The sequence below is a fragment of the Cibotium barometz genome, chromosome 55, assembly GCF_041138505.1.
Source record: "Cibotium barometz isolate CiBa-2024 chromosome 55, ASM4113850v1, whole genome shotgun sequence".
Taxonomy (NCBI): Eukaryota; Viridiplantae; Streptophyta; class Polypodiopsida; order Cyatheales; family Cibotiaceae; genus Cibotium; species Cibotium barometz.
In genome coordinates, this window is record NC_141100.1 from 4,392,638 (window position 1) to 4,464,726 (window position 72,089).

The 72,089-nt window shown below is 41.9% G+C and overlaps 1 protein-coding gene across 1 annotated transcript; it reads left to right on the top strand.

The window, feature by feature from the left end:
• Positions 1-11,949: 11,949 nt before the first annotated feature.
• Positions 11,950-44,952, top strand: LOC147607271 (protein LEAD-SENSITIVE 1-like). Its single transcript, XM_086790461.1, has 2 exons — positions 11,950-12,130; positions 44,140-44,952. The coding sequence occupies exons 1-2, from the start codon at positions 12,037-12,039 to the stop codon at positions 44,775-44,777; spliced, it is 732 nt and encodes a 243-aa protein (XP_086646587.1). The 5' UTR covers positions 11,950-12,036; the 3' UTR covers positions 44,778-44,952.
• Positions 44,953-72,089: the final 27,137 nt, after the last annotated feature.

Sequence of the window (72,089 nt, forward strand, 5' to 3'; positions counted from 1 at the left end):
AATTGGGTTAACATCCCCCCTTCCTGATGGTGATCGCGTCCTCGTGATCGCGTTGAAGACCGTTGTGTGGGGAGAATGAACAAGCTTTATTGATGGCTTTGATGTTGAGTGACGTTCAATGGTCTTCGTTCCTCTGGAAGGAATAAGAAAAGCTAGTTAGTGAATGAAGAGGTTAGTGGTTTATTGGGAATTCCTAATGGGGTGGGAGGTGGGCTTTTTTGCAAATGACTACATTTTTATATTTGTGTGAGCCTCTTTTTTTTGACTCAGTTTGCTTTTGGCAATCATCAACAAGGTTACATGTGATTTATGTTAGTGGGGATACTGATGTTAATAATGAGAGAGAAGAGAAGGAAGGATCCGGAGGAATGTAGACTTAATCATCAGAACGAGATGATGATTCTCAGTTCCTCATTCGATTGAGTGAAGCGACATTCATCATTTGAAGAAATTGGCCTTTGATGATGTCCCTTTGTGTGGCAGAATTCTTGTCAAATGTTGTTGAGTAGGACCTGTTCCTGCTTTCATCTACCCATGTGCTTTTTATGTTTTTATGTATATTTAAGTGCTCTTATGAAGCAGATATACATGAAGTACAAGAATTGAGTCATATAGACTTTTATTGAATTGCTCTATGTTGAAGTAGCCACTTGTTAGTGAGGATTGAAAAATCACATCTGCTTGCGAGGCTAATATAAATATCTTCACTAAGGATTGAAGATCATTGATTTGTGAAGATGGGTTTGTCATTTGGAGAGGTTTATAATTTGAAGGAAAATTCCAGGCAATGGGTTGTACCATTGACTAGGCTTTTGCCCACCATGGCCCCCCCATCCATAGATGTACGTGGAAGTTATCGATGGCAAGGCTTTTATGCAAATGTTCTCCTATGCATGAGTATGGATATGTACTCATGAAGCAACTGCGACATTAATTTAGCCAAAAGAATAGTAAGCAATAAGCTTAACAAATATATAATGGCTATTGAAGATCCTTGGAAAAGTGTTAATGCATGAGATGACTTAATCTGTGATTGATAAGGCTTAAATTGTGAAATTGCAGGTTCATAAGCTGTGAGATTGTAATTCATGAGAAACTTGAACTCGTGAGATTGTAGGTTTTTTGGTCGAGAAGGGGTATTCCGTGAAACAGTCTAATCCCTTGAGATTGTAGGTTTTTGGTTGTGAAGGGATATTCTGTGAAGAAATGGCCTAAACATGTGAAGGTTAATCCCGTGAAATGGTGTTTCTGTGAAAGTACATGTCATGAACTGGATTTTCGTGTGAAAAGGAATTCCGTAAAAGTGCAGGAATTCCGTGTGCAATTCCGTGAGATGGAATTCCTTGAGTTGGAATTCCGTGAGATGTACATCTGTGAGTTGGAATTCCGTGAAGTGTAATTGCGTGAGATGGAATTTCATGAAGTTGCAGGTTTTGACCCCATGAAGTTGATGGTTTTGACCTTGATGGTTTTTTTTATTTTAATTGATTTTATGGGACAGCTAGGTCTCATGACTTGCGAGCAACAGGTTCTTGTGCACTTATTTCTCACATCTAGAGAGGTGAAAAGAACATTTTTATTTTGTCCTTGATGCGCTCATAAGTCTCCATTTGCAGACGTGGGTATTGATTCTTGAATTTGTTGCTCAAATGTTGTCGAGGTAGTAGGTAAGACTGTTGATTGTTTGCTTGAACATACCAGCTCTTGTGTTAGTGTTGAATGCACAAGAGTGGTTAAGTGATTTGCTTGTTGTTGCTTGGGCCTCCATTCTTGTTGAACTTTAGGTGAAGCTGTTGGGGTTGAAGTCGGTGGTGAGGCTTTTTTCACATTGTTCAATTTTGGCACCCATATGATGGAATTACCATCATAGTATCCTTTTTGTTAAAGCACATGCACAGGCACCCATATTTAATGAGGATGAACATTATAAAATGGTGGCCGATGTGCTTGGTGCCAAGGCTTCCTTCTTTGTGCAAGCGTAGGAGATTTTGTGATGCACTTGGGTACCCAAGCTTTGGTATTTCTTTGGTAGTACCCTTGTGCCTGTTGTAGTGTTTTTGGTACCCATACTTGTTGACTTAGTGGAGTTCTTTAAGGAACTCACATAGACTTTTGTGGACGGTGTTGTGGAGTACTTTTCTTCTTCCTTGGCCTCTAAGTGCTACGTCGAGGAAGATGCTTTGACTGTGAAGGCACCCAAATTTGATTGGCACCTTCATAGTGGCCTTGAGCTACAAGTAGCTGCTTTTGCACCCACATCTTGATACTATTAAGGTACCTTGATTGTGGTTGTGTTGGTGGAGTTTTCTTTTGGGTTGATGTAGAGGTTTTCTTTTGGGTTGATGTGGAGGGTTTGGGGCCCTTCTTGACTTTGGTTGGCACGGAGGCTACAGGTTTGAGACTCATAGGCATTGTTGACGATGATGAGGCTAGAGTCTCTTTTGGAGTGACTGTCTTGATGATAAGGCCTTCGAGCATGTGGTTGTCTCCTTTGGTGAGGTTTGTCAATGAAGAGGCATAGGCTCCGGGTCTTTTCCATTGAGTTACTTGTTAGAGATAGATGGTTGCGTGGGGAGAACTTTGTCTCCTTTGGTGAGGTTTGTCGATGAAGAGGCATAGGCTCCGGGTCTTTTCCGTTGAGTTACTTGTTAGAGATAGATGGTTGCGTGGGGAGAACTTTGTCAGGAATGGCTGTTGATTGCGAGGTTTTAGCATTGGTGAGGATGGGGTTGAAGGAGTAGATGCTTTATCAGAGTTGGTCGTTGACACAAATGATAAGTCATTGTGTAGAGGGGCTTTTGTGGAAGAGGCTTGTGACCCTTTGTCATTGACCACCATGATGACTCTATCGCTAGCAAAGCACAGTCGTGCTTGGGCAGCAATAGTCCATTTATGCCCCAAGATCAAATCTGCTTCCAACACATAATCACAAAAAAATTACGAGTAACGGGGTTAGTTTCAATATACATTATATGTTCAAAGTACCCCAAACATGGCATGTTTAAGTCTTGTGTAAAGGGAATTCTTTCGGGATGGGCTGTGAGTATTAGTTGACCTAACAAATCCCATAGCTCGAGGGTCATGAGATTTTGTTCTTGTGTTGGATAAAGTTGTGCTTGAGCCATGGTTATTTTATTGGAAAGTTCCAATCCAACCAGAATCCTAGGGATCTTTTTCTCAGCAAGGTATGCTAGAAGTTCCAGCTCCTCCAAGGTCTTTTCCTCCCGTAATAGCAATTATACATTGTCTGCAGGAGTGTTCAAGGTGACTGTTTGCATGGATTCATCTATTGAATACAACGAGTCATATACCCATGTTCCACCAAGGATGACATCATACGCAAGGGAATCTAGGGTAACATGGAATGTAAATTCCACATCTCCACCTATTGTTTGAGTATCATAGCTAAAGTAACATGGAACTTCAATGCTTTGTCCATTGGCTCCTCTTGCAAGACTATTGTCTATGTAGGGATGAGTTTAAGTTGTCCCAATGACACCCAAGTGTCTATTGTCATGATGTTATGACTAGCTCGAGGGCTAATCAATGTGTGTGCGCTTAACATAATTGCCTGTAGGGAAATCCAACCATACCATGATAGAATCTTCCAAAGGAACCATGGATGTTTTAGTTTTTGTTTCAGCTTCAGATCCTGTTTCTGTTTCATATTCCCATTCACTTTCATCCTCTTTTTGGCTCTCGTCTTTTTCAAGAGTAGCCAATGTGTACACTAACACACTTGGCCCTCTGACAATTCTAAATAAGGTATGGTTGGAAACTTGCGAATCCTCACAGTCCTATTCTATGGGGCTCTTTATATCTTAGTATAACTCATGTTGAGCCCTCAAAGGTGCAAGTGCTGATGTGATATTGGCTTCATCTCATGAGAGAAGAGCATTCCTCCAAATGAGGTTTTGAGAGACTGTTTTAATCTTATAAGGGAATTATCGAATTCCTCATGTGCTTTCTCAAGCGTATAGTTCGTGCAATCTGTCTCAAATGACTCTTCTGTAGAGAGTATGTATTCCTTTTGAAAGGGAAAGCAGTACTCCTTTGGGCTTTGTTTTTTGGTTGCTTTTTTAGGATTCGTATTATGAGGCTCAATCACAAATAGTGACCCTATAAGACATTTAACCAAGCTAAGCATGCTCTCCTAAGCTTGCTTTTTGCATTCTGCATATATCATGTGATCATTATTATCCATTTTGGATTTTGGATGGTTGGATGGGTTCTGGTTTCTTGAATGGTCTATGTGGTGCACTGAGTGAAGAGTAAGAACTTGTTTCATCCTCAGTGACATACTAGAACTTGTTTCATCCTCACTTAGTGACATACTAGAACTTGTTTCAATTTCTGACTTTCTTTGGATTGTCAATTTTTCATTATGTTTACCCATGCGACTTCTTTTGGGCTTTTGTATCCTGTGTCGCACATATAGGTTTTGTGGTTTGTGTGGTGGGTTTTGATGTGGATGCTTCTGTATCCTCTGTATATTTTGGCTCTTTTGTGTTTATGTCCCCTTTTGGGTTTATGTCCTCCCACATGCTCCTTTTCCTTGTCCTTTAATCCGACCTTGGTTTTTCAATAGTTTGTTGTCCCTTGTTTTCTTGGTTTTAGAAGGTTTTATTTTCTATTTTGGGTTTTGTTTTAAAGCATGTTCTTCTATCTATGTTGAGGTATTGTCTATTTGTCCTTTTTGACCGTCTCTTGTGCTGCATGGAATCAACTTGTCTTGGGCAATCTTGGAACATGTGATCAATGCCACATTGTTTACACATGGGTCACAAGGTGTCAGGGACTATGTGCATGAAAGTATTCCAAACTGTGCAGTCTACCACCTTGTGAGGTCCACGACAATATAAACACTAAAGTGTTCAATTAACTGCTTCCTGAGAAGTTTCTACCCTTTGGACTGTTTCTGTTTGGTGCACGGGAGATAGAGGTTTTGAGTCAATTGTGGATGAAGCGGGACACTTTTTAGTATCATGGTCAAAGGTTTTACAATATATGTAGTATAGAAGAACAGGTGCCTTGTATACACAATTGGAATTGGGATAGTCGTAGTGATTACACTCAACACAAGGCATTTCATTCCTCACTTGTAGAGGCATTAAGGATGTTTTGTTTGGAAGGAGTTCGTCCTCTCTTAGAGATGTCGATGGAAAGGTTTTAAGCAAGGTTGCATAGAATTCTAGGAATGTCAATTCTGAGATGGATATTTCTTTTGCCATTGCTTCACTTGGTTTAGATGAGAAACACCTCGTAGAATGATCATCTTCCAGCATGTTGTCATCTAAATGTATTGCCTCTTTTTTAAAGATTAAGCTACTCCTAATGCTTGCTAACACTCTTATCCAAACAATTTCAACAACAAACACACATTAAACAAAAATTAATGATCTTAGTTCTATGTTTAACACTAAAGAGAGCTAATATTCATTGAAAATTGCATTCTATTGCATTGTTTGATGTAATGGATATGTAAACTAATCCTAATATAAACTATGTGTAAGCCCTAAGAACATGAAACACCACAATAACAACAACAAGAACAATAAATTAAGCTAAAAATTAAGCAAAAAGCATTCTTTACAAAAATAGAAAAACAGAAAAGAGAGCTATTCTACACCAAATCACGCACAAATCACCACCATCAAATCCACATCTTTTTCATGGAAAACCATTAATCAAGATACTAGGCAATGGGTAATACGTAGATTAGAGGGAAAACAATGGAAAAAGCCAAGGGATGGCTCCTCGACAGCAGCGCTAAAAATGTTAAGGCTCACCCTAACCCTCCTTGAAACACATCCAACAAGAGATTACCTGGTGAACCGCACTGTCATGTGAGGATCTTTCCAATGGACGAGCTCGTAACCCTTGAGGTCTCCAAGCTCTACAACTCTTTGAGAAGCAATTCCACCACGCCTCCCGCGAGCGTTGTCACACCGCGGCGTTGCACTACAGGTACTCGTCCTTCCTCTCACCTCACTTCAATCACACATACTCACTAGCATGCATGAGGGAGAGATATTAGCAAGAGGATTTGCAAGAGCAAGACTCAATTGCACAATGGGAGAGTATGTTGTATTATGAGAGATATTATCTTATATACATGGCCATAAGTGTTCACACTCACTTAAACTGTGGCCAACCGGGCACTTTAGGTTCATAAGAGGCCTAATGCTATTACATGACTACTCTCATAATATATCCATGAAGTACATCACTTAGGACTTCATCCTAACTTGCTACCACATGCTCTTGAAGTGAGAATCACCCGTCACACCATTACGGGCGCTCGTCCAAGTTGTAGCTTTGGACACTATTGCTTCATATCTTGAATGTGTGACCCTTTGGTGTATCTATCGTAACTCCTTGATGTAAGATAATAGTGGTAGATCTTGTTAATCCTAGAATTGGGTTAACACTCCCGTGCGTCATCAAGGGTTTGATGAACAAGCTTAGCAAACAAAGAGATCATTGGTCTTGGCTGTGGTCACAAAATCTTCGGTGAAGGGACCTCTCATCATGGGACATGTCTTCCATGTACATAAGTTGACTTTAAGCGTTCGATCTTGTTTGCGGATGTAGACATGATCTGTGTCCCAGTCATGGAGTCCCAATCATGGACCAATCGTGTCAGTGTCATAAAGGGCCTGCCCAAGATGCTCTCATAGCCACCGTGTGATGAAAATCCATGACTATAAATGTGAGTTTGAAGGTCAGGTCACTGACTTTAATCTTGAGGTACTTTGCTAAAGCCAATGACTACAAATGTGAGTTTGAAGGTCAGGTCACTGACTTTAATCTTGAGGTACTTTGCTAAAGCCAATGGATTGTGCAGATGTCTCGTTCGCAAGCTGTATCTTTAATTGGGTGGTTGTCCCCAGTTTTACTAGCACATTCTTGAGAGGACGCTTACGCTAGCACCCCCATCCATGATGCCTCTAACTGCATGTCCATCCGTAAGAAATGGGAAAGGGTGCATTTGCATCATCACCTTCAAAGTAGTGGCCCAGCACATTTACTCGAATTGTCGGTGCACCTTTGGGTTGTGGGTTTTGCTCATGGAGTAGTTCAAGATGATGGGGATTAGATTCATCCGAGTTATCTCTCTCCTCTTTGGAAGCATGTAGTTTTCGTTCCATCCAATCCCTGAGATTCTTCCATAAATTTGGATTTCTTTTAATAACAAGGTTCCAATGGGCATTTGGATTTGGGAAGAAAGAAAGGTTGAGAGGCCGGCAAGATCATGTTGATGAGGAGCTTCCCCATGTTCAGGGCCAGGTTCATAGAGTGGACCTGCAATGGTATATATAAGTTCAATTTGGTTCTTATTTGGCGGGGGTTGAGGTTGAGAAGTGGGTGCCATAGGAGGGTGAAGTACCTCAGCAAATTTTGTGTGGGCACCTCGTGAGTCTTTGTCGGGCGTTGTGTCATTGTCCGCATCATCGAGTTGATTAGGAGGCACAGGTGGGGCAAGGTCTTTGTTTGTCAATGTCATGTTGGTGAATGGATCTTCCTCAACCTCGAGCATTAGCTGGGGCTCCTGCCTTACTTGGTGTGAAAGCTTAGGTTCTTATCCCATACATTGAGTAAATATGGGGAATTGTGAGTACTCAGGTATAGGTTCTGAGTAAATATGGGGAATTGCGCGTACTCGGGTATAGGTTCAAGGGTCACAAAAACGGGCGATTCTTCGAGCTGAGTGTAGTAGTGCTCTACCGGTGCTTAGGCCTCCTCAAGGGATTGCTTTTTGAGGATCGGATTGGGATATGCGGCTAGCTACTATTGTCGTTTTGTTAGTTTTTGTAGGGCTGCTTGGGGGAGTGGCATTTCGGCATGATCATCACTCTCGGAGGAGGAGGATGTGGTCTTTGTTGAGCCACTTATTACAGATGGTAACCCGATCTTCACCTTGGCCAATGTACTTAGAGCGTTGCTTCTAATTGTATGAGGCACATTCAGTAGCTAAGGTGCTAGATTGTTTTGGTTTATTGTCCTTCTTGAGTTTGGCTTGTAAGCGTGTGACTACATTCAATGGGACAGTGGATATCTTTCTATGTTGAATACTCAACTCATTGAGGGATAGCATACCTTCGACCGTGGAGTGGGAAATTGAGTGCAAAGGGAAATCCTTGAAGTAATGGTCGATTCCACAACTGTGACATTGTGGTGTCACTCTGGTAGGCTTTTCTTTTGAGGGCATTCAACCACTCTATGGGGTCCTTGGCAGAGGAAACACTAAAGAGGTGGTTTCTCTGTGGTGCACCTATAGTGTGCACAATTGGTTTAGGATCCATGTGAAGCACATGCAAAGGAATATGATGTGTTATGGGTACCTTAGGGGTATCGGAGTGCAGGGGCTCCATGGACTAGGTTTGGATCTTTCCATGATCAATGGGGTTTGCCTTGAGAGGCAACAGTTGGAATGGAAAGATGGGCAACACTGTAGAAGGGTGTGGTGGTGCTATGTGTGAGTGGTTAGTTGGGGGTGGTGCCACCGATAATGTATGGTGCCCAAGAGGAGATGAGGGTAATGTTACAAATGAGCTTGGGGTTGTCATTGGCTCGATGGCCAATTGTGTGGAATGGCTTTCTTGCATGAGAAAGATCGCGCATTTGTAGGCTTGATCAAAGGTGGAGGGGTCCTTCACCAACATGTGGTCACGTGAAGCCCAAGAGGAAATGGTCCATTAAGTGCTTGCCACTCAATTTTTCCCTTCGCAACGCGAACCGAGGTACTTAATGTGTGCGATGTAGTCGCAACGCGAATCGAGGTACTTAATGTGTGCGATGTAGTCGCGTAAAGTTTCATGTAGTTTTTGTTCCAATTGGACAAATTGGATTACGGGGCTCTATTTGGGCTGGTAGGGTGCAAATCTAAGATTGAAGGCCTCTCTCTCACTGCTTGGAAAGTGCCTTTGTGCCAAGGGTCCAAGGAGTGGAACCATTGCGCCACCTTGTGCCTTCAAGGCTGAGCCCAAAGAGATGGACCTTTGTTGCATTATCGAAAATTTCAAATGCCTGACAGATTTGATTAAAGCCCTCTAAGTGGATACGAGATCTCCAACTCCGTGGAATTTTGGCATAAGTTTGAAAATTTTCGCCCACATTGGTTGTGTATGTGATGTATGTGGATGTAAGTGTTGGCCACTCCCCTTCCCATAGCTTGTGCTAAGCTTGCAATGTCAATTCGGGGATCAAGGAGGGGTGGTGCATGGGTGGGGGGTGGGAATAGATCCGTGGTTATAGGAGGAGGCATGTGGGTGTGCTCGGGGCATTTATTCATGTTGGGGTGCATGTACAAAGGTGCACCACTAGATGAGGGCTCTTTATAAACCATTTTGCCCTCACGGCCAAATGTGTATGGCATGGCGGCCATGCGTGAATGTACAATGGCCGGGGTGCCACGCCCAATGGAATGGAGGCACTTGGGCCATGCAACCATGACCAGAAGGTGGCATGCAACCATGACCGAAAGATGTCCATGGTGTGTGTTGAGGCTTAGAAAAGCTTCAATGGTGCGCGTGCAGATCTAAAATAGAGGTTTGAGCTCTCTTTTTCCTTACGCGTGAACGCACCCTTAAGGTGAAAACAGATGTTTTTAGGTGTTTCGTGTGTGTAAAAACCACCCTATTGAGTCGGGGAGGTAGACCTTAAGCACCTCTAAAGATTTGAAAGTTTTGAAAATTTAGAATTTTTTATATTTTTTTCGGGGAAGGTAACCCGTACACTAATGAGTAAACAACCGTGGCTTAGGTGTGAACGGCCGTGGATTTTTTTTCGATATTTTTCTCGAGAAAAGTATGCTCGTATGCTTAAGAAGGAACGATTGTGGCTTTTAGAAGGAACGGCCATGGCTTAAGTGTGAACAAACGTGTCTAAGTTTTTTTTTTTTGGGAAGTACGCACGTACGCTTAGGAGTGAATGGCCGTGGCTTTAGGGAGGAACGGCCGTGGCTAAGTTTTTTCCCCCCCCCAATATTTTTTCGGGAAAGGTATGCCCGTATGCTTATAAATGAAGCCATGTCTTAGGTGTAAACGACCATGGCTTTTTTCCAAGATTTTTTTCAGGGAAGGTACGCCCGTACGCTTATAAGCAAATGACCATGGCTTTAGGAAGGAACTGTCGTGGCTTAGGTGTGAACAATCGTGGCTAAGTTTTTTTTGGGAAAAAATGTTTTTTTTGTATCGGTTATGTTCGTAAGTCTGTACGTTACGTGATTTTGAATTTGGATTGGGTGGAGTTTTGAATTTTTGAGTGAGGGAAAACTAAGATTCCCTCATTAATGTCAAGTAGGTGTGGGAGGAGACTAAAGTTAGAGGTTAACTCTAGATTAGTGGTTTTCAACTAATCTAGAGACACTCTAACTTAACTAAAAATTAATCTTTCTTAATTCCACAATTAATCACCCTTTTACCTTAGATTAGTGGTTTTCAACGAATCTAGAGACACTTTAACTTAACTAAAAATTAATCTTTCTTAATCCCATTATTAATCACCCTTTAACCTTCTTCTTTGCTCTCTAATTACTCCCTAATGATAAAGAGTTTAGAGATAAAGATTAGATAGGTGGACTAGTAATGTTTAGACTAAGCCAATGAGGTGATCATCCCTTATTAATCTTTCCAATTACCTAATTAATGCTAATTATCACTAATTATAACCTAATGTGAGTAGCCTCCTACGCATGGAATTAGGTCAAGGCAAGTGTTTAGAACACTAATGTCACTCTAGTTAGTCCAATTGCAACCAATTATGCTCATTTTAAAAAAAAAATTAGCTCTCTTTAAGCTCACTAATTACAATAACCAATAGATTAGTGAAAATTAAGAGATTACATTGATCAACACTTTAGTAAAAACATCTATGTTAATGATGAGTGTTAAGATGACTAGTGAGATTTATCATTAATCCTTTGGCATTCGATCCATGTTTCATAAACATAGAAGTGAAAGTACTTTATTATAACGATAAATTATGTTCATTATTCCATTGCCAATGTGGATGTTTTCACATGTTTAGATTGTAGAAATAAGGTTTTAGATTGTTGCTTTCTAGACTACACAAATAAGGTTTCACAACTTCTCATTCTAGCATTGGTGCCTTGATTGGATACAACATATATGGTACCTTTTGGGGCATTACACTATAGGCCTCTTGCGGTAGGATTGAATGGTGTTATTTGCATCAAGACTTTGAAGAACAATTTGGGCCACAAAAGTGGAATGCTTTGACATGAATGAATAGGGGGTTCCAAAGAAGGACGACTTCTCTTAAGGAAAGCAAGCATAAGAGTTGAAGTAAGCACATGCGAGATGGTGCAACAAACACTAATGAAGAAAGCAACACAAAGAGGAAAGTAGAGTGTTGGAGATAAGATTTAGAGGAAATGTCAAAGAACAAAGGAGCATACCCACCAAGGCAAGCCACACAGCCCAAACCTGGTTGCCGAGGAAAAACATGCGGAGCTTGCTTTACCTTGGCTACTCTACGAGGAGGAGGATGAGGAAGAGGACTAGAAAAACATTGACAAGGGCAAAGTAGGTGGAGTAAACCTAGTGGCCAAGGCAAAGTAGGTTGAGCTTGAGAGTTAGCTCAACAAACACTGGCAAAGACTGATGATCAAGGCAATCACAAGGACAAAGGCAAAGATAGAAAAGTAAGAGACTACATCTAAAGACTTATCAAGGTAAAGCACAACAGATCAGCCCATGCCACAACAACATTCTTATGCACAGTTCTTAAAGAAATAATGCTAGATCATCACACCAAATCCTTGAAGGCAACATGCTAGTTTCTAAAAAAAATAATGCCAAATCATCATTCACCGTTCAAATTGAGAGAGTAAATTTGCTTAACATTGAATTTAAAGATTCAAAATTCTTAAAATTTTAGTGGTTAATCTATGAGGTCATTGGTTTTATTTGACACTGGCATAGAGTATTCGTTTAGTTTTGAATTGAGAGGGGGAGAGAGAGAGAGAGAGAGAGAGAGAGAGATCGATCTGCCCTTAGTTTGAAGTCCGTGATGGGGATCCTCTCCAATCGCGTTTCGCGGGAGGAGCTTCAGCCCGGTGACCACGTCTACTCCTGGCGCTTCGCTTACTCGTACGCCCACCACGGTACACGCCCCCCGCGCCCACCTTTCTTCACGCATATAGTTTTCTTTGGCCGATCTTCAGAGTTTTCCTTTCAATCAGATCGATCGTCACTACAAACTTGATTTGATGGTGAAATTTTTCATGAACACAATATGATCATCCCTCCTCTCCTCTTGTGTGTGTGTGTGTGTGTGTGTGTGTGGGGCAATTGCCTGTTTACATCTAATGGAAACATGTTCAGGTCCAGCTAAAAAAAACAAAAAACCTTTCCTGGTGTGCGTGCCTGCCCCCCATCTCCCCCCCCCCCCCCCCCAACACGTGCCTATGGAACCATATTCAGGTCCAGCTTATTAAAAAAATAAAATAAAATTGCTTTTTGGGGTGTGCGTGCCTGGCCCCCACACGTGCGTACATACACACACATTCATGGAGTTGCAGTATCAGCACAATGTCTGGGTACATGACGCATGGAGTTGGGGATAAGCCATCTTCCCATGGCCCAAGTTTAACTTTGCCAAATCATTTAATATGCATTCATTAGGAGGGTGTCAGCTCGTTCCCACGTTAACCTTGGCCAAATTTTGCTTGCAAAAACCCAACTGTGCCACTTTCAACATAGGAAACTCCATGGCCAAGTGCATTTAATGAACTTGGCTAAGTTAATTGGGCTTGCAAAAGGCCGTATTTTATAGTCCCTCACTGTTGTCTAGCAAAACAGCCACCCCCCCCCTTCTCTCCACCAAAAAAAAGAAAACACACACACACACAAAACATATGCTCACAAAGCATCACAAGGATCCTTTGTAAGCACCTACCTACAAGGGTATGAACATCGCAAGTGTGCATTTTTTGGGATTTGAACCTCAACCTGTTGTGTTGCTGATGTTGTTTCCATTGTTTAATAAGAGTTAAATTAAGTGTTCTAAATATGTGTATACAGTCTTCCGATCTGTAGGCCTCCTGTAGGGAGCGGTCACACACTTCCTTTCTGGTATCAATCTTAGAATGGAACCCACAGGTATGGTTCTCCTTCATGAAGCTGGACCATAAGCTTTTGCACCCTATTGGAGTATTGTTCCACGGTCTCTTTCTCTAGTTGTTCCATCCTTCACAATTCACTGTGCAGATTATGGCTCTATGGTGGTGGTTGGACTTTGTCCACAAAGTCATCCCATGAACTTAGTCGACTGTACTGTATCCATGGTATACTCCACCTCATATTGCTTCCACCAAGTGACTGCATCATCCGTAATGTACATACAGGCGTGGAGCACCTCCCTGTAAGGAATCACCTCACACTCTCATGCACTCTCACACAATGAGCAAGAGGCACATGTACCAAGAATAGTATTACTCAGATTGGCTGATCTATGCAATAACCTCCATTGGTGAAGCCATTCCTTAAAGGGGGTGGAAAGCTACCACAGGCATCCGGCCTGGATGGTTGCTTGCTTGCTTGAGAAAGTGGCTCCCAATGAGGCGAGGCCATCAATCAGGGCTTCGTTAGCAAGGTCCTGATTTATGTCTTCTTCATAGCAAACCATTCGTTTGGCTTCTGCTGCTTCCTCCAATTTGCCGTGCTTGTGTTCTTCGTCCTCCATACAACCTTTGAAGGTTTTTTACCCTGTATTGATGGTCTTCTTCTTTAGTTCCCAACCCAAGTCAATCTGCTTCTTGTTTGCAGCTGTGTAGTGATTTGGTAGTCTTGAGTAAGAGGTATCGGGTTTAATCCCAGCTTGCTAGAGCCCATGCCTCACATGAGGGTTGTATTCCAGTGGTTGAAATACTGAAAATACAAATGACACCAGCATTGGGGCCGGAAAGGGCCGCCCCCCCCCTCAATACTTTTTGTATTTCTTGGAGTATTTATATTTGTACAAGTGTCACGGGCTTGACTGGCCAGATTTCTCCACAAGGGAGTGAAAACAACCAAATAAAACTGGTTCAAGTTGATGCAGAGGTGTTGGTTGGAGTAGCCCCAAATCACAGGCTCATTTCCACCTTCACTGGGTGGACACCTGCCTTGCACTGGTCTTCCGGGACCGTGCACCAACAGGCACGCTCGTACTAATGCAGGCCAAAGGGTACACCGCGGAGGGAACGTGGCCTGGTTCTCCCCAATGAACTTTGCTCCCAAATTCCCTGGTGAGTCTAACCTTCACTGGCTCTCAGAAGCTCTGAGAGCGCGGTTAACAACACCACATAGGGAAATATACTAGCCACACCAGGAAGAATTTCCTGAACATGGTCAGCATATACATGCCATGCTCCTGCACTACACAACTTAAAGCATTCTTTGAATTTAAATTTGCAAATTTCAGATTTATACAAATGAGAAAATTATGAGAGCACCTGGTACGGTGAGTACAATCCAGATACAACCGGTACAATTTGTAGTAGGTACAATCCAGCACATCAAGAACTTCACATGTGTGCAGGTACAATAGGTACTGTTTGTACAGTTGGACAATGAATTCAGCAGGCAGGTACAGTCAGGTACAACGGGTACATATGGGCAGCCAACAGGCACACGTGGGCAGCCAACAGTTGCAAGTGCAGCAGGTACTGGTCAGGTACACGTGGGCAGCCAACAGGCACACATGGGCAGTAAATGAGCATGAGGGTGCTGTACAGCAACAAGCAACAGGTACAGGCGTGGGCAGCCTTGCAGGCGGGTACAGTAGGCAGGTACAGGCATGGGCAGCCTTGCAGGCAGGTACAGGTGTGGGCAACTTCAGGTGGGTACAACAGGCGTGGACAGCTTTAGGTGGGTACAGTACAGACAGGTAGGGGGCAGGTACAGCAGCTCATTAGGCGGGTATAGCCGTAGCAAGGAGGTGGGTCCAGCAGCCGTAAGGAGGCGATGGCGAAAGAGAGCAGGCGATGGAGAGAGAAAGAAGCCAGCCACCAGCCACGTGGGGAACCTCCAAAAATGTTCCATGCAAAAGCCTTTATCAAAGGTTATAAAACCCTTTTTTTTTTCCCTAGAAAAGATCCTTTCATTAGTTATAAAAAAACGCCCGTAGGGCTACAAAAGATCCTCTCCTACTCACAAGAAAAACAGAGTAGAGAACAAAGCTAGGCAGCCAGGGAGACTCTCCCTAGGTGCTGAAAAGTACAAGTATCAGTACCAGGAACTGAGGGGCTATATCATACAATAGGAGGGGGGAAAAGCCAAACAAGTGGCCTGTAGTGCCAATGGGGGGAACCCCGCGTGTAGAGTATAGAAGGGGCCGCTGCGCCAGGTGGTGTGAAAGGCCTGGCGCCGCAAGATCGCCTCATCCGAGTCGCCCCGGATGCGTCATACTGTCCTCGCAAGGTGTGGATCAACTCCTGCCAAATCCCCCGAACAGTCTCTGCTGGTGGCTCCAGTCTCCCCTCAAAGGCCCTGAAACACCGGGCCCTCCAGGTGAACCAAATGGTGATGCTGCTGAGGAGTTCCCATCGTAGATCCCTCTCCTGTGTCCGGTTGGCGGACGAGAAATCCGGTGAAGGAACAAGGCGAGGCTGGCCCCTAATGAATCTGATGGCCTGGCTGTCCTGCTCCGTCTCATAGCCCATAGCAGGCCCTGACGAAGTCGACTAAGCAGCGTCACCCCACGTATAAGTACCCTTTGGAGAGAGGGGGGCCAAAATACGCAGCATCCGTAGCCAAATCTGCTGCGCCTGAGGGCAGTCCCAAAGGCAATGTCTCTGTGTCTCCATAGGGTGGCCGCATCGGACGCAGGCTGCCGGGAGACTGCTGTAGACAAGCTAGGTGCCAACTGCTGAGCCCCTGTGTGGGCGACCAGCCAATGGAAAGTCTAGATCCTGTGGGCCTGTCGACTAGCCCAGAGCCAGGCCCAAAAATCCTCCAGAAACTCCTGTGAGAGTCCTTGTAGCCGCCAGTGCCCCGTTGCAGCTGGAGAGACCATCCTCCTCGCCGTCAAAATATGCCGTCCCAACCCAACAGTATACTGAAAAAAGGTAATCTCTGTGGCCTCAAGGGGTGCATAAGGATCATGCCACTCGTACTCACCAGGGTCCCACTGGAGCCGGGCCAAGGGGCGCGCTGCATATGCCCATATGCGCCAACCCGGGAGCACATCTGCAGGGTCTGGGTCAATATGCCACTTCCGAGAAGCGGCGGCCACTACCCGTATCCTCTGAAAGGTGCACTCTGCAACCAAAGGCGACTCCACCTCCACTCTCTGAAGTCTGCCCTCATCCTGAATCTCATAGTAGAGGCATCTGCCATCCTCAGTGCAAGCTCTGACAGCAATCAGGATCTCCAACTGTGTAAAGGCTCCCATCCACCGTGGGGCCACTAGCTCGATAGGCGTGAACCACTCCTCTGTGAGTGCCTCCTGAATGTCATCCCTCATAATCAACCCCCCTCTGAAGTGACTCAGCCTCTCCACCTGGATCTCCTCTGGGAGACTGCAGAAGGCCTGCCAGTCTCCAAAGCTACGTGCTGGGCCTACCGCCAAAGGTCCCCAGGCTAGACGAGGCCGAGAACCCAGCATATGATCCTGCTCTGTGCGAACCGTTGGGCTCCAGATGAGCGGCTGTTTGGCCCGCTCCTCAACACAAGAAGGAGGTCGCTGAGAGAGCCCCGGTCTCAGCAGCTCCCAAGCTCTTAGGATGCTCAAGGCAAATCTGTCCTCCCATCCTCTACTGAGGCCTGTCCTCCTCATCTCTATGAAGATCCATCGAATCTCTGGTGCCCAAGTGCCCCCTGTTGGGGGAGCCCGAGCCTGCAGCCGCTGCAAGAGAAGCTCTTTCCAAGGCTCAGCGCTTGGAAGCAGCCCCCGAATAATAAGCTTCCCCAATAAGGCTCTATACGATCGACTGGATCTATAATGCCCAAGCCTCCCTGAGCCAGCGGAAGTGTAATAACTACCCATGCAACCTTTGCCCGGGCCGGCTGACCGTCCCGCCCAGACCAAAGAAAGTTCCTGATCAACCTTTGTACCTGGCTGATGCAAGAGCTCGAGAAGATCCAGCAAGACGTAATGTTAGAGCGGCCAGATTTGTGCCATGTTCACAAGGGGCCAGGCCAGTGTCCCATGTGAAAGGGCCAGTTTTATGGTGTCACATGGACGGGAGCCAAATCAGTGCCACTCATGTACGACTAGTGCTAAGTCACATGGACGGGAACCAGTTTCGTGTCACCCGTGTGATTTGCTTCGTGCTGTATGGACGGGAGCCTGTTGGTGCTACCCGTGTATGGCCAGGATGGTGTCTTACCTATGGGACTGTCACTCCATAGGAAGACCAGGACATTTATTTATATTTGTCGCGCCAATTTTGTGCCCGACAGGAACCTCTTGTACAAGTTTCATGAAAGGGAGATTTCGTCCCGTGTCTGCCTGTTATGTCGTGCCAGTACATTGGATGGGGACGCCTCCAGTGTACCGTGAAATGCTGTTTGCTAACTTGGTGGTGTGGCGTGTGAACAGGTGGTAAGTATTTTCATTTTGCCCTTTTTAAAAGGTAAAATCCATAAACTAGAGTAAACCTTAATTTTTATAAGGCAATGTGTTCACACACATTTAAAAGAAGGGCTGGACATTTTTCTAGTGTGGATGCCTATAAGTGTTAATTATGTATTAAGGTTTTATAACCTTTGAGCCCTTCCTGGGGGAGTTGATTCATGCTACCCAGACAGGATTCGTCAAGGAGCGTAGTATCGTTGAGAACATTTTCACCTTCTGGGAGGCGACAGCCCGAGCTAGATTTCTTGGTGAGGGCTTGGTCGTGATGCTTCTCGATTTTGAGAAGGCATACGATAGAGTCGATTGGGGTTTCTTAGAGGGCACTATGCTTTGCCTGGGCTTTGAGCCAGGTTGGATTAGAGGGGTGGCGGCTCTGTATTCCACAGCTCGCAGCCAGGTGTTGATTGCAGGAGGACGGGGCCCGAGTTTTGAGCTGACCAGATCAGTCCGTCAGGGGTGTCCCCTCGCCCCTTTTCTTTTTCTCTTCTTTGCGGAGGCTATGAGCATGTATTTGATGGCAGAAGAGGTTGGTTTGAGAGGACTCCAGCTCCCAGTCCGGGGGGAGGACCTACTCGATGCTGAGTTTGCTGACGACACGGGCTTATTTTTGCATGGCCAGGAGGCCAATCTTCTTCGGGTAGAGCAGTCGCTCTAGGTTTTTAGTGCAGCTTCAGGAGCATTGATCAATTGGCGCAAGACAGTGGCCTTTTGGATCAATAGCGCTCCCACTCCGGCATGGAGCCCGGACCTCGGTTTTAGATGGATTCCTCCTAGCACAGCAGTGCGGTATTTGGGATGCCAGATTGGACTAGATTTATCACCTGAGCAGCAGATTGCTCCGCTTCTTCTGAGCATTCGGAAGAAGCTTTTGTATTGGAGTACAGCTCGACTATCCTTGGCTGGGAGGGTGGTGGTGGCAAATCAGGTGCTGTTAGCGACCATGTGGTTGGAGTGACAGTCCCATAGAAGTGGCTCCAGAAATGGAGATGGACCAAATGGTGACATCCGTATTTCAAGCTTTGATGATATGTCTTGACTACAAATTCAGCCCCAAGAAGATAATGTTTCCATATCTTTAAGACATGAATTATAGCCAAGAGCTCTTTCTCATAGATATCGATATGAAGCTCGGCATCATGCAATCGACGGCTCGCATATGCAACTGCATGACCTTCTTGATTTAGGACGCCCCTATACAATCGCCACAAGCATCGCATTCCACTATGAATGACCTTTGCAAGTCGGGAACAATCAATATGGGTCCACATATGATAGCATTCTTGAGTTGCAAGAAGGCATGTTGCTCCTTTGGGGTCCATTTAAAAGTGGCTTTCTTCTTCGTGAGATCATGTAGAGGAGTGGCAATCATAGCAAAATGCCTTATGAAACGCCTGTAATATGAACATAACCCCAGAAAACTACGTACTTGATGTACATTTTGCAACTCTGGCCAATTCCGAATGGTTCTATCTTGGCAGGATCCATTCTTACACCATCCTTGGATACAATGTGACCCAAATAGTGTATCTCTGAAAGGAAGAACTCACTTTTCTTGGCATTAATGAAGAGTTTATGCTTCCGCAACTCTTCAAACACTGTGGCCAAATGAGTCCTATGCTCTTGCTCATTCTTGGAGAAAACCAAGATGTCATCAAGGAATACACCTGTGAATTTTCGTTGGGGTCGGAATATCCTATCCATCATACGATTGAATGTGGTTGGGGCATTGGTGAGACCAAAAGGCATCACCAAAAATTCATACAATTCAAAAGCTGTCCTGAATGCAGTTTTGTGGACATCCTGTGGCACCACTCGTATCTGGTGATAACCATTCTTCAAATCAATACGGTTGAAACAAGCTGAGTCATCAAGCTTATCGAAAATGTCATCAATACGCAAGATTGGAAATCTATTCTTGATGGTGAGCTTATTTAGAGCTCTATAATCCACACACATGCGGAATGACCCATCTTTCTATTGAACAAGAAGCACGGGAGAGCAATAAGGCGAGGAACTTGGCTGAACCAAACCTTTCTCCAAAAGCTCATTAACCTGCTTCATGATTTCTTGTTGTTGTGCAGCACTCACATGATATGTAGGTTTGTTAGGTGGAGAACTACCTGGCACAAGATCTATGCGATGATCCTCGGGCCTTTGAGGAGGTAGTTCACTTGGCAATGCATGAGCAAAACAATCTTTATATGCATGAAGAAAATTCAGCCTATCCTGAGTCAAAACATCCACATTTTGATGACTTGGTTCAATGCTATCATTAACAAAAACCAAGTACGTAGAAAGACTCTTTTTCATTGTTTTATTAATCTGGATGTGAGATATAAGTGGGATAGAATCCCCTTCCTTGCCAGCATCAATAACATGCATGCGGCCTCTATGCATAAAGGAAATCTTGTTTATCTTGTACTCTTTGTGGGACTCAAGCCTATGATGCCATGGTTTGCCAAGCAATCCATTGCATCCATTAAGTGGGGCAACCAAGAAATGCTCATGATCAAGATAACCCTGAATATGTATGCGCAACTTCCCAATAAGTGGGGTAACCTGCACCTCTTTACCAACAAAGGCAGCTTCTGCTTCAATTTGAGGCTCCATGTCCTCAACCTCAATACCCAAGGCGGCTGCCATCTGAATAGAGATGAAGTTATGTGTTGCACAATCATCAAACATAAATAGAGCGGGCTGATCCTTGATTTGACTCCATGCTTTGCATACAGGCGGTTTCCCTGCACAAAGTATGTGTTTTTTCTTCATCAAAGAACCCCATGTTGATGGGAGGTGGTAGTGTAATAGGGTTGATTGCTTTTGCAAAGAAGAGGCATGTTTGTTGTGCAGTTGTATAACCTGCAGTAGGGAGAGAAACAAAAAAAAAAAAAACGCATGTTGCTTTTCGTTGTTTTTTGGCGCATGAGAGAGAGAGCGAGAGAAGAGCTGGCGAGTCGGGTTCTGTTGACGTGGCAGGCACGTAGGTAAGTTGCAGGCGGGCGGGTGCGTCACCTGGCGGACTAGGCCTGTAGGCAGTCGGGCGGCCAAGCCTGCCAAGCCAGGCGGCTTGCGCAGCCAGCCAGGCAGTGCCTAGGCCAGGCCTACGCAGCCAACGCAGGCAGCGCCCAGGCCAATGTTGCCAATGGCCGTGCTGCCCAAGCCCATGCCGGCTGGCGCAGGCGCACATGCAGGATGGTGTGATGATTCTGGCGCCGGCAGCAGTGACGACAGCAGCGATGGCCAGCACTCCATGTTAGCAGCAAGCGCCGGCTAATCCAGGAGGTTGAGAAAAAAAAAAACACGCAAGGAAAGCATTCGTTTTAGTGCTTTCTTTTTTGTTTTTTTATTTTTTAGGGGAGTTTAAATTTTTTTCTAAAGGTTTAAAAATCCTCTCCTCTCTAAGGTTTCCAAGGCGTTTATTTATTTATTTTTAGAACAGAGAATATATATATCCACATATATATATTAAAATATATATATATATATATATATATTTATTCACCCAAAAAAAAACACACAAAAGCTAAAGCAAAAGTTAAGCATAGCTTTTCGAGATTTTTTTTTGGCTTTTGGGAAACCTTTATAAACCCCTCGCGTGGGCTTCTTGCCACACATCTCTCGAGTTCTCAAGTTCTCGAGTTTTCAAGCTCTCAAGCTCTCGAGTTCGCTCGCATTTTCATTGTGCAAAGATCGAATTTTCTCTCCACGTACCCTCTTCACGATGTCGACCCAAGAATCAGAGTTGGAGCTCCTCGTGGAACGCGAAGGCTTGCCAGCTACAGAAGGCACTGATGCCGATCTTTTTGACGAGTTTGTATCAAAATCAGATTTCCAAGAGTTCAAAGTAGCTCTCGAAGCTTCTTCGACGGAACGTCAGGCACAAATCGCAGCCCAGATGCAGGCTTTGCAGAACTCCATCGCTCTCTTGACCACTACCCTCTCTACTTTCTCGGGAATGGATACCTTGGCTTCTGCTTTAGGTCCCAATATTACTCCGGAACCGTTCAGGGGCGAGCAAAAGCAGAGAACCAAGGAGATCGTGGACACTTGGCTACATAAGTGGCAAGTTCACTTTCAGTTTCATCCATATGATGATGGAAAGAAGATCCAGTTAGGAGCAGGTTTCCTGTTCGGCAAAGCTTTGCTTTGGTGGAAGGAACTGAACCCTAAGCCAACGACTTGGGCACAATTTGAAGATATTTTCAAGAAAGAATTCCTCAAGAAAGAGGATGACTACGATGTTGTTGCCCGGGTTTCAGCTTTGACCATGACCTCGCAGCACCTCACTTATGAGGTCTACCTCCAGAAGTTTCGTGACTTGCAGATGAAGGCTACAAAGATGGATCCCACTACTCTTTTGGGGTTTTTCCTAGCTGGTTTACTCGACTCGTACCGATTACAGGTTAAAAATAACAAATGTAAAACATTGGACGAGGCCATTCATTCAGCTCGTATCTATGATGATACGATGGTCTCTTCCAAGTCGAAACCCGTTACCGAGCAGGGGAACAAGCATAAAAGAAAGTTCTCCGCACCTATGGCTAACAAGACAGAAGGCAAGTCTTCGGACCAACCTTCAAAGAATACAAGTTCGACACCAGCGAAGAAGAAATGACTCCTTAGGGCTTTAAAGCTCAAGAAGGAAGGACGTTGTTTTATCTGCGAAGAAAAAGGACACATGCGTAATGAGTGCCTAAAGCAAAAGGGTACCAAGTCAAACGCAGGACCCAAGCCAAAGGCAGCTAACCAGTTGTCTTTGACAGGTACGTCAATTATTGTACTTTCTCGCCCTAGTACTTGTTCTGATTGTCTGTTCAATTCTAAGGTATTTGGCATGCATGATCTTCTCCGAGTTTATGGAGAAGTGAATGGTCATAAAATTCACATTCTGTTAGACCCTGGCAGTTCGCATAACTTTGTTAACTACAAACTTGTGCAGAAATTGAGTCTTGATACGACACTCAGCGACCATACCTATGAGGTACGTCTACCTGCGGGAAGACAAGTTTGGGATTGCAAAGTGGAGATGCTTCCAATCCAGATTTAGGACTACAAAGATACTCTGGAATGCTATGTTATGCATCTGGAAAATGTAGACTTGTTGTTAGGGATCGAGTGGTTTAAGACTCTTGACGTCCAGATAGATTGGTCTAGTCATATTTTTTCTTTTCAGCATAGGGACACCAAGTATAGTATTTTAGGTGATTGTATTCATCCCTCTCAGGGACCTCTTGTAAATACAATTGATTTTGGAAATATAATGGATTCTTCTTTGTATACCGCTTTCCATTGTGTATTGATTCCACTTTCTTCTTTTCTCATCCCTTCCATGGATGTGAATGAATTAAGTGTGTTTGAAAGCAAAGAATTACAGAAGATACTTGATTCGTTTCAAGATGTATTTCCTAAGGAACTGCCATCGGGTTTACCACCTGAACGGGCAGTAGATCATCGTATTGATTGATCCCTGGTGCTCATCCTGTAAGTATTTCACCTTATAGGATGAGCCAAGCTGAGGAAGATGAGTTGGCTAAACAACTCGAAGATTATTTGAGAATGGGCCAGATCCGTCCAAGTAAATCACCTTGGGGTGCACCTGTGTTGCTTAGGAGAAAGAAGGGCAATACTTGGAGAATGTGTATAGATTACAAAAGATTGAACAAGCTGACTATTAAGAACTGTTATCCTCTCCCTAGATCAGATGACCTAATTGACCGGTTAGCAGGAGCGAAATATTTCACGAAGATAGATTTACGTACTGGCTATCACCAGATACGTATTCATGAAAGGCATGTCGAAAGAACCGCCTTTCGGACTAGGTATGGCCATTACGAGTTTCTCGTATTACCTTTTGGGTTAACCAATGCTCCAGTCACTTTCCAGCAAATGATGAACGATCTTTTTCGTGAACATTTGGGGAAATTTGTGGTGGTGTTCCTGGATGATATTTTGATATATAGCCGTACTCTTGAGGATCATGTCAGACAGCTCATGATTGTCTTATCTATTTTGAGACAGAATCGACTATATGCTAAATTGAGTAAATGTGAGTTCTTTATGACCGACATCATTTACTTGGGACACAAGATCACTAGAGATGGATTGAGCATTGACTATGACCGAGTTCAGAAGGTTTTGGACTGGCCTATACCGCGAACAGTGAAACAACTTCGTTCTTTTCTCGGTTTTGTTGTTTTTCTTCGGAAATCTGTACGGGAGTACTCTCAGCTCACACTACCGATGACCGACTTATTGAAAGGTCGTGGACGTAAGTCCAATCAGCCTATTACTTGGAATAACGATTTGGATATGGCCTTCAGACTTTTGAAAGATAAAGTCAAGGAAGCACCTATCTTAGCATTGCCTGATCCTAGTCGGCCTTATGTTCTTGAAACTGATGCCAGTGACTATGCTATCGGGGCTGCTTTATTTCAAGATGGTAGACCGGTTGCTTTTGAAAGTAAAAAGCTAGACGACACTCAATCTCGTTGGCCAACCCTTGAGAAGGAGCTTTATGCTGTGATTCATGCTCTCAAGGTTTGGAGACATTATTTATATGGCTCCAAGTTTGTGGTATTGACTGATCATCAGTCAATCAAGTATGTGTGTGATGCGGATGATTTGAGAGGCAGGAAAGCTCGTTGGGCAGAGTTAATGCAAGATTTTGATTTTGAGATCCGTTATCGGAAAGAGTCCATGAATAGTATTGCAGATGCGCTTAGTCGGATTAGAGAGGTGAATACTTTGTCGTTCATCGAGATTTCTACTGACTTATTTCAGTCATTGAGAGGGCTTTGCAGGACTGATAGTTATTTTGGTCCATTTTGGCAGAAGATCCAGGACGGGAGCTCATTGATTGACCAAGACTCGGTGACTGCGCAGTCTACCATTCAGGCTGCAGGAGGTCAGTGGATGATTCGGAATGGTTTACTATTCCGTAATGACAAAATTTGTGTACCACAGATCTCGGACATTAGGTCCAAGATTCTGAGGGAGTGTCACGACGCCCCTTCTGCTGGACACCCTGGGGTACACAGGACACTATCATTAGTGAAACACACTTTTTATTGGCCGAAGATGAAAGGGTATGTAGAAGATTATGTTATCAAGTGTCAGATTTGTCAGGCAAAGAAAGCTGAACGCTTTAGACAGGATGGGTTGTTGCATCCTTTGCAAATCCCAGGTAATAAATGGGAAAGTATTTCCATGGATTTTATTACCGGATTGCCAAGAACACATCAAGGCCACGATTCTATTTGGGTTGTGGTAGATCGCTTGACAAAAATGGCTAGATTTTTACCGACCCGGAAGACTATTACAGCTACGCAATTAGCTCGGCAGTTTATCGAGCAATTGTTTAGACTGTACGGGTTACCGCAGGACATAGTCAGTGATAGGGACTCTAAGTTTACGAGTGATTTTTGGAAACTTGTTTTTGAGAAGTTGGAAACAACTTTGAATTTGAGTTCCTCTGATCATCCTCAATCTGATGGCGAGACTGAAAGAGTGAATCAGATTTTGGAGGATATGCTTTGAGCATATGTATCCAAAAGACAGAGTCATGGGAGGATTATCTTCCTATATTAGAATTTGCATATAACAGTACTAAGCATACGAGTACAGGGTTTAGTCCTTTCATGCTTATGTACGGGTTTCAACCTAGATCACCTGTTATACAGTAGGATTCTCAGGACTTCAGCATGATGCAGCACGTAATTTTTTGCAAGATATGCAGGAAATGTTACAAGTTGCGAAGGAATCTATTAGAAGTGCTCAAGACCGAGACAGGTTTTATTCTAATAGACATCGTTCACCTAGAGAGTTCTCTGAAGGAACGATGGTGTATTTGCGAGTTTCGAAAGATTCCGAGACTTTACGGACAGGTAGATCTCCGAAATTATTCCCTAGATACTGTGGACCATTTCGTGTTACACGACGGATTGGTTTAGTTGCATATGAATTGGATTTGCCTTCTCATGTGAAAGTTCATCCTGTATTTCATGTCAGTAGACTTAAGGAAGTACTGGGTGGAGCAGATCAGTTAGTTACTCCTCAAGAAATTATAGATGTCTAGGACATGACATTTGTTCCGCACGAACCTGAAAAGATTCTTGGATTTCGTGAACGAAGATTGCGTCATACGCTTATCACGGAATATAAGATCAAGTGGAAGGATTGTGTTGAGGAGGACACTACATGGGAGACATTGATTGCTCTTCAGAGAGATTACCCTGGCTTTTTAGTGAGCTCAGGAGTGAGCTCTTAGAGGAAGGGGAGTATGTCATGTGCACAGTGGGTATCTACCGTGTGCTATACGCATGCAAGACTAGTTTCGAGGCTTGGGGAAGCTTGGAACTAGGCAGGCTGATTGACGAGCTGAGTTAGGGAAATACTAACGGGCGGGCACCCAAGTATGGACGGGCGGGCGGCCAAGTGTGGACGCCCGATGACCGGCCAAGAGCGTATAAAAGGGTGGCCAAGGTTAGTTATTGTATTATAGAGAGTCTCGCGAGTTTGTGAGAGCTCTATGGTCTTGGAGCCTGGATCTAGTGCAGACGTGCACTTGCTTTATGCAGCCGAGGCCGGCAGCAATCTCGAGGCCCGCGAGGGCAGCTTCGTGGCGGTATGGGACGTCGCGAGGAGGAGATTGGTCGGTACGTCAACCTAGTTAGCTCAGCTCATGGCTCGGTGGGGACAGCCAAGACTGTGGGCTCGCCCACGGCTGTCATGGTTGGGAGGTGAGTCAGGCCTGCACCCCCTTGCTTGTTTGTTTGTTTGTTTGCAGGATTCGAGTTTCGAACCAAGATCGATCACGAGGGGATCCGTGGGGATTTGACAGGAACTGCATGCACATTTGCCTTGGGTTGCTTGTCCTTATGCTTTGGTTTGCGGTTGGGGCATTGTCTAAACATATGCTCTTTGCTGTCACAAGAAAAGTATTTTCCCTCCTCTGCATATTGCTCCCTTTGCTCGAGAGTCAAGCCAAATTTGTTTTTCTTTGGCCCATGATCTTGGATGAGGTATTTTCAGCTTTACCTCCCTTCTGGACATCCCGAAAACTCTTTTTAGGTGGCTGTTCACCTTTTTGCAGGTTTGGGACAGCCTTGTCTTTGCTCTTAGAACCCCCTTGATCTTGCTTAATTTTGAGCACCAATTGCTTCATAGCAAGAGCAGAGGCTATAAGCTATTGCAGAGTGTGTTTCGGGTGCAATTCAATGCCCGAACGATAAGCTGGTTGCAATCCGGAGCGAAACTTCCTCTCTCTTTCATCCTCGGAGAGTTGCATAAATTACCTCAAGCAACACTTTCCAAAACTTATTGACATACTGCTGTACACTTTCATTATCTTTTTGCTCAAGTCTATCCCACTTTTGGGTGAGAGTTTGCTCTGCATTAGGAGGCAAGAATTGGGCATAAAATTTGTCCTTAAACTCTTTCCAAGTGCAAATGGGCTCTTTGGTAGTGTTTTCAGTGATCCACCAATGGGTAGTTGTCCACTTCAAGAACATGCTTGCATGACGAATTTTGGACTTCTCAGTGAAGTCCTCATCACTAAAAGCAATATCAAATTGGGCCACAAAAGCTAGCACCTTAGAGGCATCATACTCTCCATGAAAGGCATCAAATTTCACGGACTTGTCCCCTGCCTTGAACTCCTCCTTAGATGAAGCACCGAGGTTATTCCAAGTGTCACATGCACCCATGCACTGAGGTGCAGCGTGACACATTGGCTCATCATCATGAGTGCTATACGTGTACAGAAGTAGTACCCTGTTGTCATACGCCGTGACCCCATTGTGAGCTCTAGTCCAGGGAGATGTCAGGCACGAGCTATGTGGGTCATTCCAAGCCTTAAGTGTAAAGAGTCTGTCACTTAACCAACTTGTAGAACAGCCAAGCATATAAGTTAGCCTAGCTTAGCAAGCATTTAGAAGCATTTAGGTTTAGCAAAGGGGATTAAGGTTCCAAGCCAGCCCTTGGGGCCCAACCATGAGCCTTTGCCTTGTGGGCCACCATAGGCCACACACAGAAGGCATACAAAAGCCTTAAGATCCACTTGGCAGCCTTCTAGAGGCTTGCGATAGACATAGTCAACCAGCAGCAGCCTAGACAGGTCTGAAACCACATATGCATAAAAGAGCATTTAATGCTTATTTAACAGCAGTCGTGAGCTTTTTCACTTGGCCGACAGCAACTTCTATCCACCAACCAACATCAAAAGTATGGCCATATATAAGCAGCCCTCATCCATTGCTGAAAATCATCTCATTCTTTTTAGAATTCAATTGTCACGTGCATCCTACACTTGGATGCCACGTAGACATATCCTACAAGGTGTAGGACCTGGGGTGGAAAACTGGTCCCATGTGAGCCTAGTCTGGGACGAGTCAGCTAGGGTTCCACTCCAGTCGTCCGAGGTCAGGTGTGCATTGTCTTGCACATGCGTCCAAGGTCAGGTGTGCATTGTCCTGCACATGAAGCAGTGCCAGTCCCCGTTGTGAGTCTCCCTCTGGAATGATGTCAGTTGCTCTGTATGTTTGGTCTCTGACCACATGTCAGACGACTGTGTAGAAGTAGTATGGGCACGGGGAAGGCTATGAACCACCCCAAGGGGGCCAGGAAGGCCCCATGCTTTGCCCACCAGCCCTAGTGTGGGCTGGGCAGGATGTCGGCCAGCCTAAGGGGCCTGGCCAGGCAGCCGACAGGGCCTTTGGGCCAGCCCAGCCAGGCGGCCAGGCCAAAGGGCTGCCCAGCAGCTAGTCGGCCAGTGCCCAGGGACTGCCTAGCAGCCTGCGCAAGCCTGGACAGCAGCCCATAAGGCGGTCAGGGCAGTAGTGTGAACACGTGGACTTATTAAATGCTATTTTTGCAAGTCGTGGAGGGAAAATATAGCCAGCCGACTGGATACTTTAGGGGGTATAAATACCCAAGGCATAAATCAGTTCCTTCATTTCATATTTCATCAAGGTGTTGAAGCTAAAGCAAGGGCCAGGACAGCCAAGGAGAAGCTATCACAAGGGTGAAGGATTGAAGGTCAAGGGCAGAGGGTTCACTATTGGCAGTATGGACTTGGAGATAGATGGAAGACATGGAAGGATGTCCTGTTAGCTGTGTTAGATACAAAGGAGGATAGTCGGCTGTAGATGGTCTGTCAGTTGTACCTGATCAGAGGCGGCGGCTGCACTATAGGAGGTTGTCGGCTGCAGGCGCTACATGTAGTATGAGCTAGACCAGTCGGACAAGCATTAAAGGGATTTCATGAACTGTGGACTGGCCGACCAGTAGTCGGCCAGTTGGCCAAGTCTATAAAGAGACTATAAATAGGGATGAAGGCTGCTCATTGTAATCATTCATTCCTCTAGGGAATGGGTCCTTAGGGTCCAGCATTAGGATCAGATTTTGGGTGTTTACCACCTTTTTATGAAGGCAGCCAAGGGCTGTAGATTAGGAGTACCTTTTTGTACTATATGAATATACTGAATTTCCAGCATATATCTCTCTCTCTCTACTCTCTCTTCATGTCTGCGTTTTGCATCAGCATGTTCTCAGTGGTGTTTAGGGCTGAAAGAAGACCCCCAGAGCTTCCGCGTGTTACACACCCCTTTCGGAGTGACTCCTGTCTCTCGAAGGATGGTTGGTTTTTAGCCTCCGAAAGTCTCCTGCACACATAGTGGATGGTTAGATTGTGCTTCGGAAAGGAGGTGCATTTTCTTGCTATCGCGAGCTTCGACGACGAGAGAGACCAAGAACCTTGGGACCAAAGTACACCAGGCAGCCCAGCTAGGGCATCGGGCATGAGTGTTAAAGAGATGTTCCAATAGATGATGCGAGCAATCGCAGACGAGAGTACCAAGTTGGAAGAGCAGAAGGCGTAGATATGGGCTCTGGAAGAGCGCACCGGTTCTCTAGCGTCGCGTTTTTCGTCTCCTCCTCCATCTCCTTCCGTATCCCAGATTCCAGATCCACTATACAGGGACCCTCTCGAAGGGTCACGACCGCAGTCGAGTTCTATGCTTGAGTTGCAGATGCGTGTATTGGAGATCCGACAACGTGAAGACGAAGCCATGTGACACGTGGAACATGAGCGATACCTACAGCTTTGGATGCACGACATAACACCAGCGGCTTCCTTAAATCATTTTCCTGAGAAAATGAATTTTAGTAAGTATAATGGTAAACTCGACCCCACAACTCTTTATTCATGGTTGCATAAATTTGAAGCTTACTTTGCTGCAGTTAGAAAAAATGATACTGACAGGGTGATCTTAGCCAGTTGGTACTTGGAAGGTGAGGCTATTCCTTGGTGGACCCAGTGGGCTCATGCCCACACCAGATTAGGTATGGCAGCTTATGTTTGGGACGAATTTGTTCGTGACCTTAAGCAGCGGTTTCTACCACCCCATTACCTTGAGTGACTCGAAGACGAGTTTAGGGGAGCGTGTCAGAACGCGCAACCAGTCCTTCAGTTTGCCAATAAAATTTCAAATTTATGTTTGCAATTATGCTTATTTGATACGGACAAGAAAGGGCAATTCCCGTATGGTCTGGACACGCAAATCCAGTGGGAGGTGCATATGTTTAGGCTAGCCACCTTCGAAGACGCACTCTCGCTTGCGCGGAGTGCTGAAATGAAGCACAATGGTGGAAAGCCTGAGACTTCCCAGTCTTCTACTCCCAAGGTTACCACCTCGGGGGGAAAAAGGCCAGAACCAGACAGGGTCTTCCCCAGGACATGTGAATCATTTAATATTTTTTGCTCAGCAACCACCATGCCCACACTTGTGCTGTTCCATTTTCACAGGGCCATAACATACCCCCCTCTTGAAAAATGGCAAGCGTCCTCGATTGCATTCTGGTGATACAGCAAAATATCCATCATTCACTGCAAACCAATGGCGTAGTAGTAGTCCAAGTTGTATACCACTATGAACCATACACACCACCACATCTCATGTGACTAGTACACATATATCATAGAAGTCCCATAAACAGATGTACTGTCAGCCATCAGTACTTTCGGGTGAGATAAAAACTGCACCAAGCGACCTCTAGCTGTCATCTGAGCCCGTTTGTATCAAGGGAGTGGAGGTGCTACCCCCCTCTTGAGCATCAGGTAATGCTCCAGACCCATGCTCTGCTGAACCTGAATGAGCCACAACAAGAGTCGGCTCTAACCCAAAGGCATCGAGATAAAGCTGCAAAACCTGAGGTGAATCTGTTAAGTCACCTTCCTCTATCCACTTCGCATCCATCGGTGAATAGTTCTTGAACTTCACAAGATAGCGACGGGAAACTTTACCTCGTACCTTTCTTTCCTTATGTGCCAGTATCTGCTCTGGAATAAGAACCTCATCAAGTTCCTCAACTTCCGGCTGAGCCTCATCTGATACATCCTCAGGCACATCCCCACGGAAAGGTCTAAGGAGACTCACGTGAAAAGCATTGTGAATCCTCCAGTGATCTGGTAGCTTCAAACGATAGGCTACATCACCAATCTTTTCCAATACCTGAAAAGGCCCATAATAACGCATGCTCAACTTAGGGAATAAGTGCTCTTTACCCTTCATCTTCTTGAGTCTAGCCTTTTCAAAGCGCAAAAGAACCCAATCACCCAATGCAAACTCTGAAGCACGTCTGTGATGGTCTGCGGCTTTCTTTTGCTTCTGCTGAGTTTTCTGGAGTGCCAACTTAACTCTCCGATAAGCTTCATCCATATTTTCCACATACTAATCAGCCTCAAAGATCTTATCCTTTGTGTGCAAAATGGGTGGTACCTTCTTCCCTCCTTCCACAATCTCAAAAGGGGCCTCGCCTGTCGAGGTATGAACAATGTTGTTATATGCACTGTAGAGTTAGCCTCTTCCGACTGACCATCTGTTTGTGGATGAAATGACGATGAAAACTTGAGAGTTGTACCCATGTTGTCAAACAACCCTCTCGAGAACAAACTCGTCATCCGTGGATCACGGTCACTAATGATAGACGTAGGTAAGCCATGATACTTGAAGATGTTCGCCATGAACAACTTCACCATATGATCCACTTTGATCGTCTTACGCACGGGAATGAAATGAGCCTGCTTAATGAACTTGCATATGATAGTCCAAATGCCATCATTGCTCGTTTGTGTCCGTGGAAGATCAAATATAAAATCCATGGCAATGCTCTCCCAAGGTCTATCTGGAATAGGTAAAGGCTGTAGTAACCCTGGTGTCTTTTGACGGTCAAACTTTACCTTCTGACATACGATGCATTGCCTAACAAAAGCATCAACATCTCTTCTCAAGGTTGGCCAATAAAAGAAAGTCTCCACTGCTTTTACCGTAGCATCAATACCTCTATGACCTGCATACGGTGGAGCATGACTTTCAATCATAACCTTGAGGCGCAATGGCTTGGTAACACACAGTCTGCCATGCATCAATAAAAACCCATCTCTGAGAGTATAATGCTCATGCCGCTGACCCTCAGACATCTGATCATACAACCTTTCAAAGTCCTCATCATGGGCATACTGCTCTTTCATTTCATCAAGCTCATGATGATAAGCAAGTGAAACTGCTGAGACCTGTGGCTTGCGTGACAAAGCATCTGCCACTACATTCTTTTTGCCTTCCACATGCACAATCTGAAAGTGAAACATAGACAAAAAGTTTGCCCATCGCATATGCTTCTCTGAAAGCCTAGTTTTGCGTGAGGAAATAACACAAGGTCTGATGATCTGTGTGCACAGTGAAATCAGCCCCAAGCAAATAATGTTTCCATGTAGAAAGAGCATGAATTACAGCCAACATCTCTTTCTCATAAACCTGTAAATGCTTCTCGGCATCTTGCAATATTCTACTCTCATAGGCTATCACATGTCCTTCCTGCATGAGAACTGCCCCAATGCTACTTCCACATGCATCACACTGGACAACAAAAGCCTTTCGGAGGTCCGGTAACACCAATACTGGATCCGAAGTAAGCTTTTCTTTGAGCTTTTTGAAGGCTATAATTTCCCGATTAGCCCATCTAAACGGAGTTGCCTTCTTTGTTAAGGCATGAAGGGGTGAAGCAATTTCAGCAAAATACCGTATGTACCGCCTGTAATAGGAACACAATCCTAGAAAGCTGTGTACATCATGCACGGTCCTCAAATTTGGCCAATTAAGAATTGCTTTCACCTTCGCTGGATCCATACGGACTCCATGCTTAGACACAATATGCCCCAAGAAATGTATCTGTTGCAAAAAGAACTCACTCTTCTTGCCATTAATAACCAACCTATGGTTCCTGAGTTCTGCAAACGCAATGGCCAAATGCCTTCTATGCTTTTCCTCAGTTTGTGAATGCACAATCATATCATCAAAGAATGTGCCCACAAACGCTCTATGAGGCCTGAAAATCCTGTCCATCATTCTGTTAAATGTGGCAGGTGCATTTGTCAAACCAAAGGGCATAACCAAAAACTCATACAACCCAAACGTGGTTCGAAATGCTGTCTTATGCACATCCTCGGGTCTAATACGTATCTGATGATACCCGGTTTTCAAGTCAATGCGACTAAAGACTGTGGAGCCCTGTAAGTGGTCCAAAATGTCATCGATTCTCGGTATGGGGAATCGATTCTTGATGGTATTCTTGTTCAGCGCCCTGTAATCAATACACATGCGCCAAGAACCATCCTTCTTTTGCACTAAGAGTACAGGTGAGCAAAAGGGTGATGAGCTAGGTTGTATCAACCCTTTATTCAACAGCTCTTGTACCTAACTCATAATTTCTTCTTGTTGGGCTGCACTAACATGGTACGATGGTCTATTTGGTGGAGTACTACCAGGAATTAGATCAATGGCATGATCTTCTGGCCTCCCCGGAGGAAGTTCCCCTGGTAAGGACTCGGAAAAACAATCTTGGCACCCACATAAGAAATCAGTCATGTCCTTATCTAACATAGACAAATTAGACTTGGACTCATCATCTTTTGCATCCTTTACATAAATCAAGTACGCGGAAAGATGCTTTTTCATTACTGATGAAATTGCCGAAGCTGATACAATAGGAACAGATTCCCCTTTTAGTTTTACATCCAAAACATGTTCTTTCCCTCTATGAGTCAGAGTGATCTTCCTATTGTATGTATCCACCACCGCATGTACTCTGTGGCACCATGGCATACCCAACAAAACATCACATCCATCAAGTGGCATGATGAAAAACTCTTCGCTGTCCACATAACCCTGCAAATGAATCCTAAGCTTCCCAATGATGGGAGTAACGGGTTCTACATACCCTGGACAAGCCATGTTAGCCTCATATAACGGCCCTATCTCCTCTGCACGAATCCCCAATCGGCCAGCCAAATCCGGTGAAATAAAGTTGGCTCTAGCACCTGTATCAAAGAATATCAAGGCATTCTGATCTCTCACTTTGCCCCATGCCCTGCACAACTCTGTCTCTTCACCACCTGGCTGTTCCAACACAAGATTAGGAACTAACCCTGCAGAAGGTTTTGGTTTCTTTGACTTGGGCTCTCCTTTATTGTCAGAGTCCTTTTGGGACTTTCTCTTGGGACAATTAAATGACATATGTCCCTCTTCAGTACAGTAAAAACATTTCCGAGCATCTCTCAAAGCCTGTCTCTCCTCAGAAGTTCTCTTTGGCATTGGCAACTTCTTATACTGCGTCTCTGAAGACCCTTTAGCATCACGTGAAGCATGCCCAGATTTTTCAGCTTTCTTGCTCGAGTTCTTACTGCCTTTAAACCCATATGAGACTCCAGTGAGTAACGTATTAGCTGTCATAGCATTCTCTATCATCTGTGACATATTCGTTACTCGAGTCTTGATACAATAGTCACGCACCTCTTTGGGCAGCCCACAACAATACTTCTCTACCTGCTCAGACAAAGGCACTGCACGGTAAGAAGTCACTGGGAGTAAAGCTTCCCAAAACTTCTTGTTATAATCTTCCAATTTTTCACACTTTGAAGCATCCAACTTGTGCCATGCAGTCATAACATCCACCTCAAATGTAGATGTGAGCCATACGGAAGAGAACACCTGTTTAAATTGTACCCAAGTAGTTGGTGCTATGCCCTGCAGAAGAAGAGTAGACCACCACTGCAATGCATTGCCTTTGAGAAAAGTCGCAGCTTTTCTCACCTTTGAGGACTCCGTGTAATTACCCCCAAAAAAAGCAGCATCAAACTGCTGTAAAAAGGTAAGTGCTTTTAATTTATCTTTGGCTCCACTGAATGTATCAAATTTCACAGCAGCTCCTCCTTCCTTATAATCCTTCGCCTTCCCCATAGGCGTTAGATTATCATATGGAAGTGGCTTCGCAAGATTGCTGCCCCCAACATTCATGCCCATCATAGGGTCAACATTACCCATTCCCACACCTCGCATGCCATACATTCCAGCCATGTTTCCAAACATTCCATTATGCATACCGGGCTGCATGCCACCATACATATTTGCTTGCATTCCAGGTTGCATGCTCCCAAACATATTTCCTTGCATTCCGGACTGCATACCACCATACATATTACCCTGCATACTAGGCTGAAAATTAGCTCCAAAAGTCCCTCCATGCCTCCCTGAGGATAACCCCCAGTCATAGATTGGAACACCGAGCCACCACCAAAATAACCTGGATGCATAGTTTGCTGAGGAATAGATGGCTGTCCAAAGAAGGAACTCTGAGAGTTAGCACCATAAGCATGCTGCATGTTCGGAAACTGTCCAAAAGATGGATCCTGTGGGAAAGCACCACTATGACCCTGAGGAAGGTTCTTAGAACGCACCTTCTTCTTCTTCTTTTCAGGCTCTGTACGGGATCTCATAAATTCAGCAAACTTCTCACTTTGTGTGAGCTGCATAAACACATCCATAACACCACTTCTCACTTTGTGTGAGCTGCATAAACACATCCAAACGATTTTTAAACTGAGCATCATCTTCCTCTTTACTAGGCACATCTTCTGGCTGTGCTACATCCTCATAATGCTGAGCATCTGCAGCCTGTTCTCCTGCAAGAATATCCTCGGATTCATTTCTCTCAGGAGAGGTCTCTTGCTCTTCCTCTTCATGATAAAAGTACTCGTCTTCTGTATCAGACATGTTGCTGAATTTTTCAGCGATGACTTTCCTCGAGTCAACCACAGGCTCACCCCCTTAAGAAAGTTGATGATAGGTCCCGGCAACGGAACCTTGAAATCGGCCTCTGGTAAAAACCAAAGTGCGGTAGACTAGCAGTCACCCTTCCACTTGTAGTCCAGATATAAAAACAAATTTGATTGGAGCTAGAGTGCCCCAAATCTGAAATAAAACAAACACCTGTTGGCCCCAAAGCTTGGCGCCCCTTTCGGTATTTCTTTATTCAAATTCAAAATGATGTAAAGCTGAGTACAACAAGACCAACCAGGAGAATACACCTGTATGTCCAATCTGGCAGCCCACAAGACCTCTTAGCACAGAGGATTCTCACACAGATTTGTGTCCCACGAAAGCAACACTTTGTGCTTCCCTCTGATCAGCCAAGACCATTTAGCAGGACAACCTTGAGCACACATCTGGCATATCTCATGTACATGGTTCCTCAACTCAGCACAAACATACATCCACTGCCCAATCTCTGTTTCCACTCTTTCAATCTGCCATATCCCTCCTCTCACAAGGGGCCAGATAGCACAACTCTGCAGACATAAGCCAATGGAAAGAAAGATAGATGGACTAGTTCAGAGCTTACCAAGTCAGTGCGTGATTCTGCACCCGTGGAACAGTTCGTACCAGTCTGCACTTGACGACAGTCTGTACTCTTTCCCCTGCAACCACTTGACTATTTCACCAACCAAGCTCTGGAAAAGCTCTGCTTGCAACTGGAGATGCTGTACCTGTCCGTACAGGTCGGTAATTCTCCACTGTACCTGTCCGTACAGCCTCTGCACACCTGGCTGAATCTGTCCGTACAGAACTGTACGGACTCTGCTGCTGTCACCTGAGTCCACCTATGCGCCTGCTGTACCCGACTGTACCAGCGCGTGCAGTCAGCCGCCTGTGTCAGCAATCGTACAGCCACCTGTACCTGCTGTACAGTTCTTTGATGGCTTCACCTGCACCAGCCAGCAACAGAGGAGCAACTGCCTGACCTGCGCCGCTTGTACCTGCAGAAGCCGGTTGTACCTGCAGCAGCAGTTCTGTACGGGCAAACTCCACCTGGGCTGTACGGCCTGCAACAAGTGGACTGTACAGCCAGTTTAGCACAGAAAACAGCAGTCAAAAACAGCAGCCAGCAGTCGACGTTGCTTCTCCTCTTCTCCACGCTTGCAAACTTGCACGTAGGTTACACGCCTCCCAAAAAGCTAGAGAGAGAGAGATGAGAGAGGCATGCAACTCCAAAAGTGGAGTGGTCTCTCTCCAAAAATGTCACACACGTGTCCTAAACTATTGCTTTGTATTATGTACAAGAAAGAAGTAATACAACTGAAATTCTAGTACAAGATGTGGCTAAGAATGAAGACATCAAATCATAGCCCTGTGACCTACTTTTCACTCCTGGCTAGCACTTTGCCTATAGAGAAACACTCTGTGAGAGGAAAGCAGATGAATATGATGGTTTGGCTACCCACGTATATATATGCACTAATGCTCCTAGTCAGCTAGTTATAAAGCTGTCGGCCAGCAGTCGGGCATCAATGCTACGTCACCGCTGCCACATCATTCCTATCGCGTGTCACCTGCGTTGTCTGACTCTGCTTGTCGGCTGCTATCTAATGTCTGGCTTTGCCCTACATACTTGTAGGTATGTCACATTCTCCCCTACTTGCATTGCAGCTGTCCTCTACTGCACGATGTCCACATAAAGTGCCCTTCCATAAAAGCAAAAGATCCAAGCAAAGCTCATCCAAGATACCCAAGATCCTAAACATTGCGAAACCACTTTCCGTCCATTGTGAAGGCTCACATTCCGTCCTCACTGCATCAACACGAAGACCCCGGAGAAACCTACGGATGACCAACTTCCACTTGATTAAGCACTCTTTGTCTGTCCAACCGTCCATGAAAAAACATTGCAAACCTCTGAGTTCCTCCTGTAGCCTAAGAGGTGTAGCCTAAGAGAAGAACACTCTAGAGAATGGGCGAGCAAAACTCCGCTATCCAAACTTTAGCCAATAATGCATCGGCTCAGATGGAGCACAAGAACTGCTTGCACCATCTCCAATGCACCTTGAAGGAAGAAAGCAGAACCAAGAACCATACTCCTTAGAAACGTTGCACCAAATTTGTATCTATTAGTACTACGCGGCACTTGTATGTCTAAACCATCCATGTCTTGTGGAACATACTCTAAGTAATACATCTGCTGATACACCAAAGTCAAAACCATGGTTGTTATCAGTACAGTCTCGAAGAAATCTATGCACTGCAAAGATACACCAACCAGCCTATCCTTCAATGACGAAGACAAATCTGATGACATGTTCTCCTATGGTGCCTCCATGACATTAGACACTAAAGATACTCCACCCAATGCAAAGAGTCCTCCTGAACGACCACATAAACTGAAGGGACTGACACTGAAGCCAAAGATTCTCCATTGAGTGCAAATGGCAATTGTGAAGACTCCCCCTCAAAGACGTGGCTGAAAACTTCCTCTTTTCGTACCTGTGGCCTGATGCAATGAAGCATCATGTGTGTGTGCTCAACTTGAGAAATGAAAAAAGTTGAGATGCGCACACATGCATCTCCTTCACACTCAACCTCTAGTTCTCAAGAAGCCGCCTTCTTGGACTGCTCCTCCGGTACTAAATAAGCCTCCTCCTAAGATAGCTCCTCCAAGGTCTTCGAACAATTCTTCACGATGTGCTTGGAGGAGTCACAATAAAAGCATTGTCCAGCACCATCTTGGCGCAACGCTCTTTAGGGGTGAGGCGAGTCATTGAGGCTCCCCCACTTGCTTGGTCCTTACCATCCTTGGCCTTGGATTGCCTACCCTTGTCTTTGCCTTTCTGTTGTCATTGTTGTTGAGTCCCATTGAGTCCCAAACTTGGAACTCTCCCGCATCTCGAGGGTTGTAGCAAGACGAACTGCCATCTGAAAGATCACGCGTCGATGTGCACGAATGTTTGCGTGCAAAGACGGTTTCAATCCATCCACAAATCACTAAACCTGCTTTGATCATTGGACGGTCCTAACGAGATAGTCAGTTATTGATTCACCATGTTTCTTCATAAAATGCTCCCACTGCTTCTTTAATCCATTCCCATAATCTACGAGAATAAATTGCTTCAAGACCACCTTGCGGTAGTCATTTGAGGAAGTCTCAAAGTGGTGCCTAAGGTGCTCTTTCTACCACAAGAGAGCGGTTACCTGCCAAAGCCGTACACACCAAATAGAGCTTTACACACCAAATAGAGCTAAAGAGTATCTGAACCACCTCTGCTGCTGCCAACGTGGCAGCCATCTCTCGGGTCTAATTGGTGACAACTTCGTCCATCTTCCTGCTGCACTGTTAAAACCCTAAGATCTCTCTAGATAATTGTTATGCATAAACATGCATAAATCAGGCATAAACTCATCCACCCGACCACCCCCGAGCCCAAGGGATGCACACATGAATTATAATGAAGTACATCATACCTTTACCTTGATGTCCTATACCATCAAGAGGTATAACTCCAATCCAATAGCATGTAGCTATAGTGTGAAACGGTAGATGAGTAGATATAATCCTCTATCCAAGAGAACATCATATCATAACCTAGCCTCAAGATAACATAGCCTTAGCCTCAAGATAACATCAAGATGCCATCCCTACTTTGAGTGTGTCCCATGCTCCTTTTATATAGGAGGACTCTCAAGTGACTCTTGACTCTCCATCTCCCATGTGTGACCCTTGGATGCCTGACCCTAACCTTAACCCTTAAGGTTAGGCCTAACCCATGCTCTACTAGAGCTTGTTTCCATGCTCCTATGCTCACAAGCCTAATGTGGGTTAGCCTCCTAGTATATGCACACATAATGTGCATATAACATACTTCCCCTCTCTCAAAACATTGCACTCTTGCAATGAAAAGAAGGAGAATTGTGCTGAACAATCTCAACCGACTTCCAAGTCGAATCCTGTATTTCCCTATCTTTCCACCTAATTTTAACCTCGGGGATTAGTCAACTACAAAGTTTCCTTTTCCGGAATTCAAGTACCTTATTAGGTTCATGTGAAACATATGATAATTCTTCGACTTCAACGAGTTCTTGAGGAGTAACTGTGTTATCCTCACCTTCCAGTTTTCCTTTCAATCTATTGATATAAAAGATTGGATGAACTCTAACATGTGGAGGTAGTTTAAGTTCATACGCAACTGTGCCAATCCGATGTATAAATCGAAATAGACCACAATATCTAGGAGATAAATTCGAGCATTTTTCTTTTGACAAAGTTTGAGAATCTTTAGGAACTTTTAAATAAACCAACGCTCCTGGTTCAAAAGACCAAGTTGAGCATCCTCTATCAGCATAGAACCGTACCCTATCTTGAGCACTCCTGATAGAATCCCGAGCTTCGGTCAACATTTCCTGCATATCATGCAAGAAATCCCTCGATGCATGAAGCTCGATGTTCTTAAGACCGACATCAATAGGTGCCCTGGGTTGATACCCATATATAAGCATAAACGGACTAAACCAATAGCCGTATATTTAAAAGTGTTATAGGCAAATTCCATCATTGGAAGATATTTTTTCCAATTTGATGCTTTTCCAGAGACATGCACGAAGCATATCCTCCACAATATGATGCATACACTCTGTTTGCCCATCAGACTGCGGATGATCAAAGGAATTCATACTCAAAGTAATTTCCTTGTTGTAAACCATTCGGAAGAATAAAGTAGGAAAACATGGTATTATAACAGCAGGAACCAGGTATTCATCGGCGGTCCGATGTACTCACATCTGCTCATGGAATACAAGTGTGAAAGACAAGACACACTTTGAACATAAATTATAGCCATCATTGAAGAAATTAAGGAACTTGTTCAAAAAGAATGGCTAAACAATGGTAAAAAATCATAAAATTATCGTTTAGAATTAATCCAAACTGAAATAACTACTAATACGAGGTATCGTTCCCGGGCCTTATACACATCGCCCCTCACCTATGTGAATAACTTGCATCTATCTAATGTCAACACCAAAAAACCTACTTCAATATTAAATAACGCTCGAAAATATAAAATTCTCGAGAAAAAGAATTATCATGATTTTTTTCTTTTTTTTTAAAATTTTTTTTCTAATTTTATAGGGCCTAAAATACGATAATTTTGAATTTCACTAAACCTATCTTATGGCATTCCAAACCTATATTTTTTCAGAAATTTTTTAGCAATTAGATTTGCCAAAATACCATTGATATTTTAAAAATACCAATTTCTTGGATTTCTACAAAAAATTTCTAGAATATTCTTAATTTTTCTGAGAATCTCATCATTTACGAAATTTCTAATTCCGTTCGATAACTCTCAAATCTAATGAAAATTTATAATTTTAATGAATTTTTTAATTTTCTGAACCAAAAAATATATTTTTGAAAGAATTTGAATGGTCACGGGTGTCCGAATGGACACAGCACATGCCAAACACCAACCCCACATTTTTCAGAAATTTAAAATAACCTTTGTCTAATTTTTCACTAATTTTCAAGAATTTTTTGGAATTTTTAATTTACCCCCAAACGCATAAGAATACGAACGGTCAAAAAATTTCGGAATCCCAATGGTCTTCTTGGAATACGGAAAGCCAACAGTTTTAGGAAAATGAAAACCCAAAAAAATCTGGGATGTGAAAGGTCAAAAGTTTTCAGAATCCGAAAGGTCAAAAGATTTTCCGGAATTCGGAAAGCCAGAAGGTTTCTTGGAAAATGAAAAGCCAAAAGATTTCAGGAAAGCGGAAAGCCAAGAGCTTTCAAGAAGATAATTTTCAGAAAATTCTAGAGAATTTTTTTTCTCAAATCTCATATTTTCTCATTTTTAAGGCTTTTCCAAGCTTTTAAAAAAAAAAAGATTTCAAAAGTTTTTTTGGGAAAAAAAATTTACTTTTTTTAATAAATAAAATCTTTAATAAAGCTTTAAACAAAAAGCTTTAAAATTTTTTTCCTAAAGGGGAGGCGATTTTCGCCTGGCGGGCTGCAGCATAGCCTCTCCTCTGCACAATGAAAAACCATGGAGAGGGAGAGGTCTCTCTTCTCTCCTCGCTCCTTCCCTTCTTCTCATTCAATCCTACTCTCAACACCATCTCATCCTTCTCTCTTTTCTGTTAACAGAGAGGATTCAGCCTTATTTAAAAAAAACTTAATCATAATCAATTATTAATTATGATTAATGTTTAAGCAAATTATGTCATCTAATAGGTGCTCACACGGGTGCGAGAGAGAAATAGAAAGAATCTCCGGATTTTGGGAGAGGAAAAGAACTTTACGTGCATGGGAGAGCACTCCATGCATCAACATGCTACCCCCTACTGCATTTCAGCAGAAATTCGGTAGAAATTTGATAGCATACCCGTGGAAAAACTTGCAAAAATGTATAAAAAATCATTTTTAACTATAAAAATATTTTAATTTTTTTTAAAAATAAAATAAAAATCCTAAAAACTGTAGAAAATCAGGGAATTCATTCTACCAAAAATATCCACAATAAAATATGTGGTATTTTGGAAAAAATTTTCATTAATGCTTATTTTAAACCACAAAAAATGCTTATTTTAAACCACAAAAATAGGAAAAAATAGCATTAAACTCACAGAATTTTCCCGCAACGTCAATTCGTCCATTGAAAAGAAGAAACGCACGTTTCAACCGCCATACTAATGATCCACGTGCAAATCATCAACAAAAAAATATTTTTATTTTGTAAATATTAAAATTTACTTCAAAAAATACCAAAAATTGTAATAAGAAAGAAAAAATAACAACAATTAACTAGGGATTGCTCTGATACCACTGTTAAAACCCTAAGATCTCTCTCGATAATTGTTATGCATAAACATGCATAAATTAGGCATAAACTCATCTACTCGACCATCCCCGAGCCCAAGGGATGCATACATGAATTATAATGAAGTACATCATACCTTTACCTTGATGTCCCATACCATCAAGAGGTATAACTCTAATCCAATAGCATGTAGCTATAGTGTGAAATGATAGGTGAGTAGATATAATCCTCTATACAAGAGAATATCATATTATAACCTAGTCTCAAGATAACATAGCCTTAGCCTCAAGATAACATCAAGATGCCATCCCTACCTTGAGTGTGTCCCATGCCCCTATTATATAGGAGGGTCCTCAAGTGACTCTTGACTCTTCATCTCCCATGTGTGACCCTTGGATGCCTAACCCTAACCTTAACCCTTAAGGTTAGTCCTAACCCATGCTCTACTAGAGCTTGTTCCCATGCTCCCATGCTCACAAGCCTAATGTGGGTTAGCCTCCTAGTATATGCACACATAATGTGCATATAACATGAACTTACGAGGCTTCAGAAGCTTTATTAATTGAGCTCGTTCCTTAGGAGGCATGGAGGAAGAACTCGGCAATCTAGTACTCTCCCAACATTGAACCGGTGTGAAGGTGTTACATGCATTGAGGTTGATCGTGGTAATGCACAACAAAGCCTTCTTTAAATCTTTACTTTGGTGAGATCTTTAGCATCCATTCACTGAGTAGAAGGAGAGAGAAGAGTAAGTAGACGACACAGTATTGAGTCCCAAATACCCATTGAAGCCCCCCTCCCCCGGAGAGGAAGGAGACTGAATGCTGTCGTGGTGACTGAATTCTGCTTGACTTGATTTATGATGAATGATTTATGGCTGTGACCAAGCGCTTGCTTATATATGGATATAAGCTACTCGTTGGTGGGCTGAAGGCTGTCGGCCTGTTCTAGATGGACAATAAAATGCCAATCGTAGCATTAAATGCTAGCGCTTCACTTTATGTAACATAAAATGTTTATTGCCCAACATTTTATGGTGGTCGACTGCCTTAATCAAACCTGACTTGCTGCTGGTTGCTACATAAGCTGGCCAACTGGAGCATAGGATGCTCCTAATGCTGTCGGCTGGCTCTAAACACTGTCCAGGGCTGTAAACAGCCCCTAAATAGGTTGCTACAAGATGCTGTAGCCATGGGTTGGCCTTTCGGCTGGCCCATAGGCATGCAATCTACTTGCTAATGCTTGTGATGCAAACCTAAGCTATGACTGACTCTTATTTGATGGGGTTCTCCAAGTGGGTTAAGAGGAATGACTTCAGATTGACCTGTATGGCTCGGAGACCGACCTACATAGCTCATGCCTGACTGGCCGTGGACTAAGGGCTCACGATGGGGTCATGGTGTATGACAAATGTTCCTAAACAGGTATTATTTCTGTACAAATGTTGCACTGATGATGATGCTGGTGTGTCACTGCTCTTGATTGTCGTGGTTTATTTTCTGCTTATTAGTAGGTTTGGCATAAAGTTATTGCAAAGACCTTTCTAAAAGGAAAATTCATTTGATTGATAATTGCAGGCATTTATGTCGGTGATGGGAAAGTGATCCATTTTACAAGAGGAGAAGGTCAGGAACTCGGCACAGGCACCTTCCTTGATAACTTCTTAACAAGTGCTGGCTCATCTCCATCTCATGCTTACAGCCCCTGTCAAAAGTGTGGTTTAAACAGGGACAGCAATGGGGTTCTGCTTTCTTGTCTTGATTGTTTTCTTTGTGGATACCCCCTCTATCGCTTTGAATATGGGGAGAACACATCTGTCTTCCTTGTCAAAGCACGTGGTGGAACATGCACTCTTGCCTTGTCGGATCCACCTGAGGCAGTCCTCCATCGTGCAAATTATCTTCTAGAAAATGGGTTTGGTTGCTACCACATCTTTCAGAAGAATTGTGAAGATTTTGCAATGTATTGCAAGACGGGGCTTCTTACTGTTGATGGAAATATGATTGGGACCAGTGGGCAAGCAGGTTCTTTCCTTGGAGCACCTTTGGCAGCTGTGGCCACTTCTCCTCTTAGGTTTCTGATGGCGGAACCATGGGGGTTGGTTGCTGTGAGTGCAGGCATGTATTGCCTAAGTAGATATGTTGCAGACTTGGGCAATCGCAGGGATGTTTCGAAAGTCCCAGTAGAGGACTTGGTTGCAAAGCTTCACCTGTAGCTTGTGAGATTCAGGCTACCACAATGGGCCTAAGAAAGCTGCTTTGACATTGCTCTATTGGACGTCTTATGATGCAAGGATCTATAAACTTGCCCATAGTCAAGAGGCAAAACAATTTATATGCACATTGTACATACCAGCTGGTTCTTAATTGACCTTTTGTGACAATTGTGTGAGGTCTTAACTATTGGCATTCTTGTTTCATTCATTACCTCATGGTCTTCTATGGGGGGCAAACAGTGTATTTGAATATAAGCCCTATACTTACATGCATGAAATATCTCTATTATGTCTTCACTGCTAGCGCAAGTCTTCCTTGCACTGTGGCTGCATATATACTTCCGAGAACTGGTTAGCCTGCTACAACCACCTAATGACATGCATGCACATCATGTAAAGGAAGGGCCTCGGAAAATTTCATGCTACCATTGTGCATGACAAGGGTGGGATCTAACCCATTCCATTTATAGATTTATGCATGTGCACATGCAGGTTAGTGGCATGCGAGACTGTTTGCTTATGTAATGCATTTTGCCTTTGTTGCTTGTCCTAGTAATCACCCTGTGGTCTTATCATGCTAAGCTTTGCTAGCCTATGTTCATGCTGTTCATGTTGTAAGAGCTTCAACCCTTACCCATGTTAGAACAAAAAGAAAAGGCGACACGTCTATCAGGTACCAAATAATGGAAACCACATATCTCTCAGAGTGTGAGCTGCAATTTCTATACCCATACATGCATTGGGCACTCGTTGTGAGGACTGCCAAATGCACTTGTACATTTTGCAGGAACTATGGTCATCAGCTAGAACATGCTAGCAAGCAAAACCATTACAGTTTTGAAGACCAAGATTACAATGTGATGGAGCAAGCAGCCAAAGCAAAGACGGGTCTGGAGGCAGTCAAAAAAGGCAACTTCCTTTACTGTGATTGCTTTAAATAGTCCAGCAGCGAAAGAAACATCTATTTGCAGTTTAAGTAATATTTCAATAGTCCATCTCTGTGAGGGTCTCTTCCTTGCAACAGACAATATCTGCAGTTTAAGTAATATTTCAATAGTCCATCTCTGTGAGGGTCTCTTCCTTTTTCACACCAAATTGGGCCATCAGCATCGAATTTCATGCTTTGACGTGTGTGAAGGTTTTTTGAAGGGCTTATTTTACACATCGGGACGAATTCTCCTATTCTCCTACTGTAGAGATTGTTGGGATGGAGAACTTTATGTGCACCAAGAATGTGTTGATGATGTGTTAGAGCAAATTAGTCTTGTAAACTTAGGTGGTGGTGTGTTGGCATATAAACTTGATGGTCGTGTGCATTGAAATATTCTATTGAAACCTTCACATTCAACATCTAGGAACTCATATGGCAGGTTTGAGGCTGGTAATATCCTATCATTGAAAAGGAGCTTACCTATGAATGACACATTGTTGTTAACAAGGTTAATTAGTTTTATGACGGTGATGTATTTGAATTAACAGTATTTCCTTGTGGGAATTCTCTTACACGGATGGAGGAAAGATATGATGGGCATGTGTGGACAGAGAGTACTCTACATGCATAAAGGAGTGTTTCCTTAGTGTGGTGATAAGAAGAAAATGTATACATGCAATAAGGACTGTTTCCTTGGTGTACATAAAGAGCAGCAAGGACCGTGTCCTTGATCCACGTGTGATCTTAGAGACTAATCGTTATTGAGGATGAATTCATGGTGTTGTGTAATTATGAATTCTTAAAAAGAATTCATGGAATATTTATATTCCCAGGTTTTTGTGTTATGAATTCTTCTAGACAGGTTTAGATTGGGACGCCTTTGTAAACTCGGGCGATCGTAGCTTACTTTACGTTTACACGGGTGAATCCGTACATGTGGGTGAAGTATTGGTTGCATCGTCTTGTTGATATGAAATTTTATATGGATGTTTATTTTAATCAATTAATTTATTAATTGATTGGCTAGTTGATGGAAGTGCAGATAATTGGAACGGATAATGGAGGCGAGCTAGTAACGATTAGAAAATATACTTTGAGATGATAAATTTTGAATATCAACAAATAATATTTGATTTTGTGACGACAAGCGTCATTAATTTATTTGGACGCTGTTCATATTTATTGGCAATGTATATATTTTAATTGGGACATGTGAAAGCTCCCTAGTGTATATTTTAATTTTCAAGACGTGCACTTTATAAGATTTAAGGCTCACATCTATTTTTAAAAGGAAGCCTAGTTTGCACACTCAAGACAACTATACTATTCTTGAGGAAGTTGATGTTTTTGTAAAAGTATACTATTTTTGAGTCCCAAAGGCTACTCGTGAAATATATTTAATTACACCAAGAGGAAGCGTGGGCTCATTCTTGTGCGGGGGCAGATTGGACCCAATATTGAGCATTGAGTGTATTGTTTGTTCTATTTATTTTTCAATATTTTATTTCTTGTAATCATTTTTATGGGTTCATGCCCTTGTTGCCTATCGCATCTTATAGGGATTCTAGCTCAAGACCTCCACCTTGCAAGGACACACCTCTCTCACTCTGTACACTCTCTCACACAAAGCATAAAGAGGCACATGTGCTAAGAACAATCAAGAATCTCCTCTTAACATTCTCTATCTCTCTTCATTGCTTCCTTTCTTTGCTCGGGCTTAATGAATTTGCAAGATGCAACGATCGTTGATCACTGATCAGGTATTCTTTACCATGCTTTAATCTAGAGTAGTGGATATTGCCTTTGTTACTCCACTATATCAAATGTTTCTTGTTGGGGTGACTGAGTACTGTTTGGTTTATCTGCTCTTTACCTTTCTTGATTTCATTGTGGAGGGAGCAAAGAGCTGGTGCATAAGCTTTGTTGAATTCTTATCTCTCACCTTGGAGGTGTTTCACCTATGTTGCTTCAAAGATTCTTCATTCTTTTGTGGTTCCTCTACCTACTTGTACAATATTTTGCTTGAAGGCATCCAAGTCCTCAACTTGTTTCACTTTAGCCCGCATCATATCTTTCTATCCCGCCTTCAGCTACGGAACCTACCATATTTTCCAAGCTAAAACCCACAAGCTCCCGAGCTAAGGTATCACAAAAGAGGAGCAATTACTAACTTTTTGAGAAAAATCACATGATTCCACACCAGCATGTTTATCCAAGAAATATGGATATATTATTAAATTATGTATTTTTTTACATTCCAAGAAAGAAACATTGATATTACATGATGCTAGAAAACAAGTATAACTGAATATTAGGAGTTACATGTGAGGGTGGCATGGAGAGAGACCGGTGGATTTAAGACACGGGAATGTAGGCATATGTAAAGGAGATCATGCCCATGTAAGAGACTCCACTCCATATACTTAATCAAAAAAAGTAGGAAGGACAAGGAGTTCATGGGTCCGTAGAGATCATCCCTAGATACATAGTAGTATAGAATTAAGTAATGTCATTGAAAAAAGGATAAGAAATGGCTTTTAAACTTATCCAATTGTAGATCTAGATCTTTATTTTTAGAATTTTTCAAAGTAAACCATGGTTTTGTAAGATTTAACCCATTGAATGTGCTCAAATGGCATTTTTCCTTTGATTTGAGTGGTTGGATGACTATATTTGGACATTAGATGTGAGAGTTATGGTAATTTTGAAAAGTTGTCCCAAGTACTTTCAGTAGCGAAAGTACTTGGGCTTGCCTTCTTTCACAAGCTATCCCAAGTACTTTCCCTAGAGAAAGTACTTGGGCTTTCTTTCTTTCACACCAAGTTATCCTAGTTCATGTGCATGTAGGGGAGATCTTGCTATCTTAGGGACTCCTCCTTAAGTACTTTCCCTAAGGGGGAAGTAGAGAGGAAAAAGAGGTCATGGTAATGTAATGGAGAATATATATATCCATGCTAGGGACTTTTCCCTAGGTAATTTCTACAAGTAAATAGGGAGGATATAGAGGTCATGTGTGCTTGTAGGCGGAGGCCATAGCCATGCTAATGACTCTTCTCTAGGTACTTTCTATAAGTAAATAGGGAGGATATGGAGGTCATGTGTGCTTGTAGTGGAGGCCATGCGAAGAAATTCTATTGAACATGTATTCCCACAAACCCTTTTTTCTAGTATGTTATATAATTTCTTGGATAAATATATGAATTAATGCATGTGGAAAATTATAGCTTGGCATTTTTAACTCGGAGGTTTTAGCTTGGTAAATGTGCATACCCTTCAACTACTACTTCAGCTACATCATATCTAACTTTCTCGCCTTCAGCTACCACTTCAGCTACTTGTTTCACTGGCCTACATCATATCTAACTTTCATGCCTTCAACTTACCACTTCTTTTCACTTTTTTTTTGTGTTCTCTTGCATTTGCGTCTCTTGTTGTGTGTGATCTTGGCCTTTTGCTGTGTGGACTCCTCCATGCTTATCTGTAGCTCTCTTTGACTTGATGTATACTTTAAAGTTATCAGCTCCATATCCGCTTCCATTTCTTTGAGTTTACCTTCATGAGTTGCTGTTGGTCTTTGAGTGCTTTTCCTTTCAGCGCTTTTCCATTTCTTTTGAGTTTACCTTCATGAGTCGCTGTTGGTCTTTGAGTGCTTTTCCTTTCAGGTTTCTTTATGCCCATTTTGCAAACAACTTGTCATTTTTGCACTTTTTTGCAACCAACTTGTTATGTCATCTAGAGCTTCTCTTCGCATACCTTCAACTTCTTGTGGTGGAGGTGCTGGTTGTGGTCCAAGATATAGCTCATCTGTATATGTGGCAAAGTAATACAAGGTCTTGTATGTGGCAAATTGATACAAGGACTAGATTTTCAATATATACATCTGAATCACCTATCAAGGAGGTAATGCTTCATTGCGGCCATCATTCATGTCATTATCTTTGTCTGGATTTTCATGTATGTCATCATCTTTGTCTAGATTTCAATATATACCTTTGAATCCCTTTGCCTGAAGGAGGTGATGCTCCATTGCGGCCATGTTACTTCCAAATTTTTTTTTAGCCCTCGAGATATGAGTAGTAAATTTGTGAATGATGGCACTGGTATTCATTAAACAGAATGATGGCACTGGTATTCATTAAACAGAATGCAGGGGAGAAAGCGAGCTTGATTTCCTTGTAAGAAAACACACACATAAGAGAAAACAAGACACAAGAGGAAGATGGATGGTTGAATTTTCTTCTATCTTCTTCTCTTGTTTACAACCATAAACTAAAGAGACACAAGTACATACTATAAGGGAAAGTACTCTCCTACTACTATAACAGACAATGGTCAGTCCATAGTGTGTGTAAGAATATGGCACAACAAAAAGAGATACAACAAGAGAAAGTACACTAGACAATGCAACAAAGAGAATTTTAAAATTCTGATCATACCAAACAAGAGATAGGTACAATATAATGGTGTTGTCCACCCGTGCGCTCTAGGGTAGAGATTAGATGGAGATCTAGTCAGAATCTAGATGGAGACCGTACTGAGAGTATATGGAATATATGCTCACACAACCATTGGATACCTTGGCTTGTGCTATATGTCCATTTATAGTGCTATAGGTAGTGCGGTGGGGATGCATTTAAGAAGTGGGCAGCTATGTTGCATTGGCATGGCTCACCGCCACGTATCCAAAACGTGTCCCAAACGAGCACTTTCCACTAATGATGAAATTATTATCCGAGGGAATATTCTCTATATCTTTTCGATATCGGGGGCTTCGTTCCTGGACCCCAACTAACGCTTGTACCCCTCATCATCTCCTAACCCCATCAAAAGGTCACAACTACAACTCCTTTGAGCATCTAAGCTAGGGTCTCCACTAAAGATATGTGCACCAATGGCTGCTTTTCATAATGGGGGCCGTACAAATGTGCACCACACATCAATGTGAGATACATGTTGAGAGGCGAGCATTGAACATATACTAACAGTCTGAACCTGATTGTATGAGTTGGTGCTATAACTATGCTATAACTCTACTCCAAAGTGGCTGTCACACAGTTAGTTGTTCACTGGTGGCATATCAACCATTATCTCCCCAACCGCGCCAGTGGTATAAGTGCAGATGATGCTATCACCTAGGCAATACTAGTTGAGCTCGATATCTCAACACTCCCCTCCATCCCCTCCATACACTGTACTCCCAAAAGGAAGTTCTAGTTATGTTCGATATCTCAACACTCCCCCTCAAACTCAGCTCCATACACTGTACTCCAAGTAATCTCCTAGACCTATGGAGCTTCTTTGTGCTGCGCAATGCCTTCATGAAGATGTCAGCCACCTATTCCTGTGTGCTGACATATATCAAATCTACATCACCTACTATAGAACCTTCTCCCTCACAAAGTGATAATGCACCTCAATATGCTTTGTCCTAGCATGGTATAGTAGGTCACTGGCTAACTTTATGCTACTTATATTGTCACAATAAATGACAATGGCTCTATTCACAAGCTCATCCATATCACCAAGTAGCTTCTGAAACCAAGCTACCTCACACGTTGCCATATCAACACCTCTATATTTTGCCTCTGTACTCAACAATGTCGTAGCTATTTCTTGCTACTCCAACTCATAGTATCACTCCCAAGTGAAAACATAAAGCCGCTAGTAGATCTATTGTCTATAACATTACCAACAATTAGCATTTGTGTATCCATGTAGCTATATCTCTATGCTAACCTCATAGAAAAGTCCATAAGCAAGTGTGGACTTTATGTACTAAGATTCCGTTTAGCCATATCCACAAGTAATTCGTTTTTCCATCCTGTATAGACAATGGTACTTTTCCAACATACACAATGGTGTGTGCATAATATCATTATCTGTTTCTATATAACTTGGTTTTTCTATTTTCTACATGTCTCTAAACCACTCACCATGGATGATCATGTGGTTAGAGGTGCCATAATCCACATACCAAACATCTCAAGAGATCCACATCTCCTATTATGAAACTGAGCATACATTGTATTACATATAACTGCTCACTTCTATCATCACCATGTTTTCTTGATGATGCATAGTTACCTTGTTGTAATTTTCCACTTTTGGTATCACTCTTCTTTTTGTAGAGAAGTCCTTTGCCATCTGCCCTAGTTTACAATAGTAATAGCACTCTATGATATTTGAATTTGAGATTGAGTTTCTTCGTATTGTTGCTCTGCTGGTTTTGATTTTCAAAATGACCACTGCCTCATTCTCTAGATGATAACCTTCCTCTACCTCTACTGGTATCTAAGTATAAGATCTATTCATTTGCATTTTTAGAGGATGAACCTCCCCCAATATTCATCTCTTCATGGATGAGGAGAGTAATCAATTTCTAAAAATCATGAAAGATTTCTCAAACTAAAATGGAGGTCTAGAACTAGGCCATATTCCTTGCCAAGACCATTCAAGGTCACATACTGATAATCCAATAGGGCATCTAAAAGCCTTTTAACATTCACTGAGTAATACTTAGCTTTCCTCTGGTCACATTATACAGCTCCTACTTTAGTTGCATCTTTTGAGCTTGAGTGTTTGTGCTATACATCTTCACACCAAGGTGTTCCAAGGCTCCTTTGGAGTTTGTGCATCCTATATATGCACAATTTTAGAATCTCTCACACTGATAGACAACCAGTACAACACCTTTTTGGATTTTTCATGCCATGTTTTATATGCTTGCACCCGCTGTGGGGTCACATTTTCTCTAGTAATCTCGGGCTCCATTTCATCACCTGTGTCCTTTTCCTATAATGAACTCCCAATATCCTATTTCCGTAAGGAAATTGGTTATTTTGAATTTCCATGCTTGAAATTTATTCTTGTTTAGATTCTTGCTCATTCACAATCTATGCAAGATTACCAGATATCTTTTCTTGCACAGCAACTTATTAAACACTGCTTGCAAAAAACCTTTTGCACTTGTAAGTCTACAACCTTCAACCACCACGGCACTGTAAACCTATTATAATTCTACAGTACTACATGAACCAGTCATGTAAACATACATCCACCATTGTAACACTTAGATTCTCTGCACAGACTATCCTCCAATAGTAGTAATGTAATCTTGTTATAATGCTACAATATATGAACTAATCATATACACATACATCCACAAACACTTGTAAATATATGAACCAATCATATAAACATACATCCACAAACACCTGCAACACTTAGATTCTCTGTACAGATTGTCCTACAACTAAATTGTTGAGATTTCAAGCTCAACACGAGTTGAAACTCATGATGGGCCTGGTGATGACCGTTCCACATTTAAACCACTAGTGTGTTTGGTAGCTAACATGATGGATCTCGCCAATGGTTCTATAGCTTGACTAAACCTACCTATTCCAGTCAAGTTATGGCATACTTATCTTGCCAGATCACCTACTTAGCATGTTCACATTATGGATTGCTTGTACATAGTACTCTAGTACTTATGCTGGGTTTTTCACTTATCTTTTGTAGCCTTCTTTTGAGAGCAAGAAAAAGAAGAAGATTTCAACCTTCCATCTTTGTGTGTGTCTTATCTATTGTTGTGTGAGTGTGTGTGTGTGCTTGTGCAAGAGCTCAAGATCTCTCTCCCCTAATCTTTTCATGGTATTAGAGCTTGGTTCAAACTTTTCATGGTATCAAGTCCTGGTTTAAGCTAAGAAGCTGAGTGGAAGCAAAGTAAGCACGAAGGCGAAGGAAGCGGTAAGAGCATCATCATCATCATCATCTCTTCCATTTCGTGTTTAGGTATGACACCCCCTGGGTAGCTACACATCTCTAATTGAGGAGCTGTCTTCGCAAGCGTGAAGGTGCCTGCGTACTTTGTACTATAGTTTTTCTGCCAGATTTACGTTTTAGGTGCATTTCGGCCTCTGTTCCGCCACTGCAAAGTGTTTACGGGTACTTTTGGAAAGTTTTGATTTGGAATTGTTTTTGTCTAAACAGTGGTTATTGTAGTGTAGCAGTGCATTTTGGGTATCCAAACAAAGATTACACATGTATTGTTGATTGTGGGTGTATGTACATGTACTCTGGTCATGTGTTGTGACATACAGGTTGTGCAAAAGTACCACTACAGAAGTTCCAACAGATACTGTTGTGTTATAGGTTACGTACAGAAATTGTCTGTTTATAAATTATTGGTTGTTGCAAGCAAAGATAACTGCAACATCAACCAAATTGTCAGTGAGAAGCTTGATAAGAACAACTTCAATGCGTGGAAGTTTAGAATGACAAATTTCCTGATGGAAAAATTATTTTGGGACTATGTTAAAGAGAACACAACTCTAATAGAGATATAAGGCGTTCAAAGACTAGAACCAGGGTGCAAGGAAAGACATGTATTAGTTTTCAGTTAGTGTAACTGACACTATGATAGGGCATACAAAGGATACCAATACTCTAGTAGTTGCATGGCAAAACCTAGTGAAGAAGTTCAAGATAGACACAAAGGTAAAGAAATTACAGGGCATACATAGGATACCAATACTCTAGTAGTTGCATGGCAAAACCTAGTGAAGAAGTTCAAGATAGACACAAAGGTAAAGAAATTACAGCTAAAATAGGAGCTTCATATACAGGGAAAAAGAACATGTCCATTAATGAGTATGCATCAAAGGTCAAGGGTATTGTTGAATTCCTTAGATCTATTAATGTATCAGTAGAAGATGATGACTTGGTGAGCGTTTGCTTCAATGGTCTTGGGGACAGGAGTACAACCTATTCCAACCTCCATTACTGTAAGAGAGAATGTTCTCAATTTTTGAGATTTGGTTAGTCTATGTTAATAATAGAAGAGAAGTGTTTGGGTGAATAATCTTCCTCCCAAAGAAATAACACTTCAGAACAAGCCTTCTACTCAAATTCAAGCAGAGGTAGAGGTAGAGGTAGAGGTAGAGGTCGGGCGATCGAGGCCAAAGTGGTGGCCGTTTTGGAAACTAGAATCATGGACATCAGTCTAATGATTAGTATCAACAAACACACATAGGTGGTCACGTGCACCCTGCATTGGGGTACACAGTGACACACTGGCATGATCATTAGTGCAAACATTTGTACAAAATAGTACCTTTTTTATAGGAATATTTATTGTACACGTTGTGACCCCATTATGAGCCCTCAGTCTAGGGATAGTCAAACACACCATAAAGGTCAGTTGAGAGTCATTCCTCTTAACCCACTTGGAGAATTCATCATGTAAATCATGTAGAAGTCAGCCTTAGCATTAGGTAAGGAATTAACAAGCATGTAGGTCAAGATGACATGCCTATGGGCTAGCCAAAGGCTAGCCCATGGCTATGTGCCCAGCTGTTGACAGCTTGAATTGGGGGGCTATGTTTAGCCACCCTAAGAAGAGCCAACCAATAACATTTTGGACCTTGTTTTTCTTGTGGACAAGCAGAAGAGGATGCCGTGGTGGCATCAACATCAGCCAAAGGCTAGCCCATGGCTATGTGCCAGATGTTGATAGCCTGAATTGGGGGGGCTATGTTCAGCCACCCTAATAAGAAGAGCCAACCAATAATATTTCGGACCTTGTTGTCCTTGTTGTGGGCTAGCAGAAGACGATGCCTTAGTGGCATCAACATCATGTTGTGAAATTACATAGTTAGCCAACAGAGTGATAGCATGTCAGATTAAGTTGCTAGCATTTCTTAGCATTTAATGCTATTATTTGGTAAAATTTATCCAAAAGGGAATTGGTTGATAGAATCAAATGGCTGACTAGCACCCTTTTGGCATATAAAAGTATACACATCATTCCTTATTCATTCGTTCAGTATCTTAGTAAAGTACAAGCAGCAGTTCAGCATCCTACTTGAGGCAAATCATTGAATTCCTCTTCAGTATTTAGCCAGCATATGTGCAGTCCTACAACTATCTGAACTTGCATAAGTGGCTCGAAGAGTCTTTTGTAGTGCCTCAGATTGGTGGATACCAAGCCGGACGTACGATCTTCCTCGTCCTTGCATTGGGTAGTCATATCACTTGTTTTTCTTAAGCATTGTACAACATTCTCCAAAGAATAATATAAATAAATACTCCTGCTTACAAGGGGTATTTGGGACCCAATAAGGTCTCATCTACTTCACTCTCATTCTCTTATCTCTCTCTACTCTGTGAATTTGGATGCTAAAGATTCTCACCACATGAAGGTATAAAGAAGGTCCTGTTTTGCATTATCACGATCAACCTTAGTGCATGTAACATTGGTATCAGACCATCGGGTTCCTAACCCAACTTGGCTATCTAAAGAAATGAGAGCATCCGGTGGATGGTAATACTGCGGTCTAAAAAAAATGCCCAGGCCTCCACCATGTCAGGAGAGAAATCACATCAAGAAGAAATCCAATAGGAAGTTATGGAGGCACAAAGCTTCTACCGTGATACACCAACAGAAAGTACGCTTTTGCCAAGCACAGAAGAGCTCTTGAGAATAATGATGTGGGTAATAAATTCTCTGAAGATGCGGCAAAATAAGAGAAGCCCAAAGAAGGCACATCAGATCTGGCACATATGTTCTTCATTATGGAGGAACAAAGAAGAAAAGACGAAGACAGACAAGAAGCAATAAGAAAAGCAGAAGAACAGAGACGTGTAGAGGAATAACGAAATAAGGAAGACACACACAAATATGAGGAAGGCCAGCACCATCATCGAGAAGCCACCAACTGAGAGTTTCAACAAAGAATCAACTGGGAGTCTATGTAAATCCAACATCAGTAGAGATGATGGCACAAATTCTAGCATCCCTTCCCAAAATGGCTCCGAATACCTTGTCCTACACTGCCTCTACTACCATTAACATACGAACCTCTCCAAATTTCGGTAAGTATGATGGTAAGTGTGATCATGCTATTGTTACTCAATTTACTTATCATTTTGAAGCACATCTCTCTTTAGATAAAATCATAGATCCACAAGATAAAGTCCATGTGGCAACACCCCAACTCACTGGGGAAGTTGTTACTTGGTGGCAGTATTGGTCACAACTTCACACAGACCCCATCACAGGCCAATTATAATTTGATTGGAATACCTTTGTGGTTGACCTCAAAGCCCGATTTCTTCCAGCATAGTACATGAACAATCTTGAGGATGAGTTTTACAAACTCACTCAGGGTGGTTCCCTTGTTTTAACCTATTCCAACAAGGTCAAAACAATGGTCCAGTAGTTGGGCATATTGGAAGAAGATAACCTCAAGTAGTTTATTTGAGGTTTAGACACTAACGTTAGGTACCCAATTAGGAATTTTGAGCCTCAGAATTATGCACGTGCATTGAGCCTTTCTCAAAATCAAGAACTGATGCTGAACGGAGGTAAGCCCACAAGCAGGTGCAGGCTACTCAAGCCCCAACAACAGACATCTACCTAGGAGTCATCTACACAGGGTAAGGGGCTCAGAACAACAAAGACCAAAAGGAAAAAAAGAAAAACTCTTAAGGTCGATTGGGCAAAAGGAAGGATTCGATGCCCAAGAAGACTCTTGAGGAAAAAGCTAAGGAGGGCATCACTAGAGGCTATCTCCCACCTGGATGAACAGACATAGTACAAGAAAGAGAACCATTGTTCCTTTTATCACACTGTGGGACATGAGAAGAAATATTGCACTAAATTGCAAGTCGAAAAGTCTGCTAAAGCATCCACTTCCACAGTAGCAACCCACCTGGATGAACAGACATAGTACAAGAAAGAGAACCATTGTTCCTTTTATCACACTGTGGGACATGAGAAGAAATATTGCACTAAATTGCAAGTCGAAAAGTCTGCTAAAGCATCCACTTCCACAGTAGCAACTACCATAGCAGCCCCATCATCCACACCTCCACTAATCAACCTCTAATTCCGTTCAACTTTTGCCCGCTTTGAATTCAATGCCTCCAATGGTATTTGATGAGAAGAAAGAGGGTGAGGCAAAGGGATAGACAAAGGCTCTCATCTGCGCCTATGGCACTGCAAGGGAACATCAGGTCATTCTCCTCTTTGACATGGGACTTTCTGAGGATGCCATCTCTCCGGAGTTGGCAAACAAGATGAGTTGTACCTTGGTTCCTTACCATCTAGATGTGGATGGGTTTACCCTGTGTGGGAGATGGTGAGAAATGCATGCTCGGCTACTGTAAGAGATTAGCAACAACTGACGCTGGTAGAGTCTTCTAGTTGTCTCATCACAGTTGCATACTCTCCTAGTTAACCTTGCTAGTGTACACCAAGGCCTACTTCAGGCTTAAGAAAAAATCAAGGAGCTTGAGGGTGTAAATCAAGAGAGAGCAACGTGTGTGGAACAGCTTCTGCAGACCATCTTCCACATGCAAAGCACTCCTATTGGAGCTAGGGAGCGTAAGAGGCCACTCAACCACATCGACACACTCACTGTTTGCAGGGGACGCTCGTAAGCGGAGAATTTAAGTAGCACGGTATGGCTCCTCTTTCTTATTCTCTAGCACTTCCAATTCAAAATGCCAATGTTAATCAAGTGTGCAATTGTGTAATGTCAATGTAATTTTGCTGGTTTTTAGAGTATTCCTTCAAGATGCCACATGTTCTGATCAAACCAGGGATTGTAATGAGCTCTTGCGCTCTTTCACAAACAATGAGGAAACATGTGCTTAAAATGATTAGGGATCCCCGTTTGCAAGATACGTATGGCTATTTCCAAAGAAATCATACAAGAGGTTTCCCAAAGTATCAGCAGTGTTGATGTAAATGCATGCGATGAGGTAGGCATTAGCACGAAGGGCTACAAGGCTCTTCATCAATTGCTAGGAGACACCCTTTGTAAGAAAGGTATCACACACAAACTTTTCTTGCCATCAGAGAGGGTTCGTCTAGAAAAAAGGGAGCAAGAAATGAAGATTTAAAATGTAGGATTGGGGATTACTACCACATCAATGATACACTTATTACCATTGCATCATGGGGAAAGAAGAAGACTGCGGATGGTAATGTTTCATTCAAATTCAATAAGTTCAACAACATTTTTGTTGAAATGCAAAAGCTACAAAAGGCAATGGTATTGTTCTATGGGTTGCCTTCTGGATGTAAGTATCACAAAGTAACCTTGTACGCATTAGGTTTGTGCTCATGTACAGGGAACAACATAACATTTTGTTTGATTTTCGTGTTTCTTAGGTTCCAAGGTCTTTTTTGTGTGCTGAAGTTGGATGACTGCCAGATTGTGAAGGGCAGAAGGCTAGAGAGAATGAGTGTCACACTCATGAACCAAAAGGCTAGAGGTGATTGCTAGATTGGAGAAGATCTTAAATGACATTGGTTGCCATGGGGGCAACGTGGAGATATGAGTTAACCAAAAGACCTCTAGAGTTTCACATATGGTTTCTCAAAAGGTTTCAATGAGTGTAGGCAAGGCGAGAAGGTTTCTCACGAAGCCTTGCAAGTGGGACAAGGTTCAAAGATATGCAGATAGGCAACACATCGAGGAAGGTGAAAATGTTCCTCTGCAAAGAGATGGGAGCTGCGTGGAAAGACCTTTGCGCTTGTACTACTTCGGACTCCTTGGATGCAAACATTGTTGTTTTGCGTGAGCAAGTGTGGGCAAATGTCAATAAGGTAGTGCGGTTGATGAGTCAAAGCAGCACAATAGACAAAAATCGTAAAAAATTTCAAGAAAAGTTGAAAAGATTCATTGAAGCCAAGGTCCGCACATGGGGTGAATTGAATATTGTGCATTACATTGTAATATAATGCTTTTAAAGGTTTCGCAAAACAAATTTCTTCTTCTAATGCACTTTTCCTGAATGGTGGTTTTGTTTGGTATCTGCAGCACATCTTGTACACTCATGGTGCATATTTCATGAACACCTACGGCTCGCTTGACATGTGGAGCACCCAAGGAATGGAGAAAAGTCATTACCGTGCAAGGAGAGTCTAATTCAGGAACACAAGACATGGAGGTGGCAGGACTCGATCAAACTATCTCAAAGAAATGTTTGATTGGTTCTTTCGTTATACCTTTGGAAGCAACCTTTCCAGGGAGAGGGCTCAAATGTCCAAATTGGCCCAAATTGCCAAAATGAAAATTTTTTCCGTCGGCGGCGGCTGCTGCGTCGCCCCCCCACCCGCCTGTGCGTACATTGGAGAGAGAGGGATCTCTCTTTTCCCTCTCCATTCGCCTCTCTCCTTCACACTATTCCATGGCTCTTCTCCACCCCCTCCTTCTCTGTTAGAGAGGAGGCTGATTAGGCATTGATTAATCTTTTTAATTAAACTAATTCTAATCATTATTAAACATTAATTATGATTAATATTAAAAAAAAATAAAATCCCTTTTAAGAGAAATTTACACGGGGAGAAGAAAAAAGAAGAAAAAATCAGAATTGAGAGCCAGAGAGGGTCCCACGCACACAGGAGAGCATTTCATGCATCAACATGCTATCCCCTATTGCATTTTAGCAGAAAATTGACAGAAATTTGATCGCATACCCGTAGAAAAACCTGCAAAATGTATAAAAATACATTTTCAACCATAAAAGTGCTCAAAATAAATCATAAAAAGTAGGAAAAAATTCCTAAAAATTTTAGAAATTTAGGGAATCCATTCTACCAAAAATATCCACAATAAACTCTATGGTATTTTTGTAAAAATTTCCATTAATGCTTATTTTAAACCATAAAAAATAGGAAAAAATAGCATTAAACTCACGAAATTCCCCTGCAACGTCGATTCGTCCATTAAATAGTAGTAACATGCATTCCAATTGCCATATCGATGATCCACGTGCAAATCATCAATAAAAATAAACAAAATAACATTTTTATTAGTAAATATAAAAATTTACTTAAAAAAACCAAAATTACAATAAGAAAAATCAGCAACAATTAACTAGAGATTGCTTTGATACCACTGTTAAAACCCTAATATCTCTCTAGATAATTGTTATGCATAAACATGCCTAAATCAGCCAAACTCATCCACCCAACCACCCCCGAGCCCAAGGGGGATGCACACATGAATTATAAATGAAATACATCATATCTCTACCTTGATGTCCCATACCATCAAGAGGTATAACTCCAATCCAATAGCATGTAGCTATAGTGTGAAATGGTAGGTGAGTAGATATGATCCTCTACACAAGAGACCATAGCCTAAGCCCCCAAGCCTCCTTTGAGTGTGCCCCATGCCCCTATTATATATAGGAGGGCTCTCAAGTGACTCTTGACTCTCCATTTCCCATGTGTGACCCTTGGATGCCTGACCCTAATCTTAACCCTTATTAAGGTTAGTCCTAACCCATGCTTCTATGCTCACAAGCCTAATGTGGGTTAGCCTCCTAGTATATGCACACATAATGTGCATATAACATACTTCCCCACTCTCAAAACATTGCACTCTTGCAATGAAAAAAAGGAGAACTGCACTGAACAATATCAACCGACTCCCAAGTCGAAACCTCTATTTTCCTATCTTTCCACCTAAATTTAACCTCAAGGATTAGTCAACTAGAAAGTTCCCTTTCCGTGAATTCAAGTACCTTATCAGGTTCATGTGGAACATAGGATAAATCTTCGACTTCAACGTCTTCTTGAGGAGTAACTATGTAATCCTCACCTCCCAATTTTCCTTTCAATCTATTGATATAAAAGACTGGATGAACTCTAACATGTGGAGGTAGTTTATAGTTCATATGCAATTGTGCCAATCCAATGTATAACTCGAAATTGACCACAATATCTAGGAGATCAATTCGAGCATTTTCCTTTTGACAAAGTAAAAATATTTAGGAACTTTTAAATAAACCAACGCTCCTGGTTCAAAAGACACCAAGATGAGCGTCCCTTATCAGCATAAAACCGTGCCCTATCTTGAGCACTCCTGATAGAATCCCAAGCTTGAGTTAGCATTTCCTGCATATCACGCAAGAAATCCCTCGATGCATCAAGCTCGATGTCCTTAAGGCTGACATCAATAGGTGCCTTGGGTTGATACCCATACATAAGCATGAATGGACCTAAACCAATAGCCTTATGTTTAAAACTATTATAGGTAACACTCCCTGACCGCCAACTGTTGCAATCAAACTTCCCTTAGAACACACATATACCAAATGCTCCCTCCAGCATTCTGGCATAAGATAGTTCTTTAAGAAAACAGGGTTTCTATGCAAGTTTTCAATTTTGATTTTCTTTTGAATACAATGAGTACATCTTAATTCCGTATCCCAAGACTTCTAGATCTCACAGGTCTGGATTCCCAAACAGAATTCCTCGAATTCAGTAATCTTGATCCTCAGATCAAAATCAAAGGTCTCAACTTAGTTTCAGTTCGATGGGTGATTTGAGTGTAGATTACTGAATCGGTCACATCGTCATTTCTTGAAACTGACAAAGGAGTTACGTCTTGGTCATAGTTTGATTCAGGGTTTGAGTCTAGAAAGGTTCTCCCTAAACTATTTTTCTCGAAGGTAATATTTCAATTACTACTTTACTAAATTCAAAACTAAACACAAATTTCTATGAGGAATAAATTAGTTATTTATCTAAATTTCGACTTCGATAGTTTTTTTGAATTTTCTCATTACCATCCTAGAGAATATAAAACGGTATAATTGTCCTTCACTGAGTATTTACTTATTCATTTTTCCAATATGCATGGGATTTAAACATAGGATTAAAGTGAACTCTTATTTTGATAAAAAAATTATTTTATGCATAAAATTCAATATTGGTGAAAGCAACACTTTTGTAATAAAAAAAATCTTTTATGCATCATTTTATGCATAAAAATCCATTTTTCTAGAGGACATCGTAGAAGAGTCCAAGCTCACATGCACCCCCCTCCTCGACATAGATGGCCCCACCACGTGTATTTACTAATAGTTCTATAGCTTTCAAATTGAATTGTAGAACAAAAACCAGGATTAGCAAATCAATCGACTTGTGGTTTTCCAAATCAATGGAGCCTTGCACATCTGGATTAAAACCACTGAATTACTGGTCATCATGGATTATCTCATCTAGCTCTTTTGTTACATGAATTTTTGGCTTCTACTATGTAGCAATATTATTTATGATACAAAGGTTACATGGTTACATAGACAAGCAATTTTTTTAATGACCTTCTCTCAAATTTGTAGTCAAAGGTTGCAACCATATGTGTTTTTCAGGTCCTTAGCTCTAAACCTATGTTCTACCTATATCACCTTATCCTAGGCATATTTTTTCTTTAACTCTATGATCTATAAGATGTTTTTTTAAGAAATTGAGATTTTATTGGCTACTATCTACTATTTGGAATGGGCTTTTACAAATTTATTGGTGATTAAAAAAATTTTCTCATAAAAAATGTAAAAATATTTCAAAGTTAAGAAAAATAGCCCCCTAAAAGTTAATGTTTTACATCAAAGTTGATGCAAAACATCAACTTTTTCACACAATTTGATGTACCACAAAACTTGATGTTTTGCATCAAGTTTCAAATGCTCCGGAGAAGAAAGTTGAAGGATCGGAGGTCGATTTTCACAAACGGCTTGTTTTAGTGATTTGGTTTGCAATGGCATGCTCAGACAACCTATTCCATAAATTTTGCGTACCCACACGACTATGTTTCGATGCGATGTGCAGATGTCACAAAGCGATTAGCTGATGCAGCAAATCGCTTTGTGAGGTCTGCACATACATCAAAGCGATTAGCTGATGTGCAGATGTGCAGACGTCACAAAGCGATTAGCTGATGCAGCAAATCGCTTTGTGAAGTCTGCACATTGCATCAAAACATAGTCGTGTGGGTATGCAAAATGTGTGGAATAGGTCGTCTAAGCATGCCAACATGGACAGAATCACTAAAGGAGGCTATTCGTGAAAATTGACCTCCGATCCTCCAACTTTCTTCTTTTCGAGCATCTGAAACTTGATGCAAAACATCAAGTTTTGTGGTAGAGTTGATGTTTTGCATCAACTTTGATGAAAAACATTGAGTTGTGTGGAAGAGTTGATGTTTTGCATCAACTCGATGCAAAACATCAACTTTTTCACAAAAAGTTGATGTCAAAATATCAACTTTTTCACAAAAAGTTGATGTCAAAACATCAACTCAATGCAAAACATTAACTTTTTCACAAAAAGTTGATGTTTGAATCAACTTTTTGTGAAAAAGTTGATGTTTTGCATCGAGTTGATGCAAAACATCAACTCTTCCACACAACTCGATGTTTTGCATCAAAGTTGATGCAAACATTAAGTTTTGTGGGAAGTTGATGTTTTGCATAACATTGATACAAAACATTAAGTATTGTAAAAAAGTTGATATTTTGCATAGAAAGTTTACATATCACTTTGTCTATCAAGATCATATATAATTTGAACAAGTCAATGTAGAATGCTTAGAAAAAGAACTATCACTTACCATAGGCTGATCATGTCTCTCCTTGTACTGATGCATCATGACACCCTCCAAACTCTAGCTTATAGATACACCATCATCGTCATGTATGTTAGTGAGTTCCTCAACAATTTCCACGCCAACATGGAACTCTCTGCTCATAGTATGTCCATGCCTTACCAGATTCATGCTCCATGGATCTAGAGGACATCGTAGAAGAGTCCAAGCTCACATGCACCCCCCTCCTCGACATAGATGGTCCCACCACATGTATTTGCTAATAGTTCTGCAGCTTTAAAATTAAATTGTAGAACAAAAACCAGGATTAGCGAATCAATCGACTCGTGGTTTTCCAAATCAATGGAGCCTTGCACATCTGGATTAAAACCACTGAATTATAGGTCATCATGGATTATCTCATCTAGCTCTTCTGTTATCATGAATTTTTGGCATCTACTATGTAGCGATATTATTTATGATACAAAGGTTACATGGTTACATGGTTACATAGACAAGCAATTGTTTTAATGACCTCCTCTCAAATTTGTAGTCAAAGGTTACAACCATATGTGTTTTTCAGGTCCTTAGCTCTAAACCTATATTCTACCTATATCACCTTATCCTAGGCGTATTTTTTCTTTAATTCTATGATCTATAAGTTTTTTTTTAAAATTTGAGATTTTATTAGCTACTATCTACTATTTGGAATGGGCTTTTATAGATTTATTGGTGATAAAAATAAAAATTATTCTCATAAAAAATGTAAAAATATTTCAAAATTAAGAAAAAATAGCCCCCTAAAAGTTGATTTTTACATCAAAGTTGATGCAAAACATCAACTTTTTCACACAACTTGATGTACCACAAAGCTTGATATTTTGCATCAAGTTTCAAATGCTCCGGAGAAGAAAGTTGGAGGATCGGAGGTCGATTTTCACAAACGGCTTGTTTTAGTGATTTGGTTTGCAATGGCATGCTCACACGACCTATTGCACAAATTTTGCATACCCACACGATTATGTTTCGATGCGATCTGCAGACGTCACAAATCGATTAGCTGATGCAACAAATCGCTTTGTGACATCTACACATCGCATCAAAACATAGTTGTGTGGGTATGCAAAATTCGTGGAATAGGTCATCTAAGCATGCCTGCGTGGACGGAATCACTAAACGAGGTTGTTTGTGAAAATTGACCTCCGATCCTCCAACTTTCTTCTTCTTCGCAGCATTTGAAACTTGATGCAAAACATCAAGTTTTGTGGTAGAGTTGATGTTTTGCATCAACTTTGATGAAAAACATCGAGTTGTGTGACAAAGTTGATGTTTTACATCAACTCGATGCAAAACATCAACTTTTTCACAAAACTTGATGTTTTGCATCAAAGTTGATGCAAAACATTAAGTTTTGTGGGAAGTTGATGTTTTGTATAACATTGATACAAAACATCAAGTATTGTAAAAAAGTTGATATTTTGTATAGAAAGTTGATGTTTTGCATATAAAGTTGATGTTTTACATCAACTTGATGCAAAATATCAAAACACTGCGGTGTTAAATGCATCAAACCTGGCCACGACTCTGACGTTCACAATTTCTTAATTTATAATATATACTTTATTAAATAGAGTACGTTACGTACAAATGAATTTTAAAATATCATGAATAAGCTATTTAAAAGTTAATTTATTTTGAAAAATAATTACACTCATTTTTAAAGAAGATGTGTCCTTGATGTGACAATGGGAGAGATTGAGCATGTGAAAAGTCTTCTCAAAAAGAAGTTTGACATGAAGGATTTGGGATATTTGCACTACTTTTTGGGCATCAAGATCATTCGCACACATGATGGTATTTGGCTATCACAGAGACAATATGTATTGGACATGTTGTCCAAGTATGGGATGGCTGATTGTAAGCCAATCTCGGTGCCATTAGATCAAAATGGCAAGCTTAGTGTGGATGCAGGTTATGTGTTGGGTGGAGGACCCCACTATGTACAAAACGATTGTGGTGGGGAGTTTGGTCTATGTCACGATCAAGAGGCCAGATTTGAGTTACATTGTTGGCTTAGAGACCCAGTTTATGCAGGTTCCACACAAACCACATTTTGACATTATGCGACATACACTTTGGTTATGCATTGTTTTATGCAACAGGTGTACCATTGGAGCTATATGGATACATAGATGTAGATTGGGCAGGTAGCATCTCAGATAGGAGATCTACCAGTGGATTTATGTTTTCATTGGGGAGTGATGTCGTGACATGGAGCAGCAAGGAGTCAAAGTTGCCTTGTCGAGTACAGAGGTAGAGTACAAAGGAGCTGCGGTGGCAACATGTGAGGTAGCTTGTTTATGCAAGCTACTTGTTGATTTGGGATTGCATCTCGGGAGTTTCACTACTATAAGTATACCATATGTATCATGTGTGTTTAAGGACCATTTAAAAATCCCTTATTTGTAGAATTTTCATAAAACATACCCTTTTTCTCTTCAACCCCTGTAAATACCCCCTTTACATCAAGAAACCTTTGGACATCTTTTGGGCCCTTTGCTAATGACCTTCATTAGCAACAATGGACCAATAGGAATAGAAGAGTGTGAACATTTTGTCTCCTCCAAAAGTAGGGGGCAACTAGGCTTGTCTTCCTCATTACTGCATTTGTGGGGTTCAAAAAGTAGGGAGTGACCTTCATAAATCAGGAAGGTGGAGTACAAAACATAGGAGGGTGCCATAAAGCAAGGGGGTAGCTTCTCAAAAGTTGAGGGCTCCACCAATTTTAGTCCCATCATTCTCGTGGGTCAAAAAACCCTAAAATTTGGATTTTTCTAAAAATATTCAAAAATGTATTTTTCCCTGTGAAAACCCAACCCAGCCATATTATATCAAAAAACTTATTTTTTCACCTCAGAATAAAAATCCCTATACAGTATTCTTCTCTCCAACATCATCCTCTTCACCCCAAACCTCAAATCTGCATAGCTCATTCTCTCTCTCTCTCTCTCTCTCTCTCTCTCTCTCTATACTATAAGAATATCTTCAACCTATCTCTCTACTGTGCAACCCTCTCTCTCTTTTTCTCTCCCTTCCTTTTCTCTACTGTGCTTAAATTTGCAGCGTTCTCTATCTCTATCATGCACGCATACACACATTCGATTCTCCTCACACCCACGTCTACCTCCCTCTCCCCAACAACCTCTAATATGTACTATGCAAACTTCCTTGTTTCTCTCCCCTCCTAAAACCTTTCTAGTAGAACACACTATGGAGGGTAGTGCATCTTTGTCGAGGAGAAGGCCAAGGGACGAGGTTGGGGCTTTGCTCATGCACAATACCAGGGATGAACACAGTGCTTGGGTTGAAAAACCATTTTGAAAGGGATATTGGGTGTATTTGTAGCCCAGTGCCACTGGACCGCATCGAGTTCGGGGTCGAGATGTGGTTGAGCACCATTGGAAGGGGCGGCAACTAGGATTCAAGGAAACAAAGCATGATGGATTGGCGACCCTAGTGCAACATGTGTACTCGGCATCAAAAATTTATTTAAGCTCACATTGTCATAGTACTCATTTCCCTTACAACTGTATGTTTTCACTTTGGTATGTTAGTGTACATGGTATTTGAACTGTTCTTGTCAACTTTATTTGACAGTTTCCTCATTCCCATATCTTTTCCCTTCCAATATCATTGAGGAGAAGCCCATAAGGAGCCTAACAGGAACATTCTATGCCATACACGGGCACATTGGGGATGGTTTATTCTCTGACAATGTCCCTTCTGACCTTTTTAGTCGAAATATTTTCTTCTACACCCACAAATATGTAGTCCCGACACAGGTCAACGGGTTTGGTAAGCCTGAAGAGGTCCCCTCTCCTTCCGTCTCTAGTGCTGAATGGCCAATGCTTGATGTTTGGACTATTTTTTCTCTTAAAGTAAAGATGTCACCAATGATATACATTATTCGTTGAAGTACACAAAGGCCTCAAAATCGGTTGGTCTTAGCTGGTCATGCCCTCTGCATGTGTTTGTCCACATGCTTCAGTCCATTACTTGCACATGAATGCCAACAATGTACATGTGCAAGGTGGTAGGCTATGAAGAGATTGTCAATTTTCTTGGCCAAGAGTGGGACATTGTGTAGGGGGAGAAAAAAGGAGAGAATTTCAGGTGCAATGTAGTGCATTCCAGTGTCTCCTTTCGATTCTTGCGAGCTCGTACCACTTTGTGTACTCGTTTTTGTTATAAGCGGTGGATGAGGAAGAAGGGTGCATGGATACCCTTATAGGCTCAAGAGGAGATTGTAGAGCCTATATATCTCGCTATAGGCCTACCTAATGTGGGGGTAGAGATTGTCCAAGCAAGTAAGAATTGGAGTCTTTTGAACGTCCGTGATCACCTATGCATTTTAGGATTTGAGGAAATCAATAATGCTTACTTCAATGTGCGGGGTAGGAAGGTAAGGATTGTTTGACATTTAAACCTCTGTATTTTCTCACCCCTTTTTGGAGTCACTTACTGTGTTGGGTGTTTGGATAGGTTGGCAAGAGGATGGAAGCAAACACCAAGGTGTCCTCGGATTGGGGGCCAGATGATGTCACCTTTGTTCAAAGAATCTAAGCTATGAGTATCCACTGGAACAATTTTGTAATATCCCTCCATTAGAGTTTTGGATTAAAAATTATTTTTTGAGATACTTCGGTATTTAAAATATGTTGTCTGGTTTCTTAAGAGGTGGTTTTGTCTTTTAAAAAATCAACAAATATTTTTTTTTTGTCCAGTGTGAAATGGCCACTTTCTTGTATAAATAGTACTTTGAAGGCCTTATGTGTCATTTTTCACTCATTCTCAATAGCACAAGCCACCTCCACTCTTGAGCTTCAGAGCACATGGCTGCCTATGAACGCTTCATGGATTTCCTCCGTGAGAGAGAGTTTCCAAAGGCCACACACTTGCACGCAATGTTCACTCGTGAGATCGATTGGATATCCACACTCCGCCCCCATGAAGAATTATTTATGGACACTTTATCTTACATGGACACGCACATCAAGCCACACTCTGTCTCTTTGGCCACCGATGTGACAGATTCTGGGTGCCCTCCAACCTCCTAGAGTACATCAACCACAACGAAAGGTCCTTCCAAAAGTGACTCACAAGATTTGAAGCAATGGCTATGAAATCTAGACACTTCCTAGAGCTTGACAAGAAGCAAGTATGCAAGCTAAAAAGAGGTGCCATTGGCCATCACTTCATATCATGGCTGACCTACATTGTTTTGTTCCTTTCAGAAGCAAAGGAGGAAGAGGAGGTCAAAATTCCACAACTGCGCCTTGGCGGATTCATCCACGACAAGGAAGAGCCTCAAAGTGTAATGCACACGAGTGTCAATGAAAGCCTCATTGTCGCAAAAAAATTCCCATGAGATGCGTTGGCACTCTCGCAGAAAATCTGTGCACTGCTTTGAGGCTAGTGGAAGTGACACCACCACTGAGAAAAATGAAGATGACTCTGCCCCCCTTCCGTAGATAGAGGTTGACTCTCTATGTCCGGTTGGGGTAGTGTTATATGCACATTATTTGTGCATATACTAGGAGGCTAACCCACATTAGGCTTGTGAGCATGGGAGCATGGGTACAAGCTCTAGTGGAGCATGGGTTAGGACTAACCTTAACGGTTAAGGTTAGGGTCACACATCCAAGGGTCAAACATGGAAAATGGAGAGTCAAGAGTCACTTGAGGGCCCTCCTATATAATAGGGGCATGGGGCACACTCAAGGGAGGCTTGGGAGCTTAGGTTATGGTCTCTTGTGTAGAGGATCATATCTACTCACCTACCATTTCACACTATAGCTACATGCTATTGGATTGGAGTTATACCTCTTGATGGTATGGGACATCAAGGTAGAGGTATGTTGTATTTCATTTATAATTCATGTGTGCATCCCTTGGGCTCGGGGGTGGTTGGGTGGATGAGTTTATGCCTGATTTATGCATGTTTATGCATAACAATTATCTAGAGAGATCTTCGGGTTTTAACAGTGGTATCAGAGCAATCTCTAATTAATTGTTGTTGATTTTTCTTTCTTCTTATAATTTTGATATTTTTTTTGAAGTAAAAATGTTATTTTGTTGATTTGTGTTGATGATTTGCATATGGATCATGGATATGGTGATTGGAATGCGTGTTACTACTATTCAATGGACGAATCGACGTTGCGGGGGAATTCCGTGAGTTTAATGCTATTTTTCTCTATTTTTTATGGTTTAAAATAAGCATTAACGGAAATTTTTACAAAAATACAACATAGCTTACTGTGGATATTTTTGGTAGAATGGATTCCCTAAATTTCTAGAATTTTTAAGAATTTTTTTTAGTTTTTTAGGAATTGTTTTGAGCATTTTTATGGTTAAAAATGTATTTTTTATACATTTTTGTGGGTTTTTCCGCAGGTATGCGATCAAATTTCTGTCGATTTTCTGCTAAAATGCAGTAGGGGATAGCATGTTGATGCGTGAAATGCTCTCCCATGTGCGTGGGACCCTCTTCGCCTCTCAATTTTGATTTTTCATTCTTTTTTCCTCTCCCCCGTGTAAATTTCTCTTAAAAGGGATTTTTTAAATGTTATTCATAATTAATGTTTAAATATGATAAGGGTTAGTTTAATTAAAAATATTAATTAATACCTAATCAACCGCCTCTCTAACAGAGAAGGAGGGGGTGGAGAAGAGCCATGGAATGGTGTGAAGGAGAGAGGAGAATGGAGAGGGAAGAGAGAGATCTCTCTCTCTCTAATCTACGCACAGGCGGGGGGCGGGGGGGGGAAGGGAGGGGGGGCGGTGCACCAGCCGCTGACGGAAAAAAATGCCCCCCCCTAAAAAATCAAAACCATAAGCTTAATTAGGCTTATTAAATTTATTTTTTAAATATTTTTAAAAAATGAGTTTTCTTTATTTAAAAAAAAGCTTTTCAAATTTTTCAAAAAAAACTTGAAAAAACAAAAGCCTAGAAAAAAAGAGAAAATTTTGACATTTGGGAAAAAAAATCTCAAGAAATTTCTGAAATTTTTTCTCCTTTAATTTTTTTTGACTTTTCATCTTCCGGAAAACCTTTGGCTTTCCGCTTTCCCGAAACCTTTTGCCTTTTCAAATTCCAGAAAAACTTTTGACCTTCCGTATTCCGAAAACTTTTGACCTTTCACATTCCGATTTTTTTTTGTCTTTTCATTTTCCCGAAACTTTTGCCTTTCCATATTCCAGGAAAACCATTGGAATTCTGAAAATTTTTTACAGTTCGTGTTCTAAATGCGTTCAGGGTAAATTAAAAATTTTAAAAATTTTCTAAAAATTAGTGAAAAATTAGACAAAGGTTATTTTAAATTTTTGGAAAATAAGGGGTTGGTGTTTGGCATGTGGTGTGTCCATTCGGGTGCCCGTGATCATTCAAATTCCTTTAAAAATATATTTTTTGATCCAGAAATTTAGAAAATCCATTAAAATCGTAAATTTTCATTGGATTTGAGAATTGTCGGGCGGAATTGGAAATTTCGTGAACAATGGGATTCTTAGGAAAAATTAGAAATATTCTAGAAATTATTTTTAGAAATCCTAGAAATTGGTATTTTTAAAATATCAATGGTATTTTGGCAAATCTAATTGCTAATTTTTTTTGGGAAAAATTATAGGTTTGGAATGCCATAAGATAGGTTTGGTGGAATTCAAAATTATTGTATTTTGAGGCCCTTTAAAATTAGGAAAAATTAGAGAAAAAATCATGATAATTTGTTTTCTCGAGAATTTAATATTTTCGAGGGTTATTTAATGTTGAAGTACGTTTTCTCGTGCTGACATTAGATAGATGTGGGTTATTTGCATATTATTAATATGATTATACCTCATATTAGTATATGTTTTTGTTTGGATTAATTCTGAACGATGTTTTCATGATTTTTTACCATTGTTTAGCTATTCTTTTTGGACATGTTCCTTAATTTC

Excerpts from the sequence above, each read along its gene's own strand:
- LOC147607271 (XM_086790461.1), top strand. The coding sequence starts at position 12,037 with ATGGGGATCCTCTCCAATCGCGTTTCGCGGGAGGAGCTTCAGCCCGGT. Across the intron at positions 12,131-44,139 it reads TTACTCGTACGCCCACCACG|GCATTTATGTCGGTGATGGG; the intron begins GTACACGCCCCC and ends TGATAATTGCAG.